Source organism: Macaca fascicularis, chromosome 4 (genome assembly GCF_037993035.2).
Source record: "Macaca fascicularis isolate 582-1 chromosome 4, T2T-MFA8v1.1".
Lineage (NCBI taxonomy): Eukaryota > Metazoa > Chordata > Mammalia > Primates > Cercopithecidae > Macaca > Macaca fascicularis.
In genome coordinates this window covers 141,728,556-141,795,511 of record NC_088378.1, presented here as the reverse complement: position 1 = coordinate 141,795,511, position 66,956 = coordinate 141,728,556, and the positions used below count along the sequence as shown (strand labels likewise).

The window sequence follows — 66,956 nt, the reverse complement described above, 5'->3', positions numbered from 1 at the left end:
TAGCATGTTATCCACAGTAAAACTTCTTTTGAAATTGGAGTCAATTCTCTCAGACCCTGCTGCTTCTTTATTAACTAAGCTTATGTAATATTCTAAGTCCTTTGTTGTCATTTCAACAATGTTCATAGCATCTTCAACAGGAGTAGATTCCATCTCAAGAAATCACTTTCTTTGCTCATCCACAAGAAGCAATTCCTCATCTATTCAAATTTTATCATGAGATTGTGGCAATTCAGTCACATCTTCAGGCTCCACTTCTACTTCTCTGACTGTTTCTACCACATCTGCAATTACTGAAGTCAGGAACCCCTCAAAGTCATTCATGAGGTTTGGAACCAACTTCTTCCAAACTTTTGTAAATGTCAATATTTTGACCTCCTCCCATGAATCACAAGTGTTCTTTCTTTTTTCTCTCTCTCTCTTTTATTTTTGAGACGGAGTCTTGCTCTTGTCGCCCAGGCTGGAGTGCAGTGGTACGATTTCAGCTCACTGCAACCTCTGCCTCCTGGATTCAAGCAATTCTCCTGCCTCAGCCTCCCAAGTAGCTGGGATTACAGGAATCTACCACCACGCCTAGCTAATTTTTGTATTTTTAGTAGAAATGGGGTTTCACCATGTTGGCCAGGCTGGTTTCAAACTCCTGACCTCAGGTAATCTGCCTGCCTCGGCCTCTCAAAGCGCTAGGATTACAGGAGTGTGCCACCACGCCCAGCTAATTTTGTATTTGTAGTAGAGATGGGGTTTCACCATGTTGGCCAGGCTGGTATGGAACTCCTAACCTCAGGTGATCCACCCACATTGGCCTCCCAAAGTGCTGGGATTGCAGGCGTGAGCCACTGCACTCAGCCCACAAGTGTTCTTAATGGGATCTAGAATGATGAATGCTTTCCAAAAGATTTTCAATGTATTTTGCCCAGATATGTCAGAGAAATCACTATCCATTGCAGCTATAACATTACAAAATTTATTTCTTAAGTAATAAGACTTGAAAGTTGAAATCACTCCTTGATCTATGTGCTGCAGAATGGACACTGTGTTAGCAAGCATGAAAACAACATTTATCTCCTTGTACCTCTCCATCAGAGCTCTTGGGTGGCCAACTACATTGTCAATGAGCAGTAATATTTTGAAAGAAACCTTCTTCTTTTTTTTTTTTCCTGAGCAGTGGGTCTCTCAACAGTGGGCTTAAAATATTCAACAAACCATGCTGTAAACAGATATGCTGTCATCCAAGCTTTGTTGTTCCAGTTATAGAACACAGGCAGAGTAGATTTAGTATAATTCTTAAGAGCCAGAGGATTTTCAGAGTGGTAAATGAGCATTAGCTTCAACTTAAAGTCATCAGCTATATTAGCCTCTAACAAGAGAGTCAGACTGTCTTTTGAAGCTTTGAAGCCAGGCATTGACTTTTCCTCCGTAGCTATGAAAGTCCTAGATGGCCTCTTCTTCCAACATAAAGCTATTTTGTCTACATGGAAAATCTGTTGTTTAGTGTAGTCACCTTCACCAATTATCTTGACTAGATCTTCCAGATAACTTGATGCAGCTTCTCCATCATCGCTTGCTTCTTCACCTCGCACTTTTATGTTATAGAGCTGGCCTTCTTTGGTTTGGGTGGCAAGGAGAGGAGGTTGGGGTTTGTTTTTGACATACAAATAACTTTTTAAAACTTCAACAATAACAAATTAATACTCTGTGTGTATGTGTGTGTGTGTGTTTAAGAGAGACAGAAAATAAATGCTTCTTATTGTTTGAAGCTACTTACTTTTGGGGAAATTCATTATGCAGCAATAGGTAACAAACGCAATGGATTTTCACCAAATTTTAAGGTTTTTTTTTTTTTTAATTAAAAAATGACTTAAAATATATGCTATGTGGCATACAGCATATCTAATTTAGTGGTTCTGTGGTATCACCTCAAAGACATTAGCAGTTTGACACCAGAGCAAATTAAAATGATGTACAATGTGAGGCTTGGAAAGATACTCCATGCCTTTTAACATACTGTGAATATAGAAAACAAACAGTAATTGCAAGTAGGAACCTTATATAGGAAGTTATAACTGTGAGCACTTCAAATTACAATAACTAATTTGCCATCCAGCTGCTTCTCACACGAGCAACTCCATAGAACCATTCTTCAGGCTCATTACAAATGTATTTATTTATGTCAATTGGTAACAGGGAACAATGTAGGGTTCAGTTAGTCTTTGATACAAAAATATCATTAATTTGTTGTTGCCGGAAGTCAGGGACCCTGAACAGAGGGACTGCTGGAGCCGAGGCAGAACAACATAAGTTGTGAAGATTTAATGGACATTTATCAGTTCCCAAAATTAATACTTTTATAATTTCTTATGCCTGTCTTTACTGCAATCTCTGACCATAAATTGTGAAGATTTCATGGACATTTATCACTTCCCTAATAATACTCTTATAAGTTCTTATGCCTGTCTTTACTTTAATCTCTTAATCCTGTTATCTTCATAAGCTAAGAATGTATGTCACCTCAGGATCACTATTGTACAAATTGGTTGTAGAACATGTGTGTTTGAACAATATGAAATCTGATTGTAAAGCATGTGTGTTTGAACAATATGAAATCAGTGTACCCTGAAAAAGAACAAAATAACAGTGATTTTCAGGAAACAAGGAAACATAACCATAAGGTCTGACTGCCTGCAGGGTCAGACAGAATAGAGCCATATTTTTCTTCTTGCAGAAAGCCTATAGACAGATGTGCGAGGAGAAATATCGCTGAATTCTTTTCCCAGCAAGGAATAACCCTGGGGAAGGAATGCATTCTGGGGGGGAGGTCTATAGACCGCTGCTCAGGGAGTGTCTGTCTTATGCAGTTGAGACAAGGACTGAAATAAGCCCTGGTCTCCTGCAGTACCCTCAGGCTTATTACGATTGGGAAATTCCAGCCTGACAAATTCTAGTCAGAACAGTTCTCTGCTCTCGAATCCTGTTTCCTGTTAAGATGTTTATCAAAACAATACGTGCACAACAGGACATAGACCCTCATCAGTAATTCTAATTTTGCCCTCACCTTGTGATCTTTATTGCCCTTTGAAGCATGTGATCCTTGTGACTTACTCCCTGTTTGTACATCTCCTCCCCTTTTAAAATCCCTAATAAAAACTTGGTTTTGCAGCTCAGGGTTGTCATCACGGTCCTACCAATATGTGATGTCACCCCCCAGAGGCCCAGCTGTAAAATTTCTCTCTTTGTACTCTTTCTCTTTATTTCTCAGACTGGCTGACACTTAGGGAAAATAGAAAAGAACCTACGTTGAAATATTGGGGGCTGATATTTCAGTGAGCTGAGATCGTGCCACAGCACTCCTGCCTGGCAACAGAGCAAGACTCTATAAAAAAAAAAAAAAAAAAAAAAGTCAAGTTTTGCTATGGTTAAATCTTTAATTTTTTTTTCTTTTTTTTTTTGAGACAGAGTCTCACTCTGTTTCCCAGAATGAAGTGCAGTGGCATGATCTCAGCTCACTGCAACCTCCACCTCCTGGGTTCAAGCAATTCTCCTGCCTCAGCCTCCGAGTAGATGGGATTACAGGCACCTGCCACCACCCCCAGCTAATTCTTGTATTTTTAGTAGAGATGGGGTTTCACCATATTGGTCAGGCTAGTCTTGAACCCCTGACCTCAAGTGATCTGCCTGCCTCAGACTTCCAGAGTACTGGGATTACAGGCTTGAGCCACCATGCCTGGTCAAAAATCTTAAGATGTTTACAACATCCAAGATTTATTTTTGCTCATGCTATTTGTATTCATTGCAGGCTGGCTATGGCCCTGTCCATGTCATCTCACACCAGGACCCAGATGGCAGAGCTGGAGCAGTGACAGGTGTCATGAGAGGAGAAAGAGTCATGGAGAACCACACACTGGCCTTTGAAGCTACTTCCTGGAAGTGATATATGTTGCTTCTGCTCGCATTTGATTGGCCACAAAATGTCACATGGCCAAACCTGATGCCAAGGAGTGAGATTATGTAATCTTCCCATATTTTTGCACTTTCTATTGTTCTTTCTTTCTTCCTGATGCTCTAAGATTTCTTCTTTATCATCTCCTATTTGTCTCAAGAGTTTCTTTTAGGCTAGGTGTGGTGGCTTACACCTGCAGTCCTAGCACTTCGAGAGGCTGAGACAGGAGGATCACCTGAGGCCAGGAGTTTGAGGGTAGCCTGGACTGCATGGTGAGATCCTGTTTCTACACACACAAACACACACACACACACACACACACACACACACACACACAAAGAAAGAAAGAAAAATAATTTATTTTAGCTAATTTATTTTAGCCATTCTTTTAGGGTAGGTCTGCTGGTGACAAATTCTTTTCATTTTCCTTCTTCTAAGAATGTCTTGATTTCCCCTTCATTCATAAAGGGTATTTTTGATGGCTATAGGATACTGGGCTGACAGCTATTTTACTTCAGCACTTGAAACACATGTCATTTCCTTTTGGTTTTCATGGTTTCTGAAGAGCAATCTTATGTCATTTGGATTGTTTTTCCCCTACAAATACTGTGTCATTTCTGATTGGCTTGAAGATTTTTTAGTTTCCAGAAGTTTAATTATGATGTGTTTTTGCGTGGATTTCTTCAGGTTTATTCTGTTTGAGATTTGCTTAGCATCTTGAATCTGTAAGTTTATGTTTATTCCCCCATAAATTTAGGAAAATTTTTAGCCACTATTCCTTTCAATTCTTTTTCAGCTCCATCCTGTTTCTCCTCTCCTTCTGGGACCCCAATAACATGAATGCTAGATCTTTTGTTACGGTCATGTAGTTATGTTAATTATGGTCTGAAGTTATGTTCATTTTTTTCCTATCTATTTTTTCTCTGTTTTTCAGATTGGATGAATTCTGTTGTTCTATCTTCAAGTTTAATGAGCCTTTTCTCTGTCCTCTCCATTCTGCTGTTGTGCCCATTCAGTGATTTTCAAATTTTTATTATGGCGTTTTTTTCAGTTCTAAAATTTCCGTTTGGTTCTTCTTTATATCTTCTATTTCTTTTCTGAAATTTCTCCCTTTTTTTCTTTTGTTTCAATCATATTTACAATGACTTGTTGAAACATTTTATGATGGCTGCTTCCTTGTCAGATAATTCCAACATCTGTGTTATCCTGATATTGACATCTGTTGATTGTCTTTTCTTATTCTGGTTGAGATTTTCCTGGTTCTTGGTATGGCAAGTGATTTTCAATTGCATCCTGGACATTTGGATATTACGTTATGAAACTCTGGATCCTATTTATTAATTTATTTTGAGACAGGGTCTCACTCTGTCACCCTGGCTGGAGGAGTGCAGTAGTGCAATCTTGGCTCACTGAAATCTATGCCTCCTAGCTCAAGTGATCCTCCCACCTCAGCCCCCCAAGTGGCTGGGACTACAGGCATGTGCCACCACACCTGTTAATTTTTGTATTTTTTGTAGAGACAGGGTTTTACCATGTTGCCCAGGCTGTTCCCAAACTCTTGAGACCAAGTGACCCACCCACCTTGGCCTCCCAGAGTGTTGGGATTACAGGTGTGAGCTGCTGCACCCAGCCTCTGGATCCTATTTAAATATTCTATTTTATCAAGCCTCCTCTGATACTACACTAACAGAAGTGTGCGTGTGTGTGTGTGTATGTGTGTGTTAGGGGGTGTTGTCTGGTTCCTGCTGAGTGAGAGGTGAAAGCTTAGGTTCCTCACTTGGCTTCCATTGGTGGGGGTAGGAAACCTCAGTCTTGCTGGGTGCAGGTGAATTTTTGGGCTCCTCTCTAGGCCTCTGCTGATCATCCTGGCTAGGAGGGGGAGGGGTACCACTAGCCATGTGGTTGCCACTGATACGTGGGGGTAAGGTGGAGGGACAGAGGCTTTATCACCACTGGATGATATGAGTTCATTTGCATAATAAGCTTAGGGTGGGGCGGCCAGCCTTCCCAACTATGTAAACAAACAGCTGATCAAACCAATCTGTGAGTCCTAAGTCAATCAGACACCGCGTCCTCAAGCTGGACTATAAAATCTGGCGTATCTGCCTCTGGCTGGTCTTTTTCTCTCGCAGGTCCCCTCTCTCACTAGAGAGAGCGCTGTTTTCCTTTCTCTTTCTTTTGCCTATTAAACCTTCCCTCTTAAACTCCTTGTGTGTGTCCGTGTCCTACATTTTCCTGGCATGGTACGGCAAACCCCCGGGTATTTACCCCAGACAACTGGCTGCTTCACTTGCACTGGATCTTGAGGGTGGGGGAGATTTTTGGCCTTTAACAGGGACTCCATCACTGCAAGTTTTCCTTGGAGACTCTTGATGGCCCACATTTAGTTTATACCTACTGTGAGAGCAAGAACTTGAGTAATGTATGGATGGACTCTTTTGGAAGGAAAACAATTTTCATGGACTTAAATTATTTTTATAATTTAAATATGTGGAAACACAAGTATGAATTCCTTATGCTTCAATATTTAAGCAGTTATAAAACCAAGGCAAAATAGCCATAGGTACAAACAAAAGTATAAAGGCAAGTTTAACATTAATTTAATGTAATAAATAGTATTTTTCTGAAATGAAGTTACTGCTGGCAACAGACCATGTACTGCCTGATGAAGGTTCTTCCGCACTTGGCACAATATTCCACTGTGTGCCTGGCGATGATTCAATTCTTCCCCTTCTCATGTCATTCAAATTACTAAGATATCTTTGTTACAACTTGTTTCCTGGCCTTCGCTTGGTACAAATGTGACCAAGACAATTAAAGATATAAACAGGTAAATGTAAATGCAGGCACTCACAAACAGGGCTAGGATCAGTTACAAATGACCCAAAACATGCTTGTAACACTTTTTAAATGCTACCAAGGAAAGTTAAGACATGGAACTTAATAGTTTTCACAGGTATGCATGGGTCTTCAGGAGTCCAGAGACCTCAGTTTGAGAAACACTATCCTAGCACTGACTCTGACTTCCAGTGTGACCTTGAGGTAAGCATTTACCATTTTTGGATCTCTGTACATTTTTTGTACACAAACTAGAATAATTTGGGCCACCAGTGTTCTTGGGAGATAAAAGAAGTTAGAGGAGTTAAAGACAATGTTTCAAGATGTTCAAGGACTAGAGAGAAAGGATAAGAATGTATTATAGATCTCTAGAGTTGGAAAAACAATGGTGGTTGAGATCCTCCAGCCTAGCTTTCGCTCTGGAGTCAAAAAGACTCAGATTTGGGCCAAGCATTGTGGCACACACCTGTAATCTCACCACACTGGGAGGTTGTGGCAGAAGGATCGCTTGAGGCCAGGAGTTTCAGATTAGCCTGGGTAACATGGTGAGACCCTATCTCTACCACTCTCTACAAAAAAAAAAAAAAAAAAAAAAAAGGCTGGGCACGGTGGCTCATGCCTGTAATACCAGCACTTTGGGAGGCGAAGGTGGGTGGATCACAAGGTCAGGAGTTCAAGATCAGTCTGGTCAACATGGTGAAATCCCATCTCTACTAAAAATACAAAAATTAGCTGGGTGTGGTGGTGAGCGCCTATAATCCCAGCTACTCTCAAGGCTGAGGCAGGAGAATCGTTTGAACATGGGAGGCAGAGGTTGCAGTGAGTCGAGATCATGCCATTGCACTCCAGCTTGGGCAACAGGGCAAGACTGTCTCAAAAAAATAAAAATACAAAATAACAGGACATGATGGTGCCTGAGCCCCAGCTATTTGGGAGGCTGAGGTAGGAGGATGGCTTGAGAGGTTCCATTGAGTTATAATGGTACCCCTGCATTCCAGCCTGGGTGACAGAGTGAGAGCTTGTCTCTATAAAACAAATAAACAAACAACTGAGATCTGAATTCCAGATCTGCCATTTACTGTGTGTGTATGGGGGATGGGAATGGAGAGCAACTTCTCTAATTCTCAGTTTCTACCCTAAGTGGGCATGTTTCAAAATGCCGCATCACAGAACTGCTGTGTGGGCGAAACGAGATGACTCTGGAAAGCGCTGAGGGCAGAGCCTGGCTCACAGCAAGACTCAGGGATCCTAACAGGCTGCTGAGAATTCCACAGGCTTTTCAGCAAACAACAATTGTGAAGATTCTAACATTCTGCCTATAAATGACAACATATCTGATACGTACAAATTAGGTCATTGTACCCTAAGTAGCCCCGCAGCTGCCCAGGGCTTCCAGTCAGCCTTTCTGACCTCTCTCGGGTCTGCCGCTTTGGGGTTCTTCTCGCCATTCCCTGCCCAAGCCTGAATCTCTTTCCCTGCCGCTTTCACTTTCTTTCCATTTTCCAGTAATTGGAGTTGGTCATCTGTGCAGCAAGCGCCCCCAAGTGGCCTTCCTGTTCACTGCCTGGACCATAACGCCTAAAGAATACTCCGGTAAGTTTACCAAGGTGCGGCTAGTGGTTGGTCCAGTCCAGAGGCCCAGGGAACCATTCTACATCCCCCTTTCCCTTTTGGAAGACTGAGATGGAGGAATCTAGGGGAAGTTCTGGGTAGGAAGCAGCCACTTGCCATTAAGTGGTAATTAAATTGCCATTGCAATTTAGGTAAATCAGAGTCCCTCTGGGCCTAGTTTTCTTTTTTATTTTTTCTCACTCTTTTTTTGGCGATAGAGTCTTGCTCCGTCACCCAGGCTGGAGTGTAGTGGTGTGATCATAGTTACTGTTACCTCGAACTCTGGGGCTCACGCCATTCTCCTCCCTCAGCTTCTGGGTAGCTGGGATTACAAGGTTTTCTTTTTATGAAGAGCCCTGCCCCACCCATGTCAGAGGGCCCTGAGGAGGCAAACACAGGACCGTTGAAAATGCTAGTAAAACACCTAGCATAGGCCGGGCGCGGTGGCTCAATCTCAGCACTTTGGGAGGCCGAGATGGGCGGATCCCAAGATCAGGAGATTGAGACCATCCTGGCTAACAAGGTGAAACCCTGTCTCTACTAAAAATACAAAAAAAATTAGCCGGGCGTGGTGGTGGGCGCCTGTAGTCCCAGCTACTCAGAAGGCTGAGGCAGGAGAATGGCGTGAACCTGGGAGGCAGAGTTTGCAGTGAGCCACTGCACTACAGCCTGGGCGACAGAGCAAGACTCTGTCTCAAAAAAACAAAACAACGAAAAACACCTAGAATATGCACTGCTGTCCTGGCTGGAGGCTTGAGGGGAGCACCATGGGATATGTGCAGGATAAAGCGGGATTAACTCCTCCTTCCCCTCAGCCATTACTCTGAACTCCGCATCCCACGTGCAGATTCCAAAAACCACTTTTAAAAGAACACAAATCTAAACATGTCATTTCCCAACTCAAAACCCCAAGGTTCTTTCTCCTCACCTTCAGAATAAGCCAAACTACTCAATGATACTTGGGAGGCTGAGGCAGGAGAATCGCTTGAACCCGAGAGGTGGAGGGTGCAGTGAGCCGAGAATGCGCCATTGCACTCCAGCCTGGGAGACAAGAGTGAAAGTCTGTCTCAGAAAAAAAAAAAAAAAAAGAGTTTGTATAGGGCAGGGCTCTGATAGCGAGAGCTATGAAAGATGCATTCAGTAATGGATCCCACTCCCCACCTTCCAGGCCTTTACAGTCTAGAGAGTGTTAGGCGTATATATGTATGTAGTCACAGAAGACAGAACACCGTGCTATAGGCAGAGCTGGAAAGGGTCGTGGGAACCCAGGGAAGGAGGAGGCCAGGTCCTCCTGAGTGGGACATAAGGCAAGACTCAGGAAGACCTCAGGGAGGAGCTGGAGCTTGAACTGGGCCTTAAGTTGTGCTAAGATTTGCAGAGATGAGGCAAGGCCATTCCTGACCAGAGAAGTGGAGGAGCCAAAAGACAGGGAGGCGTGAATATGGCTACATCCAAATGCAGCCTCGCCCGGAAGAAGGGTCCGTCCCATGAGTGAAGCCAGAAAGGCAGATTTGGCTGAGACTACTGGTGCGCATCAACACACCCAGCTAATTTTTTGTAGAGATGGGGTTGTGCCATGTTGCCCAAGCTGGTCTTGAACTTCTGGGCTCAAGCGATCCGCCCTCCTTGGCTTCCCAAAGCGCTGGGATTACAGGTGTGAGCCACCGCAACTGGCTCCATTGCCATTGGTATTTAAAAGGTAATGGTTTAGGTTTTGAAATTGGGGCTGTTTGTGAAAACTGAGAGTGCCTTTTGTTCTCAGATATTTCCTATGGCCATTGGTGTAATTGGAGGGAAGCTCTCGCCATATATAATATTTTTGAGGCAGCCAACTAAGAAACCGGGATTCTGGTTCTCTCCAGGTTGCAAAATCCTGCGGGAAGGAAGTGAATTCTCAGTGGCCCAGAAGGAGTCTCTAAAGGACCTCTGCCAGTCAATTCTAATCTCTCTTCTCCCCCTCAAGTCAGCCCCTGCTTTTGCCTCTTTCTCTGCCTCTCCTAGATTCTCCCCCTCTGGAGGGCCTGAGCTGCCGGCCACCACCCCCAACACCGCTTTCTGCTTCCTCTGCCTCTCTTCATCTCTCTTTGTCTGGGGTTTCTTTGTCTGGGGTCTCCCTTTGGTTCTGTTTCACAGTTCTCAGCCTCCCCTCCCTTTCTCCCCAGCCAGGCTGCTCCGTCCCTCTCTGCAGGGGCCTAGAGGCTCGGTGAGGGGAGCGGGACTTGGTTGCCATGGTCACATCGAAGCCAGCCGCAGCTGGCCCGGGCAGCTGCTCCTCCTGGGCCCAGGGCCCTGGACGCTCGGACAAAGCCAGGCGGTGTTGGCAGCCCCAGACCTGAAACCCCAAAGGCCTGAGACTGGGGTGACTGGGACCTAAGAGAATCCTGAGCTGGAGGTGAGAGGGAGGAAGCCAGAAATGAACTGGGAGGGCAGGAGTGGGCGCTGGAGCTGGACCCTCCCCTTGTGGGCAGGGACCAGGCGGTCCTGGCTGGAGGCCGGAGGTGCGGTGGGAGGAGGGGAGCGGCCCAGAACTTGGCAAGGAGGAGGGGAAGGACAGGGAATAGAGTTGGGGGCCATGGTGTGGCAAATGGGCTGAGGAGCTAGGGTGTCCCCCAATGGGGGACCATTGTCCAGAAACAGGTTCGATTCTCTCTTTGGGCCTTGTGTCCCCGTCTGTCCTGCAGGTGCCTCTTCCTTTCTCAGCCTTTTATTCTTCTCATCTCCCTGTGTCCCTTAGCTTCACACTTTGTGCCCCAGTATCCCTGCTCTTTCCTTCCACTCTCTGTTTCACTCCAGACCCTTCTCTTCCCTTGTCCTTGTTTCTTGTTCCCTTGGTCTGTCTGCCCAGCTCTCAGGCCTCCTCAGTTCCCTGCCTTCCTCTCTTAGGAGTTTGTTCCCAACACTGTTTCCCCACCACGTCCACTTCAGTTCCTTCATCCAGTTCAGACCTTTTCTTCCCAAACTTCAGTCTCCTCCTCTGAGCGCCTGGGGCTTCCCACCTTTTGCTGTGTGGGCCCTGTCTTCATCCTCCTTTTCCTCTCTCCCGTCTCCCCGGCCTTGACCTCAGTCCATCTCGTGTCTCTCTGGGAGTTCCCTCACCATTGTCCCCATCTGACCATCAGCCTCCTCTCCCTCTTCTGGTCCCGTGCCCCCTTCTTCCCCATCCACAGCTGAGCGGTTTCATCTCCCAGAGATATGTCATCTCAATCTCCTCCTTCACTCCCTGGCCTCAGTTTCCAGTTTGTATTCAGTGGCATCAGGTCTGACTCACACCCAAAACCTTGTCCACTCCTTCACCCTGCCCCCTACCCGTCACTTCTCACTCTCCCCAGCTGCTGACCCAGCCTGCTCCCCAAGAGGCAACTGCAGCTCTCAGAAGGCACTGCAGCTAGTGTGTGTGTGGGGGCCCATCTGGTCCGTCCTCTCGCTCACTGGTCGTGCTGGGCTTCCCTCCTGTGGCCAGGTGGTCTGCAGGCCTGAAGCTGCCCTCTCCCCTCTCCTATGTGCCTCTCCTCACATTTTTTCAGCTGTTTCCTGTCCTCTCCTTCCTGGGCAGCAGGCTGCCACTGGCTTGAAGGGGAGGGAAGCCCAGGATGGGAGGGGATGGTAGAAGGTCTTTTGGGGTTCTGGGGGACACAGGGGGCCTCTGGGGTTCGGAGTGATGCAGGAGATGTGGAATGGGCTCTGGGGACCACGGATGGGTAATCAGGCCCCCTTGGTCTTTGGTGCTGCTCTCTGGGCTCCAGGATGGCTGGGATTTCCCTCTCAGGCCCCCGGAAAGCCCAAGTCCCGCATTCCAGCTGGCTCCAGCTCCCCTTCCGTTGTCACTTGACTCCACTGGGCCCCAGCCTTGCATCCCTCCCACTCCTCCAGCCTGGAGCTGGGGCGAGGTGGGCATCACCACTAGGAATTTCTCCTGAGGCAGTGAGAAGAAGGGACAAAGGTTTCAGGACTCTCTAGCTCCTTCTGCTCTCCCCAGTGGACCCCTCTGTCTGGCACTGTCATGCCACTTAGCTGGGGTCAGCGTGGGTCTGCGGTGTGGAATGTCCCACCAGGGTATGACGGGCTGTAGCTTGCCTGGCAGGCCTGTCGGGGCTTTCCCAGAGCACAACTCCTGGAAGGAGGGGCTGCGTGCTGCCAGGTGAGGTGACTTGGGAAGCCTTGGCCCCACCCCCAGGCTGGCCCCACCCCCAGTCCAGTATCTCCTGGGCCTAGATTCCCCAGCTGCTGTCTCCGGAGGGGTAGGTGTTACGGAGGAATCCCCGGGGGCTTGGTGGGACATGGAGGCGGGAAGAAGCTGCTCTCCGAGTGACCCTGAGGCTATATGTTAGCAGGTCCCTCAGCCGTTGGAACGTCCTTGGGCTTCTGAACTAGTGCCCATGTGTGCCTCGGCCTTTCCCAAGGGCCAGCTTCTTCCTGGTAGTGCTTTTGTGTACTTGTCTGGTTGGGACTTCGTGTTTCTTTCTTGGGATCGTTGTCTGGGACTGCAAGCAGGGTATGTTTTTATCTACTGTGAGGTTTCTGGGGTGGAGATGTGCAGTGGAGTGAGACCTTCCTGTGACCGTGACATTTTCTAGGTGGTGAGCAGGTGTGGGGGTGTGGAGAGAGGTGAGGGGCTGAGGTAGCGCTGAGGCGGGGAGCAGGAGAAGCACCTCCCACACAAGTTCTGTCCCGCTCCATCCTCTGCCCAGCAGCTTTCTCAGTTGCTTTGCCTACTCATTGTCACTGTGTCATCTTCCCTGGGTCTCTTGGTCCCCTTCCTTTTGACTGTGTGTGATTTTCACTGTGCCTCCCTCCTTCTCCTGCTCCTCTTCTTCCTCCTCCCGACCACCCAACTTTGCCCTGGCCTCATTTTTGTCCTCTTCTGGCCAGTGATCAGACCCTCCGGCTCACCAGGGCCAGAGCTGGCTGGACCTGAGGGAGGCTTGTCCTGAGGACTCCTGAGTCCCCCTCGCACTCCACTCCGTTGGGAGCCCAGGGGAATCAGGGCCTGGGCGTCTGGACCCCCGGGTTCCTGAGAAGGCCCTGCAGAGAGAAGAACAGAGAGGAGAAGATTAGAGAGGAAGGGGTTAGAAGAGAGTGGGCCCGCCCTCAGGGCATGGGGCCTTCCAGGTTGGGTGGTAGGGGCGGGAGCGCACAGGCTGCGAGAGAGGAGCAAAGGTTGGTGGAGTGAAAAGAGCTGTCTGGGCCTGGCTGGACAGGTGAGCCCTGAGACCCGAGCCCTGCTCCCTTCTCCGGGCTAACTCCGGCAGCTGGGCTGGGCCTAGCCTGTGGGAACCTGCTTCTTCCTCTGTGCCCTGGGGCTGCTCCCCTTCGCCTCTCCCACCAGGAACCGAGCCCAGAAGTAGGAGGGGCGTCTTCCCCTCGTGGGCACTGAGCGGGACTGCAGCCGGCCCCCTGGGGCGCCAGCTTTGGAGGTTCTCGTTTTGGGAAGCGGGGGTGGGCTGCGAGTGGGTGGAGGGGACTGGGCGCGGAGCCGACCGGGGGCAGCGGCGCGGGCGGCTGGGCGGCCTCGGAGCGCCCTGGCGGGCTCGGCGGGCGGGTTACCTGGGGGAGGCCGGGCCGGGCGCGGGCGCACGGGGTGGGCGTGGCGGGCGTAGGGCCTGGAGCGCGGCGCGGGGCGTGGGAGCCACCGGGACTACTGGGTCCGGGAGGGGGAAGGGAGGGCGGCGAGCCCGAACGCGCGGCGAGAAGGCCGAGGGGAGGGAGCAGAGCGAGGAGCGGGAGGAGGAAGGGAGGGAGCCGAGGCGAGGGGGAGGCGGCGCCTGGGCCCGAGCCGCCCCAGTCCTGGCTCCTCTCCCCGGAACAGGCCCCCGACAGCTGCTCGCGGGAGCCGCCTCCCGACACCCGAGCCCCGCCGGCGCCTCCCGCTCCTGGCTCCTGGCTCCCTCCGCCTCCCCCGCCCCTCGCCCTGCCGCCGAAGAGGCCCTGCTCCCGGGTCGGACGCCTGGGTCTGCCGGGAGGAGCGATGAGAGGTAGGGAGAGCGGCGAGCGGACCCCGCTGGCGGAGGCCTGGGGCTCTTGGGGTGGCGGCGCGCGGCGGCGGCTGCCGGGCGAGGGGCGGGGGAGACAGGACGTCCCGGGCCGTGCTTGGTCGTCCAGCTCTTCTAAGCCTCCCTGCCCGCCTCCCCGATGCTCTGGCTTACCATCTGAAAACTGGGGGCGGGCGCTGGGGGGAGGTGAAGCCCTGACCTCCCAGAAAGAGCTTTGAGCCTCCAGCATGGAGGGAAGTCCCCCTTCACTCAGTGTGGAGGTACTGAGCCCCGGGAGGAGATGCTCCTGCGCAGCCCCACTGAGTCAGCTCATCACCGCCTGGAGAGCACGGCCTGCCCTCCACCTGGCCAGTCCCTGCGGCCATCTACCGACTGCTAAGCCTTCGCTCAGCCAACACCCAGTTGGTCAGCCTGGTCACAGTCCAGCAAAAAGAGGGACTGACACTGTAACCCACCAGTGACACCACTCTTCCCGGCTGGATGGTCAGTTGGCTCTGGCATGAGAGAATGTCATTGCCAGTGAGCGCCATCCTCAGGGTCCCACCCCCGACACCTGGCTCCTGACTGAACATTTCTTCCCAGTACTTCCAGCAGCCAGACGCTGGCGCCCAAGCTCGCCGGCTGTTGCTGAGGGCCTGTAGGTGTGTCCAGGACTGAGTGGTGTAGTGGAGACAGGTGAAAGGAGAGTGGAAAGGCAGGGAAAGGCTGTTGTCCTTATTGCCACTCTTCCCACCCAGCGCCCACCTGTTCTCTGCCCCCTCGACATCCCTCTGGCTTGCTCACCTGTGTGTGTTAGAGGCTGGGCCCCAGTTCTCTGGGGATCCTGTACCCAAGGGCCTGGGCGTGTGTGTCTCATGCTGTCTTCTGGTCACAGGAGCATGTGGTGTCTGTCATATCATGTTCACAGGTGTCTGAAGTGGCTATTCATTGAGCGATGGGGCTGGACTTGAAGGAATGCCCAGGTGTGGACGGGTTGATGTGTGCATGAGCCTCTGTGTTTGCTGTCTCAGAAACTGTGTGACGGTTGTCAGAGACACTGAGAGGGGGGTGTGTGCATGCCACATTTAGCCTCGCTGTTTACAGCCAGTTCAGTAAGTTTCTGTGTCTCACTCTGTGTGTGTGTGTGTGTGTGTGTGTGTGTACAGAGCTGTGTGGGTGTTGTCTGAGTGGGACATGGGGGGTTGGGAGAGGAGTGTGAAAGACTTGAGGCAGGGTGGCCTGGGCCCTGGTTTGTCTTTGGTTGTAATGGGGCGGGAGGCGGTGGGATTCGGGAAGGTCTTCTGGGCCTGTCCTCTCTTGCCCTCTGTGTCTCTGACTATGGGCTGAAGACCCAGTGGAGAGAGATGAGGTGACTGGGGGTGTTGGAGAACGGAGAGCCCAGATGGCTCTGTGCTTCTCTGTGCTCCTCTGCTTGGCTCTGTGCCCCGTGTTTCTGAGCCTGCTCTATTTACCTCTTGCATTGTGGCTCTCGATCTGTCTCTGCCTGCCTCCTATCCTCTGCCTGCCTTTGTGTCTCTGCCCCGGGCTCCTCTCGGCTCTGTGTGGCTCGGATGACTCATCTGGGATAGGCATGAAGGTTACTCAGGGGAACAAGAGCCCCGCTGTTCCAGAGAGAGGTGGGGGTGGAGAGTGGCACCCAGGAATTCTGAGCCAGTCTCCTGGGATGCTGGCCGCCTGCTCCCTAGCGCTGGACCCTAAGGGACCAGGCGTGATGCCTTCTGGTTCTAGCCTCTCCTTGATAACTGAGTGCCCCCCACAACTCAGTCATCCCCCTCAGCTGCTGCTTCAGAGCTCTGGGGTCTCAGCTGCCTCTTACATTCCTGCCCTAGTGCATTGTGGGAGCAGCTGAAGGAGGACAAAGGGATGGGGGAGTATCCCCCACTCCTCCTACCTCCTGGGGTGACCTGCCTTCCTTGTCTTTAGACCCGCCCTCATCTCCAAGGCAACTCAGCCTTTCCTCATTCCCTCAGAGGCAGCCACCTTCTGGAAGTGGGAACTGGGGGGACTGGATGTCTGGGTCTCAGGAAGGCAGAGCAGGGATAACTGGGGCCAAGATGCCCTGAACCTGATAAGAGGTGGCAGTCGAGGCCCTCAGGACTCTAGGGCCTGGAGACTTCACTGTGGGGCTCTGGGACCAGTACAGGTTAGGACAGCTTTTCCTGCAGCAGGGGAGGGGAGAGTAGTTATTTGGGTTTGTAAGGAGATGCCATTTAGAATTGTTTTATGTGGGGTAAGCTTCCTGGACCTGAGGAACAGAGTAGGGATTTTGAAACTTTAATGGGCACAGATCACCTGGGAATTGTGTTAAAATGCAGATTCTGATTCAGCAGGTCAAGGGTGAGCCTGAGATTCTGATTTCTTCCATGCTTTCAGGTATTGCTGATGGTCCAAGGACCACCCTGGGCCTAGAGGGCTCTAGGGGACAGTAAGACTGGAAGGTGCTGGGGTCCCCTCTGCCCTTGTCTTAGAAGTCTAGACTTCTATGTGGGAGGGCAGCAGGGTCAGCTGTTCCAGGCTTATCTGATGTTTAATTCTATCATATCCTCAACAAGGAATTGCCCAACCTTTTCTGGGACATTTATTTTTTAAAATTCAAAATTAATTTCATATTCTTTTACATATCATATGGTTTTACATAAATGCATTTATGTTATAGGATTTAGAAAAATAGTACAATCAACCTGTCTTTTTTTATTTGCTTTTCTTTTGCCCCATTCATGTTAACTCATGTTATATTATATTCTATTGTTATATTCTATTATATATTCTTTACCTGTAGACATACACACAGATATATATACAAACATGGGTGCTTGTTCTGTTTTCAAAAGGTGGGATAATTTTTTATACTTCTGTAGGTTGCTTTTCATATTCAACAGATACACAAGGAAATTACACTAAGTTAGGAATTTATTGCCTCTTTGTTACTTTTCATAGCTGCAGAGTAGTCCATAAACCTTATTATTATTATTTTTTAATTCCAGCCTGTCCCCTGTGAGCATTCACGTATCTTACAGATTTATGTCTCACAAAAGGTGCCATAATAAACATCTTTGAGCATCTTCTTTTTTTTCTTTTTTCTTTTTCTTTTTCATTTTTTTTTTTAAAAGAGATGGGGTCTCGCTATGTTGACCAGGCTGGTCTCTAACTCCTGGCCTCAAGTGATCCTCCCATCTCAACCTCCCGAAGTGCTGGGGTTACAGGCATGAGCCACCAGACCCAGCCCTGCACATATGTTCTTTCTTCCTGGTGCTTCTGTCTCCCCATTTGGGTAGATCGTTAGGAGAGGGAATGCTGGGTCGAAGAGGACGTGCTTTTTAAATTACAATAGACATTGCTAGATCCCTTTCCTAATAGAGGATAACACTACATTTCTGCCATTGAGCATGGTGCCTCCCTTTTCTTCACCCTCCACCACTTTTATATGTTACAGCCTTAAAAAAATATCTAGTCAATCTGCGTGGTATTTCCCTGAGGCTAGTGAATTTGACCATAAAAAAATGTTGGCAATTTGGCTTTGCTTTTCTGTGAAATGACTATTCAAATTCTTTGGTTGTTTCTTTATTGGGTTACTTATATATTTTTTCTTGTCAGTTCCTAAGGGGCCTTAGTTTACTGTAGTTATTAAACCTTTTCCTGTTGTGTGTGTTATAACATTTTTTGCACACTTGTTTGTTCTAAGCCATTGTCTATGGGGGTATTTTGCCCATTCTTGATTGCAGAAATGGGGCTTCAGGAAGTTAACTGATCTCTGCCCTAGTTTCTTCATGTGTTAAATATGGACAGTAATAGTATCTACCTTATGAAGTGACTGTGAAGATAAAATTATGGATTCTGTTTAAGGGTTTAGGCCAGTGTCTGGCACAGGGGAAGCATTCTAAAAATACAGCTGATGCTGTTAAACAATGACTGTTGTTGTTGTTTTACTGTTATTATCCCCAAAGCGGCCCATTCTGTCTGTTGCTGTCAGCTATGACTCAGTCCCCTGATTAACTTACCCACCACCCATTTTATCCCCTGCAGAGATGCTGCCCCCACCCCCTTAGGCCCGAGGGATCAGGAGCTATGGGGCCAGGGGCCCTCTCGTCTTTACTGCTGCTGCTCTTGGTGGCAAGTGGAGATGCTGACATGAAGGGACATTTTGATCCTGGTGAGGAGACTGAATCATGGGTCCCTGAGGGCCAGGGCTTGGGAGGTAGAGATTTGGGGGCCTTGACCTGTTACATGCCTGCTTTTTACTCAGCCAAGTGCCGCTATGCCCTGGGCATGCAGGACCGGACCATCCCAGACAGTGACATCTCTGCTTCCAGCTCCTGGTCAGACTCCACTGCCGCCCGCCACAGCAGGTACTTGGCACACCTGATACACCTGCAGCTGCCCCGAGGGGAGCCCCTGGGACCTCTACTTCCCCTCCAACCCCTCTGCCCATGCCAGTGAAAGCCCTGCAGTCTGAGGGGCGAATGAAGTGGGGTTTAAGTACTGGAGATAGAGGCAGACCTGGGGCCAGATGTTCTCTGTGCCCCTCTTCACCCTCTCAGGTTGGAGAGCAGTGACGGGGATGGGGCCTGGTGCCCCGCAGGGTCAGTGTTTCCCAAGGAGGAGGAGTACTTGCAGGTGGATCTACAACGGCTGCACCTGGTGGCTCTGGTGGGCACCCAGGGACGGCATGCTGGGGGCCTGGGCAAGGAGTTCTCCCGGAGCTACCGGCTGCGTTACTCCCGGGACGGTCGCCGCTGGATGGACTGGAAGGACCGCTGGGGTCAGGAGGTGAGGCTGGCAGAGGCAGCACCCAGAGGAGGTTGATTTTCCTCACTTCCAGCTGTACTGTAAACACCACCTATACACTGACGACCCTCCAGTTTATATAATCGCCAGCCCAAGCCTCTCAGCTGAGCTCCAAACAGTATTGCAAACCTGGCTACCTTTTGGACTTCTTCACCTAGATGTCTTTTTTTTTTTTTTTTTTTTTTAAACAGATGGGGTCTTGCTATGTTGCCCAGGCTGGTCTTGAACTCCTGGGCTCAGCGATCTTCCCACCTTAGCCTCCCAAAGTGCTGGGATTACAAGCATTGTAGTCAGCCACCTAGATGTCTAATAGGCATCTCAAACGTACCTTTAATTTCCCAAGGTGAATTTGATTCCCATTCCTAACCTAAACCTGCTCCTCCCCTGGCATTCTCCAGCTCAGGAAGTGGTATCACCATTGCCTGGTTGCCTAGGCTATAAGCTAAGATGATATCCTTGATTCCTCTTTTTCTCTCACCTCCTTCCAAAGCATCAGCAGCCCAGTCCGTTCTACCTCCATAGTGTTCCTGAGTCCAGTCACTCCTCACCACTCCACCTCTACTGCCCTAGGCCACCCGCCCACCATCTCCAGCTTAGATGAGTGCAGTAGATGCCAAATCGGTCTCCCTGCTTCTGCCCTTTTCTGCCTGGAGCCAGATTTCCACCTGGGGGGCTGCATCAAGTGGACCTTAAAGCATGTAAATCAGATACATCACACCTAGCCGACACCCCTGTGCTGGCTTTCCACTCTGCCAGAACAAAAGCTGAGCCCCTAGCTGGTGCGGGATGCTCAGCCTGACCTGGCTCCTGCCTGCATCACTGGCTCCTTGCGCCTCCTTGGCCACACTGCCGTTCTCGTTGTTGCTGGAACAAGCCAGGGCTCGTTCCCACAGCTTCCGGACGTTTTCTCTGTGCCTGCAAAGCTCCTCCCTCAAATAACCACAGGCTCTCCCTCACCCCATTCGGTTCTCCGCCAGGTGTCACCTCCTCAGAGAGCCTTTTCTGGCCACCCACTGCACTGCTCTGTCCATACACCCTGCCTCTTGTTCTTCGCAGCTGTTTCCCTTGCTGGGATTTCAGTCCTGCAAGGGCGGGGAGTGACGTTCACCACTGAGAACGTGCCTGGCACAGAGCGGGCACTCACCCACCTTCTGCTGAATAAACAGAGGGAATGGGCTGAAATGAAGGGGAAGCTGAGGCAGGGGTGCAGGGCTGTGAGGACTGGGGAGAATCTGGGCACAATGGGAGGATAGGCTGGGAGACAAATGGATGGAGCCAGACAAGGAGAAGAGGGCAGCTGAGCCTGGAGTCTGAGGACAGAACATCAGAGCTGCAAGAGGGCCAGAGGTCTCAGCTGCAGATCTTCATTTCACCCATGCCTGGCTGCGCCCCACAGTGCTGTGTGCTCAGTGCCACCCCTCACGGGTCTCTAAGTGGCCACTGTGGGCTGGGCCAGGGAGCAGCTGGTGGCTGGAAAGTAAGATCTGACCTGGACCCCTTCCCACACACCCCGTTTCCTGGCCCACAGGTGATCTCAGGCAATGAGGACCCTGAGGGAGTAGTGCTGAAGGACCTTGGGCCCCCCATGGTTGCCCGACTGGTTCGCTTCTACCCCCGGGCTGACCGGGTCATGAGCGTCTGTCTGCGGGTGGAGCTCTATGGCTGCCTCTGGAGGGGTGAGTGGCCCAGCTCCCTGGAAATCTGTTTCCTGAGCAGGGGAGTGCAGGGTGGGGAGTGTGGAGAATGGGCATCCAGGATTCCCTTTCTCCTGCTGGGAAACTGTCACTCTGAGGAGGGGGCTAGCTGGCATTGTCTCCTCCATGCCAATGTGCCAGTGGAGAGATATGAGAAGGGACCTGAAACCTGCCCAGGCCTGATGCAGGGATGGGGGATGGAGCCTTCGTGCCTCTGATCCCCATCCTCTCACCCTGCCCCAGATGGACTCCTGTCTTACACCGCCCCTGTGGGGCAGACAATGTACTTATCTGAGGCTGTGTACCTCAACGACTCCACCTATGATGGACATACTATGGGCGGGTAAGAAAGACCCCTGCAGGACGTGGAGTTTGGGGTGGGAGGGAGGACTGTGTGTGTGTAGGGGATGGTGAGTAGGGTGGGGAATGAGACGGAAGAATTGAGAAGAGGGATAGGTTAGGTGGGGCCTCAGAGGGTAGGACTCGGGTGGCCACTGGCCCATGTGACACTGTACAAAAAAGGCACCTCCTTGCTAACACACATTGTTGGAAATTGCTGCAATAAATATGCACATCACAGATTGAAATGGCGCCCCTTAGAGGTGGTGGTGTGCTGGATGTGACCTGCAAAGTACCTGTGATACAGCTGGGGTGGGGGTGGAGAGAAGAGCAGAGCCAGCTGCATGAGTGTGGGGTGGGGTGGGGTGGGAATGGGACTAGTGGACGGGAGCCAGGCTTGCCAGGCCACTGTGCCGGGGGGTGACGGGGCAGAGTGCCCGGATATTAAGACCCTCTTCCCTTCCAACTTCCTCTTCCTTGGTCCCTTCTCCAGATTGCAGTATGGGGGTCTGGGCCAGCTGGCAGATGGCGTGGTGGGGCTGGATGACTTTAGGAAGAGTCAGGAGCTACGGGTCTGGCCAGGCTATGACTATGTGGGATGGAGCAACCACAGCTTCTCCAGTGGCTACGTGGAGATGGAGTTTGAGTTTGACCGGCTGAGGGCCTTCCAGGCCATGCAGGTGAGTGAGTCCGGCTCTCGAGGAGGGCTCTGAAGCCATGGGTGGTGCCGTTGGGGTGCTCCCAGCACTCCTAGCCTTGACCTTGTGCCCTCTTCCCTTCCCCCCAGGTCCACTGTAACAACATGCACACGCTGGGAGCCCGTCTGCCTGGCGGGGTGGAATGTCGCTTCCGGCGTGGCCCTGCCATGGCCTGGGAGGGGGAGCCTATGCGCCACAACCTGGGGGGCAACCTGGGGGACCCCAGAGCCCGGGCTGTCTCAGTGCCCCTTGGTGGCCGTGTGGCTCGCTTTCTGCAGTGCCGCTTCCTCTTTGCGGGGCCCTGGTTACTCTTCAGCGAAATCTCCTTCATCTCTGGTAAGTCCCTGAAATTGACAACTGATTTCATTCCTAACCCTGCAGTGTCCCCAAAATATTCATTCCTTGTATCATATCCACCCATCACCCACTGAAACTTCTCAATTAGGGGTACCCCAAATAGCTTGAGCCCCTTTCTGCCTCCTTTTCTCTGCGTATCCATCTTTCCTTTGTAAGCCCCTCGCCCATGACTGTTATTGAGCTAGTATGACAGTATTGGTTGTTAAAATATTGAAATACTTCTGTATTAGTTGAGAAATACCCTCTAAGCCTCCAGATAACTGTCCTTCGCTTCCCCACAGTCCAGCAACTATAGGGTTAACACCCACCACAGCTGGGGACTTCCAGGACCCTGCTCCCCCAACCCCCACTGGTCAGTGGTTGTCTATTGAGAATCACCCATGCTTCTGCTCCTTTGCACAGCAATCCACTGCCTCCCTTGGGTCTCCTCCTCATTTACCTCCCTCCTTTCTTTTTGTTCCTTCTCCCCAGATGTGGTGAACAATTCCTCTCCGGCACTGGGAGGCACCTTCCCACCAGCCCCCTGGTGGCCGCCTGGCCCACCTCCCACCAACTTCAGCAGCTTGGGTGAGCAGCCTTGGGTGGGCGTGTGGACCCTCTGCACCCTTCTCCCTGGGCCTCCCCCTCGGCTAGGGTGGGACCCTCCTGTGGTGCTGACCCTGCTGCCTCCGCCAGAGCTGGAGCCCAGGGGCCAGCAGCCCGTGGCCAAGGCCGAGGGGAGCCCGACCGCAATCCTCATCGGCTGCCTGGTGGCCATCATCCTGCTCCTGCTGCTCATCATTGCCCTCATGCTCTGGCGGCTGCACTGGCGCAGGCTCCTCAGCAAGGTGGGCACATCTGCGGCCTGTGGAGTGGTGGGGGGAGGCTAGGCCCCAGCACGAGCCAGGGTCCAATGGGGCCTGCAGGGCACAGCCCACTAGCATTCCAAGAGGAGGGCTTAGTAAAGAGACCACTTACACCATGTCAAGGAGGGGATGGGGCTCACAAGGAGGGCTGCTCCCAAGTCCCGGGTCTGCTCAGCGGAGAGGAGGCGGCAAATACCATGACCCAGAGGAGAGAGTCTGTGGAGTGGGTGCCTTGACAGGGGCAGTAGACTTTGGTCCTGGGATGCAGCTGGCCCGTGCCTACCCATCAGGGAGGGCCTGGGAGAATAGATGCCCTGACCTCGCTTTCTGCCCCAAATTCCTGCCGGGCTCCTCTCTGGCCAGCCCAAACGAGGCCTGTTGGTGCAGTCTACACTGGTCAGCCTTGGGGCAGAAGCAGGGTGGAGACAGGCGGAGAGTGGGGCTGGAGGGGCAAAGGGAAGATGTCTGGCACACCCCAGGCCATGTCTTCCAGTTGGAGTCCAATGGCAGGAATATACATTAAGGTTGATGGCTGGACACGGTTGCTCACGCCTGTAATCCTAGCACTTTGGGAGGCCGAGGCAGGAGGATCACCTGAGGTCAAGAGCTTGAGACCAGCCTGGCCAACATGGTGAAATCCCCCATCTCTACTAGAATACAAAATTAGCCAGGCATGGTGGCTCATGCCTGTAATCCCAGTTACTCGGGACGCTGAGGCATGAATCTCTTGAACCCGGGAGGTGAAGGTTGCAGTAAGCTGAGATCGCGCCATTTCACTTCAGCCTGGGCGACGAGCAAAATTCCATCTCCAAAAACAAACAAACAAACAAACAAAAAAAGGTTGATAGTTATGGACTGGGCAGATGAGGGTTGGAATCTCATTGTGGGACAGGGAAGTTACCTCCATGCTCTTGAGCTTCAGTTTCTCTACTTGTTAAAGATGGTGCTGATAGTATCTACAGCTGTAGGGCTCTTGTGAGGGCTGAGGGAGGCAACGCAGGGATGGACACAGCAGAGGGCCAGGCCGTGTGTGCTGAGCAACACGGGTGACGCCTCCCATCCCCATGACAAGGCTGAACGGAGGGTGTTGGAAGAGGAGCTGACGGTTCACCTCTCTGTTCCTGGGGACACTATCCTCATCAACAACCGCCCAGGTCCTAGAGAGCCACCCCCCTACCAGGAGCCCCGGCCTCGTGGGAATCCGCCCCACTCCGCTCCCTGTGTCCCCAATGGCTCTGGTAAGACTCGCCTTGTTCCAGTCGCACCTCTGTCCTCTCTGCTGTTTTCTTACTGTAACCCTTTCCCATTCTCTTTTTTCCCTGTCTTCCCCAGTTTCCACTTGTTTTCTTCTTTCCGTGCCCCTGGTTACTGCCTATATCACTCTTTGTCCCTATCATGTAGTGTCTCTCAAGAGTTCCGCATGTATTACCCACAGTCCCCCGTGTTCCTATCCCGTCTGTGTCCCACAGACATCTCTCTTTGTTGTACCCTCTCATTGTGTCTCCCTGGCCCCTCTGCTTTGTATTAGACTCACCATGTTTGTTCCTTCTATCCATCCATCTTCCATCACCCATCCTTCCTTCCATAGCCATACACCCTTGCATCCATCCATCAATCCTCCATCATCTATCCTTCTGTCTATATTCATAAATCTATTCATCCATCCATCCACCCATATCCATCATCCATCTATATTCATACATCCATTTATCCATCTATTATCCATCCATCCAACAAAGCATCTATTTACCATCCATCCATCTATTCATATATCCCATCTGTCCATCCATTCATTATCCAGCCAGCCATCCGTCACTCTGCAGATCCTTGTTTTATCCTGTCTGTCTCTTAATGCAGTCATCCCATCAGCCCTGGTCTTGCCCTATTCAAGGTCTCCCTGTCTGTCTAGCCTTGAGTCTCATCCCTTCCCCGTGTTTCCCCTCCTCCTTCTCCCGACAGCGTTGCTGCTCTCCAATCCAGCCTACCGCCTCCTTCTGGCCACTTACGCCCGTCCCCCTCGAGGCCCGGGCCCCCCCACACCCACCTGGGCCAAACCCACCAACACCCAGGGTAAGCCCCTCTGCCCCTGGGCTCCGCCAGGCTCCCCATACCTCTACTGGGGCAGGGAAAAGCCCTCACACCTTGCACTTCCTCCTCTGCCCACTGTGGCCTCTTCTGCTCTCCTGAGCTCCCAAGGAGGAAGCTCTTGTGACCTTAGCTCATCTCTGCTGCTGCTTGCTCTTTTTAAAGCCCCCCACCTTGAGCTGAAGAGTAGAAAGCTTACTGGTCCCCAGCTCTTCTCCCTCCTCCTCTTCCACACCGTCTCTTCGGCATTCCAGAGCTAGACAGGAGGTTGCCATGGTGGCCCCAGACTATTGTAACTCCTCCTTTATTCTCTGCTCTCTCTAGAGCTGTGAGGAGGAGGGCTCTCACCCTGGCGCTTGCCCTCTCCCCCACATGTGTCCTCTCTCTGCAGTCCCAGAGGTGAAGGCTCACGCCCCGACCCTTTCCGTCTGGCCCTCCTGTCCTCGGTGTTGCCTTCTCATTGTGGCCCCTTCCCCAGGGCTAAGAGGGGACAGCTCTGCTTCCTCTCTTGTCTGTAGACAACTTGTGTTGGGACTGTGAGCAGCTGTTATCCTCCCTCCTCTCTGTGTGCCTGTCTCTGCTTGTCATTGAGCTTGGTGTGTTGGGTTGAAAGGGCTGGGAGGGCTTGGCCCCAGGAGGAGCCAGGCAGTAACCATGGGAGAGCAGCTAAGTGAAGGGGAGGGAGCTGTGGTGAATGGGACAAGGGTTTGGAAGGTGGAGGGTGCCTGGATGCTGGGACTATCCTGAGGTGGGAGAATTCCTGGGGAAAAATTCTTCCAGCCAAGATTTATCTCATGGTCTCTTGAGAGACCCTGGGGAGGCCCTAAAGAATAAGACTTTATGACAGTTTTGCTCAACCATATTCATTGCCTTGAAAACCTCTGGAATAGCTAACTCTCATCCCATGCCAGTGTCTTCCTGGTTTGAGGTCGGTGCATGGAATACTGGGAAGATACAGCATAGACCCAGTTTCTCACTCGACTGGGAGACACGGGGCCCTCCGGGAGGCTGAGCTGTGGGGAACTATAGCTCTCGGGCTGTTCCTGATGCCTCGTCCTGTCTTCTTTCCCCTCACCCCTGCAGCCTACAGTGGGGACTATATGGAGCCTGAGAAGCCAGGCGCCCCGCTTCTGCCCCCACCTCCCCAGAACAGCGTCCCCCATTATGCCGAGGCTGACATTGTTACCCTGCAGGGCGTCACCGGGGGCAACACCTATGCTGTGCCTGCACTGCCCCCAGGGGCAGTCGGGGATGGGCCCCCCAGAGTGGATTTCCCTCGATCGAGGCTCCGCTTCAAAGAGAAGCTTGGCGAGGGCCAGTTTGGGGAGGTAAGGAGGGTGCCTACCCAGCCATCAGTAGTGTCTGGCCTATTGGGTGCTCTGATGCCATGCCTGCACATTCCCCTGGCCAGGAACCTTAGTCATTTGTGACCATGTTAATCCGTTTGACCCTGTGATCGCCTAGCAAATGAACTTCTTTCTCCAGGTGCACCTGTGTGAGGTCGACAGCCCTCAAGATCTGGTCAGTCTTGACTGCCCCCTTAATATGCGTAAGGGACACCCCTTGCTGGTAGCTGTCAAGATCTTACGGCCAGATGCCACCAAGAATGCCAGGTGAGGACCAAGGATGGCATCTGGAAGAAGGGACGGGAGGCCATGAAGAGTGGGGAGCCACCTGGAGAGAACAATGGCAGAGCTCAACAGAGGGGTGGCGTTTCTGGGAGGGGATTTGCATGTACGCTGGGGGTGGGGACGCCTGGTCCACCTGAGGAAGGAGGTGGGCGGGGGAAGGTGCAGGCCGCCCACTCGGCATTCCTCTTCACCTTCTCCTTGTTCTCCAGGAATGATTTCCTGAAAGAGGTGAAGATCATGTCGAGGCTCAAGGACCCAAACATCATCCGGCTGCTGGGCGTGTGTGTGCAGGACGACCCCCTCTGCATGATTACTGACTACATGGAGAACGGCGACCTCAACCAGTTCCTCAGCGCCCACCAGCTGGAGGACAAGGCAGCTGAGGGGGCCCCTGGGGATGGGCAGGCTGCGCAGGGGCCCACCATCAGGTACCTGCTTACCCAGGCTGGGCCTTGCTGAGAATTCCCCAAGGGGGTCTCTTCCTCTCCCCTTGCTTCAGCCTCGAGGAAAAGAGGGGAGCATGGGGGTAGGAAGGCAGGGAGAGGTTCCAGGAGGGCCTGGAATAAGGAACGTGTGACAAGTTAACCCAGGAACATGGACAGAAAGGCTGGAGGTGACTACGCAAGAGTGGTGAAGGGACTTGGGCCCTGCCATGATGTCCCTTCTGCTTTCTGTCACCCTCACTCCCCTCTGAGTCCAGATTGGGGAGCACAATGGAAGAAGAGCCCCCTAGGGTTGGCTAGGCCTGGAAGATTGAGACGGAAGTGACCCTTGGCCTCACATGGGCATGCCACCTCCACATGGGGAACCGGAGTGACCGGGCCCGGGGAGTGGGCGCTCTCTCCTCTCCTGGATGGGAATCTGCGAAGCTGCCCCCAGTGACCTTCTGTTGGTTCCCTTCTCAGCTACCCAATGCTGTTGCATGTGGCAGCCCAGATCGCCTCCGGCATGCGCTATCTGGCCACACTCAACTTTGTACATCGCGACCTGGCCACGCGGAACTGCCTAGTTGGGGAAAATTTCACCATCAAAATCGCAGACTTTGGCATGAGCCGGAACCTCTATGCTGGGGACTATTACCGTGTGCAGGGCCGGGCAGTGCTGCCCATCCGCTGGATGGCCTGGGAGTGCATCCTCATGGTGAGCAGCCCGAGGACAGCCAGGTTGGGGCAGGGCAGGTGGGAGAACACTGGCCGCCACTCGCAGCCCTGGTCTCCATCAGTCACGCACTTTCTCTGGGTTGCATTTTACAGAATCTCATCTGTAAAATGAGGTTCTCCTAGCCCAAGGGACTGGGGAAAGCAGGAGCTGCAGTGTGATGGGCAAGAGTCCAGGAGCCAAGAGTGGGTACTGGGGTTGGAGACAGGGTGGCAGAGAGCTCAAGAGACAAGGTAGGGGGAGGAAGCTGGAGACAGAAGGGGGTGCGTAGGGAGACTGAGGGTCAGGACCAGAAAGTGGGGGTGGATGGAGAGGAAGGAGTAGCAGAAGGAAGAGGTAGGCCAGGGCCCTGGAGAGAGGACCAGAGCATGGAGAGGAAAGGCAGAACCCGAGGGAGAGGAGTTGAAAAAGGTGGCCAGCGGAGCAGAGTGGAGAGCCTGGCATTGGGAGGGATCAGGCCTGAGTGGAGCCCAGAGTGGATCTGGGGCTTCCGACAGGAAGGGAGGAGGGTCTATGTTGCCTGATGTCTGTTTTTGCTGCCTTCTCTGCATCCCAGGGGAAGTTCACGACTGCGAGTGATGTGTGGGCCTTTGGCGTGACCCTGTGGGAGGTGCTGATGCTCTGCAGGGCCCAGCCCTTTGGGCAGCTCACCGACGAGCAGGTCATCGAGAACGCGGGGGAGTTCTTCCGGGACCAGGGCCGGCAGGTCAGAGTGGAGGGGAAGGAAGATGGGTCCAAGGTGGGGGACAGAAGGGGCAGTTGTCATCTTGGAGACTAAAGAATATTTGTCCCCTGCCTCTCATCCACACTGCCACAATGCAGGTGTACCTGTCCCGGCCGCCTGCCTGCCCGCAGGGCCTATATGAGCTGATGCTTCGGTGCTGGAGCCGGGAGTCTGAGCAGCGACCACCTTTTTCCCAGCTGCATCGGTTCCTGGCAGAGGATGCACTCAACACGGTGTGAATCACACATCCAGCTGCCCCTCCCTCAGGGAGCGATCCAGGGGAAGCCAGTGACACTAAAACAAGAGGACCCAATGGCACCTCTGCCCTTCCCCTCCCGACAGCCCATCACCTCTAATAGAGGCAGTGAGACTGCAGGTGGGCTGGGCCCACCTAGGGAGCTGATGCCCCTTCTCCCCTTCCTGGACACGCTCTCATGTCCCCTTCCTGTTCTTCCTTCCCAGAAGCCCCTGTCACCCACCCAGCTGGCCCTGTGGATGGGATCCTCTCCAACCTCCTCTAGCCCTCCCTTGGGGAAGGGTGGGGGGAAATATAGGATAGACACTGGACATGGCCCATTGGAGCACCTGGGCCCCACTGGACAACACTGATTCCTGGAGAGGTGGCTGCGCCCCCAGCTTCTCTCTCCCTGTCACACACTGGACCCCACTGGCTGAGAATCTGGGGGTGAAGAGGACAAGAAGGAGAGGAAAATGTTCCCTTATGCCTGCTCCGGGACTTGTTCTCAGCTTGGGCTTCTTCCACCTCCATCACCTGAAACACTGGACCTGGGGGTAGCCCCGCCCCAGCCCTCAGTCACCCCCACTTCCCACCTGCAGTCTTGTAGCTAGAACTTCTCTAAGCCTGTACGTTTCTGTGGAGTAAATATTGGGATTAGTGGGAAAGAGGGAGCAACAGCCCGTAGCCTTGGGGTTGGACATCTCTAGTGTAGCTGCCACATTGATTTTTCTATAATCACTTGGGGTTTGTACATTTTTGGGGGGAGAGACACAGATTTTTACACTAATATATGGACCTAGCTTGAGGCAATTTTAATCCCCTGCACTAGGCAGGTAATAATAAAGGTTGAGTTTTCCACAACTGTGTGAGTGGGTTCCTTGGTAACTGCCTCCTGCACCTCCCTCTGAACCCACTTCCCATCTTCCTTTTTTCCTCCCTCTCCCCATTCCATTTCCCATCACCTATTTTGTCCAGCACTGTGTTCTGTTTCTGCATAATCCAGGCCTTTGCCTGTGGGACCTCAGGTGATGCATGAATGTCTGAGTACATGAACCTTCTCAACTCATAGGGGTGCTCTGCTGGAGGCCTGGAGGGAATGCAGTCAGGCCAGGGGTGCTGAACCTTTTTTGTGCCATAAACCCATTTGGCAGTGTGTAGCGGTCTGCTGAGTACTCCTCAGAATTAGGTTTTAAAACCTATAAAATGGGCCAGGTGCAGTGGCTCACCCTTGTAATCCCAGCACTTTGGGAGGCTGAGGTGGGTAGATCAGTTGAGTCCAGGAGTTTGAGACCAACCTGGCCAACATAGTAAAACCACATCTCCACTAAAGATAAAAAATTAGCATGGCATGGTGGCATGCACCTGTAATCTCAGCTACTCAGGAGGTTGAGGCAGGAGAAATGCTTAGAACCCGGGAGGTGGGGGTTGCAGTGAGCTGAGATCACACCACTGTGCTCCAGCCTGGGCAACAGAGTGAGACTCTCAAAAACAAAACAAAAAAACAAAACCCATAAAATGTATAGGATTATAAAGGAAACCAATGGAAACAGTTTACCAAACTGCTAAAAAATTATGAAACTAATGTGCTGCTTTTTAATGTATTTAATAAGATCTAAAAACAGGTGTAATAAACTACTGACACTTTTCAAATACTAATGAGCATAAACCATATTTGAGATTTCTACAACAATCACAGTGAGCCATAAAAGTAGCTGTGGTGTCAGTGACAAGTCACAGGTACTGCTAATACTACTGGTGGTTTTACCCATATTCATAATTGAAGGAAATGCTAAATTTCTATTAGAGGTTAGTAAAAGGTGTAATTCTTTTTCTTGTCCAAATTTTAGAACCCATCTGGCTCCCCAGGGTCTGGAAATCCCAGGGGAGAATCCCTGGGTTATGCTGATAGAGTGTGCAAATGCCCCAGTGGGGGCGGGGGATGGGTTGTTGGAGTGGAAACCAGAACCAAGAGCCTCAATTATCTCAGCGGCTTGGAAGGATGAGCTGCAACCATCAAGAGAGCAATTAACAAAGGGTTCAAATTTGGTTGGAAAGAAAAAATTGGCCAGCGGGGTGGCTCATGCCCTGTAATCCCAACACTATGGAAAGCTGAGGTGGGAGGATTTCTTGAGCCTAGGAGTTTGGAACCAGCCTGGGCAACATAGTGAGCCCACTCTGGCCCCCATTTCTAAAAAAAAAAAAATAATAAATATATATGTATATATATATATAAAATTAGCTGGGCTCAGTGGTGTGCACCAGCAACTCAGGAGGCCGAGGTGGGAGGATAACTTGAGCCCAGGAGGTTGAGACTGCAGTGAGCCATGATTGCACTGCTTCACTCCAGCCTGGGTGACAGAGCAAAACCCTGTCTCAAAATAAAAAGAAAATTAAAAAAAAAAGTCAGTTGCAGGGATGGGACAAGGCAGACCCATTTTGATGGCCATTCATGTGAAATAAAGACCCTGGGGTTTTGGTTGATGATACTCACAAAATGAGCCAATTGGATAATGAGGATCACAATAAAGATAAATCAATGTGAAGTTGAATTAATAGGCCCTTGGGGCCTAGGTCATGAATCTAATAGTCCTGCTAAAACCTACCCAGGTCAAACCACTGTGCACTATGATTTAAGTTGTGCACCGATAGGTTAGAGTTTAGAGGCCAGATCCCAGAATAATGAGCAATGGAAGCCATGGCAGTGAGCCTGATAACCCCAAATCTCTGAGCCCAGAACTGTCTTTCAAGCAGAAACACCTGGAGTTAATTTTTTTTTTTTTTTTTTTTGAGACTGGGTGTCGCTCTGTTGCCTAGGCTGGAGTGCAGTGGTGCAATCTCGGCTCACTGCAACCTTCGCCTCCTGGGTTCAAGCGATTCTTCTGCCTCAGCCTCCCAAGTAGCTGGGATTACAGGTGTGCGCCACCATGCCCGCCTAATTTTTTTGTATTTTTAGTAGAGACAGGGTTTCACCGTATTGGCCAGGCTGGTCTCAAACTCCCAACCTTGTGATCCACCCACTTCGACCTCCCAAGGTGCTGGGATTACAGGCGTGAGCCACCGTGCCCAGCCCCACCTGGAGTTAATTTAAAAGTCAGGCCCAGCTTGTCCAAACCTGCTCCTCCTCCACAGTCTACTGACTCAGTGAGTGGTAGCATCATCCACTTAGCTGCACAAGCCACACAAATGGCATCCCTGACACTCCTTCTCCCTTACCTTCCACCTCCCAAGTCCAGTCCAGCACAAAGCGCTGTTGATTGTGCCTCCCAAATCTCCCTGGAACTTGTCCTCTCTGTCTCCGTCGCCCTCCTGGCACACGCTGCCTCCATCTTGCCTGGACTCCTGCAGTGGTCTCCCAGCTGGTCACCCAGATCTGCCTCTGCTCCCCTCTGGGTTGTTTTCAGCCCTGCAACCACAGTTATCTTTAAAGCACATAAATCTGACCCTAATCCTTCATTTCAAATCCAGCAGTGGCTTTTCATTACCCTTAGAATACAGAACGAAATCCTTCTGGCCAAGGTTGGCCCCCACATACCTCTCCAGCACCCTCCCTCAACTGATTGCTCTCCTCTGTGACCACTGGCCTTCTTTCAGATTCGCCCAGTGGGCCACAGTACTTCCTGCCATGTGGCCTTCAGGGCATGCTGTTCCCTCACCTGGAACAATGTTCCCTGCTGTCTGTGCCTTGTTAACTCCTGCTTGCCCTTCAGCAGTCTTTCCTGACTTCCCCAACTAGGTCAAATCCCCTACTGATAATCTCAGAGCACATGAATCTCTTCTTTGTAGCATTTATTACGTGTGTAATTTTACATATCTTTTTATACCTGCCCCTCCCACTAAACTATAAGTTGCACATGGGCAAATTCTTGGAACACAGGGCTCAATATTGGTTGAAAGAAAGAATTGTATCAAATATCTGACAGACTAACAGATTCTATGTAGTTACAGAACTAGAACTAGGATTAATAAGTGAAAGTTACAATAATGATGATAATATATTACTGAGCATCCACTATACGTCAGGTATTGAAATTACTACATATTATATCTTACTTAATACAATATATGAAGTAGTTGAAATTATTTCACAGAGAAGAAAATTCTGTTAGGTTAAATAACTTGCCCAAAGTAGCACAGTTAGTCAATGGTAAAGCCTGTGGGAAGTGGGTTTGAGGGTTCCTGGCTCTCTGTTCTTTTTTTTTTTTCGAGATGAAGTCTTGCTCTGTCACCCAGGCTGGAGTTCAGTGGCGCTATCTCAGCTCACTGCAACCTCTGACTTCTGGGTTGAAGTGATTCTCCTGCCTCAGCCTCCTGAGTAGCTGGGATTACAGGCGCCTGTCACCATGCCTGGCTAATTTTTTTATTTTTAGTAGAGATGGGGTTTCACCATGTTGGCCAGGCTGGTCTTGAACTCCTGATCTTGTGATCCACCCTCCTTGGCCTCCCAAAGTGCTGGGATTACAGGTGTGAGCCACCGCCCCCGGCCCTGGCTCTCTGTTCTTTCTCTCCAGGATGCTGCCTGAGGGAAGGAGGTCATGAGTTCCCTAGCACAGGAATTCTCTTTTTTGAACTACCACGCCCACTAACACGCTGGCCAACATGGTGAAATCCTGTCTCTACTAAAAATACAAAAAAAAATTAGCAGGGCATGGTGGTTCACGCCTGTAATCCCAACGACTCGGAAGTCTGAGGCACAAGAATTGCTTGAATCTGGGAGACAGAAATTGCAGTGAGCTGAGATCGCGCCACTGCATTCGGCCTGGGTGACAGAGAAAGACTCTGTCCCCCCACCCCCTCCAAAAAAGCTGTGCCTATTTCACTTTTTTTTTTTTTTTTTTTTTTAATTTGAGACAGAGTCTCATTTTGTTGACCAGTCTGGAGTACAATGGTGTGATCTCAGCTAGCTGCAACCTCTGCCTCCAGGGCTCAAACAACTCTCCTGCCTCAGCCTCCCAAGTAGCTGGGCCTACAGGCATGCCTCCTCATGCCCAGCTAATTTTTGTATTTTTTGTAGAGACAGGGTTTCACCATGTTGCCCAAGCTGGTCTCAAACTTTGGTGCTCAAGCGATCTGCCTGGCTTGGCCTCCCAAAGTGCTGAGATTACAGGTGTGAGCTACTGGACCAGGCCTCAATTTTCAGCAAAGGTGTATGAGTATGCTCCTATACCCTGACGAACACTGAGGATGATAATCCTTAATTTCTTTTTTGCTAAACTTTTATATTTTAATTTTATTTATGTATTTATTTTGAGATAGAGTCTTGCTCTGTTGCCCAGGCTGGAGTGCAGTGGTGTGATCTCAGCTTACTGCAACCTCGGCCTACTGGGTTCAAGCGATTCTCCTGTCTCAGCCTCCCAAGTAGCTGGAATTACAGGCGCCAGCCACTATGCTTGGCTAATTTTTGTATTTTCAGTAGAGACGGGGTTTCACCATGTTGCCCAGGCTAGTCTTGAACTTCTGACGTCAAGTGATCCACCCGCCTCAACCTCCCAAAGTGCTGAGATTATAGGTGTGAGCCACTGCCTCCGGCCAATTTATTTATTTTTATTTATTTATTTATTTATTTTTGAGACGGAGTTTCATTCTTGTTGCCCAGGCTGGAGTGCAATGGCACAGTCTCAGCTCACTGCAACCTCTGCCTCCCAGGTTCAAGTGATTCTCCTGCCTCAGCCTCCCAAGCAGCTGGGATTACAGGCTCCTGCCACCATGCCCGGCTAATTTTCATATTTTTAGTAGAGACAGGGTTTCACCATGCTGACCAGGCTAGTCTTGAACTCCTGACCTTAGGTGATCCACCTGCCTTGGCCTCCCAAAGTGCTGGCATTACAGGCGTGAGCCACGGCGCTTGGCCTATTTATTTATTTTTAAGAGAGAGTCTAATTCTGCGGCCAGGCTGGAGTGCAGTGGTATAATTGTAGCTCACTGCAGCCTTGAACTGCTGGACTCAAGTGATCTTCCTACCTCAGCCTCTGGAGTAGCTAGGACTACAGGTGTGTGCACACCCAGCCAATTTCTTTTTCTCTTTTCTTCTTCCTCTTCTTCTTCTTTTTTTTTTTTTTTTTTTCTCGAGACAAGGTCTCCTCACTCTATAGCTCAGGCTGGAGTGCAGTGACATGATCACAGCTCAGTGCAGTGTTGACCTCCTGGGTCCAAACAATCCTCCTGCCTCAGCCTCCTGAGTAGCTGGGACCACAGTACCAGGCCTGGTCAATTTTTTGCATTTTGTTTTGTTTTGTTTTGTTTTTGAGAGAGTCTCGCTCTTGTTCCCCAGGCTGGAGTGCAATGGCGCAATTTTAGCTCACTACAAACTCCGCCTCCCAGGTTCAAGCGATTCTCCTGCCTCAGCCTCCTGAGTAGCTGGGATTACAGGCGCCTGCCACCATGCCCGGCTAATTTTTGTATTTTTAGTGGAGATGGGGTTTCACCATGTTGGCCAGGCTGGTCTTGAACTCCTGACCGTGGGTGATCCACCCGCCTCGGCCTCCCAAAGTGTTGGGATTATAGGCGTGAGCCACTGCGCCCAATTTTTTTATTTTTAAAACATTTCTGACATTTTGTTTAACTTTCTTTTTGCTTTGGTCAGTCTTTCTTTCTCTTTCCTTCTTTCCCCCTAACTACCCTTCCCTTCCTCTCCCCTCCCCAGTTCTCCCCTGTCCTTTCCTTTCTTCCCCTCTCCTTTTGGGACAGGGTCTCACACTGTTGCTCAGGCTGGAGTGCAGTGGTGCTATCACTACTCACTGCAGCCTCAATCCTTGGGCCCAAGTGATCCTTCTACCTCAGCCTCTTGAGTAGTTGGGACTGCAGGAGTACACCACTACACCCAACTAATATTTTGTTTTGTTTTGTTTTGTTTTTGAAGAGATGGAGTTTCTGTATGATGACCAGGCTGGTCTGGAACTCCTGAGTTAAAGTGACCCACCTGCTTTGGCCTCCCAAAGTGTTGGGATTACAGGCCTGAGCCACCCTGCCAGGCCTCTTTCTTTTCTTTTTCTTTCATTATTTCTTTTATTTTTTTAGCTGCTCCTTGCTGAGCAGGGCTAAGGAGTAAGCAGTGGTCTGCCCCAATGTTTCCATTATGTTTCTTTTTCTTATTGCTTTGTAACAGCTTTTGTATTTTGTTTATTTCATCAATCATTTCTTCCTAGATTGTAAATTGTCTTTCAACCTTACCTAAAGTTTGCCATAAAGAAGCTTTGTCAATTTTTAGCTGTTCTTTGAAGATTTTAAAACATTAATTGCTAAAAAAAAAAAAACAGGGACAACAGAAAACATGGGTGGGCTACAAAGTATAACAAAGTCTTACGTAGTCATCACCATTTTGATCTCTGGTCTCTTGCAAATGTGCTTCAAACCCCAGCTTGGGCACTTTCTGTCTGATTGTAGGGATTTTTTTTTTCCTTTTTTTTTTTTTTAAGAGATGGGGGTCTCAGGCTGGGTGCAGTGGCTCACGCCTGTAATCCCAACACTTTGGGAAGCTGAGGCAGGTGGATCACCTGAGGTTAGGAGTTTGAGACTAGCCTGGCCAACATGGTGAAACCCTGAGACCAGCCTGGCCAACATGGTGAAACCCTATCTCTACTAAAAATACAAGAATTAGCCGGGCGTGGTGGTGCGTACCTGTAGTCCCACAGTTACTTGGGAGGCTGACGTAAAAGAATCACTTGAACCCAGGAGGCTGAGGTTGCCATGAGCTGAGATCATGCCACTGCACTCCAGCCTGGGCGACAGAGTGAGAGACTCCGTTTCAAAAAAAGAGAGAGAGAGAGAGAGAGAGACGGAGAGAGCACGCGATGGGGGTCTCACTCTGTCGCCCAGACTGGCGTGATCATATCTCACTGTAGCCTCAAACTCCTAGTCTTCAGCGATCCTCCTGCCTCAGCCTCCCAAGCAGCTGGGGTCACGGGTCTGAGCCACCTCACCAGGCTGCAGGCAAATTTCTTAATCTCGCCAGGCTCCAGTCTTCCAGTCTATAAAATGGGAATAACAAAATTTGCTTATAGGAATTTGGGGAAATGTGTAGTTCTGGGTTTGGGTGAAGACCTCTGCCTTTCTCTGTAGTAGGTTCATAAATCAAATCACAGCAAACAGTCAGTGTCCTAAAAACTGAATTTATCTGGGTTTTCTAAGTAGACGGTTTGAGGAGTGGTGGAGAAAAAAATTTGAGAAGAAATTAAGATTTATTGAGTACTTACCGCCAAGTAAGGTGCACTGGATCATGTTAATCGTTAACTCGTGGAAACTCTCCGGAGTGTGTACGCTTTCTTTCTTTTTCCTTTTTCTTTTTTTTTTTTTTTTGAGATGGAGTTTCGCTCTTGTCGCCCAGGCTGGTGTGTAAGGGCATTGTCTTGGCTCGCTGCAACCTCCGCCTCTAGGGTTCAAGCGATTCACCTGCCTCAGCCTCCCGAGTAGCTGGGATTACAGGTGCCCGCCACCACGCCCGGCTAATTTTTGTATTTTTAGTTAAGACGGGATTTCACCATATTGGCCAGGCTGGTCTCGAACTCCTGACCTCGGGTGATTCGCCCGCCTTGGCCTCCCAAAGTGCAGGGATTACAGCAGTGAGTCACCGCGTCCGGCCCGGAGTGTGCATTATCCCAATTTTACGGGGAGTAATTGTGCTCACGGAATCCAGTTTTGTGGTCCCTAAGTCTAATCGGTTCACCACCAAGTCGCCATAGCGCGCCTCCGCACGGAAGCCCTCCAGGCACTTCTACTTTCCCCGACCCGCCTCCCGCTCCATCCGGTTACATGCGCCGTTAGCAGCGTGGGCGGAGTTGGTTCTGGCAGAACCAACTGGTCCGGCTTCTGGTGTCTCCCGCTCTCTCAATTAAAAGCCGGCTCCTTGCCTTTCGGCTTCCCCACCGTGCCTTTCGGGATTTGTAGTCAGACGCACTTCAGCCGGCTCTAAGGAGAGCAAAGACAAGACTCCAATTCCCAGCATCCCCCGCGCCGGGAGTGTGCACCGTCTATTCTAATCCTCTTCACTTTTCCACTCCTCCCCTTACCTCCCTTCTCTTCTGAATTCTCCATTCTGGGCTCTTGCCTGTGAAATCTTTCGTCGCTTTCCCCATCTTTTCTTCGCATTTTTTCACCATCTTTCCCTCAGTTTCCAGGAGCCAATGCGAGACTTTGGCTCCGATTAAGCGACGGCCCGAGACTCGGGGTGCGCGAGGAGGATCGACAGAGTGGTGAGGGGACCTAGGAGGGCGGGAGTGGCAGAGGTATGAGAGAGACAGGTGAGTGAGAGGCGAGGAGTGGGAGGAAGGCAGGGAGAAGCTAGGAGATCGGAAGGCGTGGGTCAGGGTGAATGGCGTGAACTAGACTTGGGAAGGGAAAAGAGGTGGCTTTAGATTTGGGAAGCATGGAGGGGAGAGGTTACCGCCGTACTTAGCAGAAGTGGGCTAAGAGATAGAAGATAGGAAGTTCGGGTAGATTTGGAGCTTATAGACTGATCTGACCAGGAGGGATGGAAGAGAGAGGTGTGGGCTCAATTTTCTTTGTCTCTGTTTAGCCAAAGATGAGACAAGTCATTGAAATACAAAATGATCTTGCAAACACAGGACAGTTGACAATTCTGTCACTTGGAGCAGAGGAAAGACTGGAGTTGAAGGGCAGAAACAGGGTGAGGAGGCAAGAAAGGGACGGAGATTGGTCAGGTTTTTGAGAAACCAGAGGAATTGAGTGTCATGGGAAAGGAGGCCACAGAAAAGGTGGGGTTATTGTGGGGACTGATGGATCTGGAATCAGAAAGGTCAGGGGTGACACTGGCATGGATGGTGGGGGTGCGCTTCTGATGTTTGCATTCCTCAGGTGATGGAGAGCACCCCTTCAAGGGGACTGAACCGAGTACACCTACAATGCAGGAATCTGCAGGAATTCTTAGGGGGCCTGAGCCCTGGGGTATTGGACCGATTATATGGGCACCCTGCCACTTGTCTGGCTGTCTTCAGGTGAGGATCCCCTTCATGGCAGGGAAATGTAATGGGGTCTGCGGACTGGAATAAAATATAACAGGTAAAAGTGTAGCAGGCTGGGGTAGGGGTGGGGACTGGGGGTGCGGGTTGGAAATTGCTCCAAAGTGTGGGGGCCAAAACAGCAGGACTGGTAAAGTTGTGGTGGAGTGAGATGAGATGTTTGAGAGTTAATTGAGGGCAGAGATGCAGATACAATGCAGCTTCTGATATTAACCTTTGACCTCTGTCCCTGTTCAGGGAGCTCCCATCCTTGGCTAAGAACTGGGTGATGCGGATGCTCTTTCTGGAGCAGCCTTTGCCACAAGCTGCTGTAGCCCTGTGGGTAAAGAAGGAATTCAGCAAGTAAGTCTCAGCCAGATACAAATTTCTCAACAGCTACATTTCCCAAACTACTGTTCCTTGGAGCACTTCCAGGACGTATTAATAGGTATATCACAAAACTTAAAAATAAATACATTTGGGAAACTCTGCATACTGCCTTTTCCCTTTTTTTATTTCCCAGCTGACCTCTTGCTTTCAGATGTATCTTCCCTCTTACAGAGTTATGTGTGATATCTGTAATAAGGCTCTGATAGGTAATGCAGTAAAGAATTTGTCTTCAGATACTAATATCACTCTGTGGAACAGTGTTCCAAGAATCAGCAAGTTCAGAACAGGCAGAGAGGTGGCTTTTATGGTCCTCCTTTTTGTTCTCCAAATACCCTGCTCACCTCTCTGCTTCTGTTCCAGGGCTCAGGAGGAAAGTACAGGGCTGCTGAGCGGCCTCCGGATCTGGCACACCCAGCTGCTCCCAGGCGGGCTCCAGGGCCTCATCCTCAACCCCATTTTCCGCCAGAACCTCCGCATTGCCCTTCTGGGTGGGTATGTCACTTCTCTCTCTTCCTAAGCTAGGGCAGGGGAACTGCTGCTTATTAAACCGCTAATTACAGTTTGGGAGGGGGAGCTCCTGGGGGCCTCCCCGGAACCTTGTGGTCTCCGCATTGGGAGCTCCTTTAGGAGTAAGTTGGATCAGCTGCAGTGTGTGGTGTAGGAAATGTCCCCTACTCATGGCCCCTGAGGATAAGGGTGGAAAGATGGCAGAAGGGTGGCAAGGAACACAGACAGGGTTCCTTACTCTTTTTTTGTTGTTTTGTTTTGTGTGTTTTTGAGACAGAGTCTCGCTCTGTCACCCAGGCAGAGTGCAGTGGTGCGATCTTGGCTCAATGCAGCCTCCACCTCCTGGGTTCAAGTGATTCTCCTGCCTCAGCCTCCTGAGTGACTGGGATTACAGGCAACCACCAGCTAATTTTTTGTATTTTTTGTAGAGATGGGGTTTCACCATGTTGGCCAGTCTGGTCTCAAACTCCTGACCTCAAGTGATCCGCCCATCTTGGCCTCCCAAAGTACAGGGATTACAGGTGTGAGCTCCTGGCCAGGGTTCCTTACTCTTGGCCCATCCTGGCCTTAGGGGGAAGGCCTGGTCTGATGACACAAGTCAGCTGGGACCAGACAAGCATGCCCGGGATGTTCCCTCCCTTGACAAGTATGCCGAGGAGCGATGGGAGGTAAGCACTTGGGACTGTGTGTGTCTCTGCTTGTGCTTCTACTTCCCATGGCCCTTGGGGCATGGTCTCCCTGTTCTCTTCTGTTCTTCAGGTGGTCTTGCACTTCATGGTGGGCTCCCCCAGTGCAGCTGTCAGCCAGGACTTGGCTCAGCTCCTCAGCCAGGCTGGGCTCATGAAGAGGTGAGGAAACCGGAGGTATAGCAGCTCTCTGCAGTGCCATCTCCTTGGGTCCCTAAGAAATGGTATCTGCGGCTAGTCAAGCTCAGAGGACATTAGCTGGAAAAGGCAAGCTGAGTAGAATACAGCCAGAGATACAAAGAAAAAATGTGAGCGGACAAGTGGGGTAGTAGTCTTTCTCTGCATATCACCGTCATTGTCCCGGTCTTTGTCTGTAGTACTGAACCTGGAGAGCCGCCCTGCATTACTTCCGCTGGCTTCCAGTTCCTGTTGCTGGACACGCCGGCTCAGCTCTGGTACTTTATGTTGCAGTATTTGCAGACAGCCCAGGTGAGGACGCCGGGGCCACTTGCCAGCATGCTCTGCTCCTCTCAGGTCTCACTGAGAGATTCCTGCCTACAGACTGTTCCCTGATTTTCTCTTCTCTGTCCCTTTCTTCCCATTGTCTCCCTCCCATCCCTCCTCCTTTGTCTCTGCCTCTTTCTCCCTAGAGCCGGGGCATGGACCTAGTAGAGATTCTCTCCTTCCTCTTCCAGCTCAGCTTCTCTACTCTGGGCAAGGTAAGCAGGGGGCTGAAGGGTATAGAGATGGGAAGGAAAAAGCAAATTGTGGGGCAGTAGAGTGAGAAGATAAGAATGAACACAGAACGAGCAGAGGTGGATGGAGAAAGACAGAATGAATGATGGGGTTGGGGGTGGGTGGGTTGTGTTTTGGACCCCAGCTGGAAACCTCTGTTCCTCAGGATTACTCTGTGGAAGGTATGAGTGATTCTCTGTTGAACTTCCTGCAACATCTGCGTGAGTTTGGGCTTGTTTTCCAGAGGAAGGTATGAGCGCCTAGATGAGTGGCTTCCAGGGAAGAAACAGGGTGGTGTGTTGCCTTCGCCTTTAAAAAGGAGTGGGGTCCCGGGGAAGTAGCAGGAAGCAGTTGCCAGAACTGAATACTTGGGTCTCTTGGGGGAGAGAAGTTGGAGGTTGAGGTTCTGCATCTTGGGAGGGATCTGATATTTCAGGCAGGAAGATGTAAGGCAGTGAATTCTGAGACAAGGCATCTGCCTTTCTATCCTTTCCAGAGGAAATCTCGGCGTTACTACCCCACGCGCCTGGCCATCAATCTCTCGTCAGGTGTCTCTGGAGCTGGGGGCACTGTGCATCAGCCAGGCTTCATTGTGGTGGAAACCAATTACCGACTGTATGCCTACACGGGTGAGGCGGGACAGAGTGCCCCGGAAGAGAAGGTTGGGGGTGAAGGAATGCCAGTTTCTGTTCATGTTTACCTGGCAGTTTTCAGAGCTCTCTGACATTTCTCATGACACTTGAAAGAAGGGCTTGAGGGAGTCTGGGTGTGGGGGTGGCCTCCTCATCCTCTTTCTATCCCTGGCTCAGAGTCGGAGCTGCAGATTGCCCTCATTGCCCTCTTCTCTGAGATGCTCTATCGGTTCCCCAACATGGTGGTGGCGCAGGTGACCCGGGAGAGTGTGCAGCAGGCAATCGCCAGTGGCATCACAGCCCAGCAGGTATTCCCACTTGGGAGAGGTAGAGCAGGAAGACAGGCTGCACTTGGGCTGTGGGGCACAGAGGGTCACATTATGGAAGGCTAGCTCTGAGTCTGTTATAATAGGTGGTGGTGAGTTGTCTGTGTTTGAAAAGAAATGAAGGCTTTGGGTGTGAGAACAGGTAGACTCTTGAGGGGAAAGAAACATGGAGGGAGGAGGTATGGCTGTGGATTTGTGCCTTGGCACCACCACCTCCTAACTGCGTAAACTAGACATAGTTGTTTTGCTTCTGTGAGCCTCAGTTTCCTCATCTAGTAAGTGACAGTTCTTACCTCAGGGTTGCAGGGATAATTCATTGGAAGAATAGGGGTAAAGCATTGAGCTCAGCACCTGTCATGCAATAAGTGCTTAAAAAAAAAAAAGTAGCTTTTGCTATTTTAAAGAAAGAAAAAACATTACTGGAAAGGGTGAATGTGCCAGAAAAGGAATATCCCAAGTTGCTGGGAGCAGCAACTTGGGATAACAGCTGAACTGTTGGTAGATGGGTAGAGTTGATGACAGGAGTTAGGAGTTTTTAGAATAAGCTGATGTTCCAGTGACATTAGGTGACAGCTCAGATGGCTTTCCTGCCTTCTTGCTGGAGCCCTCATGCCATTCTTGTCTGTTTTCCTAGATAATCCATTTCCTAAGGACAAGGGCCCACCCAGTGATGCTCAAACAGGTACAGACAGGCTCCAAGATGTCAGAGGCTGGCAGCTGGTGATGAGATGATGGAAAAGAAAAAGGGGCATCCAAATCTGGGGAAGAAGCGGAGGGCCGGGTTGTCTGGGGCAGTATTCCTGAGTCCCTACAGCCAACCCTTGCTCCTTGCAGACACCTGTGCTGCCCCCCACCATCACAGACCAGATCCGGCTCTGGGAGCTGGAAAGGGACAGACTCCGGTTCACTGAGGGTGAGTAGCTTCTGGTGGCCAAGTCTTGGTCATTGGCCAGAGAAAGGGCAGACAATTCAGTCTTGATAAAGTGTAAAAGCTTTTCATGCATTTTATTTTTTCCTTCATGGACTAGGAGAGAAAAGCTGGCAAGACAGTTTTTTTGTTTGTTTGTTTTGGGGTGAGTCGGTGGTAAACAAATCGTCCCAAATCAATGCACTTTGGATTTGGTTAGGAGAGGGAATAATTCACAGTAATTTGTATTAGGCCTTTCTGAATATGGCCGGATCACACTGGTGTTAAGATGAACCCCTGAGCAGACAAGCATAGAGAATTAAGTTTCTAAAATTGCGGTTGGGGCGAGCCCAGACCGCGTCCAGGGCTGCCATGAAGGAGCTGGGGGGATTCCCAACAGGAGCTCCGAGCTTCACTTTCTCGTCTTCTCCCCGCGCCCCTCCCGTCCTGCCAACCCCAGGTGTCCTGTATAACCAGTTCCTGTCGCAAGTGGACTTTGAGCTGCTGCTGGCCCACGCGCGGGAGCTGGGCGTGCTCGTGTTCGAGAACTCGGCCAAGCGGCTCATGGTGGTGACCCCGGCCGGGCACAGCGACGTCAAGCGCTTTTGGAAGCGGCAGAAACACAGCTCCTGAGAGCGCGGGACTTGGACCTCGGCGGGCGGGACCGGGCGGGGCGGGGCCTCAGAACTCAGGTGTTTTTTATTTACGCGTCAGGGCTTTTCTTGTCTAATAAAGTCGTGATAGCTAGCAGTGCGGTCCCGGGCGCCTCCCGGTGGGGTTTGCATTCGCGGCTGACTCGCTCCTCTAGTCGACAGCCATTGGACCGGGAGGGAGAGGGTGGGGCCGAAGCCAGCTGCTGCGCATGCGCCGCCCGGGGTCCCGCCCCCATGCGCCGCGCGGCTCCGGGGCCACGTTCCAGGGTCGGGTTTGGTGGAGCCCCCAGTCCCTGCCGCCGCGGGGCGCCCTGGGATAGCGGCGGGGCCTCCCGGTGAGCGCGCGCGGGGGCGGCCTCCTGGAAGTGGGAGACGCTGCGGGCCCTGGGCCCAGGCGTTGGGATGGGCGGGAAGGCCGGGCCGCGCCGGCCTGTGGGCACTGCAGGAGGCCCCTGGGCAAGTGGAGATCGCAGCGGCCCCGGCGGGACTCCTTGCTGGCTCCTGGGCGCGCTGATGCCCGTCATCTCCCTGAGTTTCTGAGCCCTATCCTCTCATATGTCAGTGGTCACCGCTAAGTCCAGACACTCCGGTCCTGTTCCGGAAGAGCCCTGGTCTCCGTGGCTCCATGGCGCTGTCGACACCATGCACTCTAGCCCTCAAGGAGGAAAGGTTGTGTGGGATGGAATAGAGACTTGGAATTACAGACCTGTGCTAATTAGAGACAGGAAAGATGGGACAAGGGGAGTGACCCTCCTCCACCCCCATATCCTAATGTGCACTCTCTCTATCCAGAACAGATCTCGGCCCCTTTCCAAACACTCCTGATGCCTCATTTGCCTCTCGCCTCTTTTCGACCACCATTTTGGGGGCTGAGGCACTCACAGGGCCTCCCCAGGTTTCATTCCGTTTCTACACAGTCGGAGCCCCATGGATCTCCTATCTCCCGGAGGAACCGTGAAGCCAAACAGAAACGCCTTCGAGAGAAGCAGGCGACTCTGGAGGCTGACATAGCAGGGGAGAGCAAGGTTAGGGGTTAGACAGCTTGTCCTTGGGTTTCTGAGATTTGGGAGGGGCTGGAGGAGATGGGCTGAAATGCAGTCTGGGGTATACAGGATCCCAGCCTCCTCTGCTTTCTCTTCTCAGTCACCTGCAGAATCCATTAAGGCCTGGAGTCCTAAGGAGGTAGTATTGTATGAAATCCCTACGAAACCCGGTGAAAAGAAAGGTAAGTAGAATAAGAAAGCCTTTTCTTTCACATTTGTGTTGCCCATTTGGCCTGCTGAAATGCAGCCTGGGAACAAGTTCAGTGGTTAGTGGAGCTCTCCTCTGCCTCCACAGATGTCTCTGGGCCCCTGCCGCCTGCATACAGTCCCCGATATGTTGAGGCTGCCTGGTACCCGTGGTGGGTACGAGAGGGCTTCTTCAAACCAGAATATCAGGTTAGTATCTGGCAGGCAGGGGTCCTAAATGATCTCCAGGACAGAGTGGCCGTTGAATACAACTGGAGCCTCAGAGTTGAGCTCACATTGTAGACCTTGCCTTCTTTCTGGCTCTGGTGTCTCCCAAGATTTCTCTTGGCGGGTTCCCCCTGGTCAGTTCCCTCCTCTCCACTCTCCTCTGTTGTTTGCAGGACAGTTCTTCCCTGAAGTTCTTTCTGTTCTGGAGACAGTAGAGGGTGCTCTTTCCCCAATCCAATTCTCTCTTGCCCCTTTGACTTTTTTTCTTCCTCTAGGCCCGGCTGCCCCAAGCTACAGGGGAGACCTTTTCCATGTGTATCCCACCTCCCAATGTCACTGGCTCCCTGCACATTGGCCACGCACTCACGGTGGCCATACAGGATGCCCTCGTGCGCTGGTGAGAGGGGAGTGGGGGCTGCTTGAGTTCTTGGAAGGGAAATAGGAAGGGCAGGAATGAGTGAGAATAAACATTTAAGCCCAGGGGCTCACCGGAGTTCATTTTTGTTGCAGGCACCGGATGCGTGGGGATCAAGTGCTGTGGGTCCCTGGTTCAGATCACGCAGGAATTGCTACACAAGTATGTCTTCTATTACATGTTCCTTTTCTTGGGTGAAAGCAATTTCTTCCCCCAAAGCAACCTGACTCTGTTCATTTGCCCTGAATCCAACTGCAGGCTGTGGTGGAGAAACAACTGTGGAAGGAACAGGGAGTGAGGAGACATGAGCTGAGCCGGGAGGCCTTCCTTAGGGAGGTGTGGCAGTGGAAGGAGGCGTGAGTATGATGGGCACGGCTCAGGGGGCCCAGATGGCAGATTTGGTTTCTTGCCTCCCACCACTATCACTCCTGACTTGTAATCCCTGGTGCTTCCCGACACAGCCCTGACTTCCTCAGAGATGGAAGCTCTGGAGCCCCTTAACGTTTGGTGGAGTTTCCAAGCCTTATATGTATGGATATTACATATGCATTAGAATATTTGTGTGTGTGTGTATTTTTTTATATATATATTTTTTTCTTTCTCTTTACTTACCCCAGTTTCTCTTGTCTAAATCTCACCTTCTTTCACTCACCCATTCCCACCTTTCAATTCCCATGGAATTACCCTCATTCTTCCGGGTCTGTTATCTCATGCCATCTCTGTGAAGCATCTTTGGATTTCCTACAATATGACTATCCCTCCTCTCTTCCTATAGAAACTTTTGCCTCTTTTAATATCTTAGAAAACCCCATACTGGGTTTGTAAGTCCATTTCTATTAGCCTCTAGAGGCGAGATCAATGCCATCCTCACTTGATTTTCCTCCAACACCTGGCATTGCTGGGGACATCGCTGGACCTGGTACATAGGAAGTGCTTGGGAAGAGTTTGCTGACAAGGATCTCTCTGGGCACAGGAAAGGTGGAGAGATCTGTGAGCAGCTGCGAGCTCTGGGTGCCTCCCTGGACTGGGATCGAGAGTGTTTTACTATGGATGTTGTGAGTTCCGTGCCTTGGTCCCTGTGAGCATTGGGGGATGTTTAGAGATCTGTGTGGGGCAGGGAGGTAGCAATGCCTGGGTCCCTGAATGGGGTGATGGGCTGAGAAGTGGCTGTTAGAGGTGGACACTCAGGTCATTCCAGGGCTCCTCAGTGGCTGTGACTGAAGCTTTTGTGCGGCTCTACAAGGCGGGGTTGCTGTACCGGAACCGTCAGCTTGTCAACTGGTCATGTGCTTTAAGATCAGCCATCTCGGACATTGAGGTGAGGCGGAGAAAGAGAAGCAGGTTTGTGAGAGCTCTGAGGCAGAGTGGTCGTCAATGGTTAAGAGCTCAGACTCTGGAACCAGGGTGCCTGGATTCAAATCTGAGGCCTGCCTGTGACAGCTCTGTGGCTTTTGGCAGGCTGTTTAGTCTCTTTAAGCCTCAGCTTCCTCAGTCTGTAAATTAGAGATGATGGAATGCTTGCATCGTGGGGATGTTGTAAAAATTAAATGAGAATTCACATAGGTGCTTGGCAAGATACCTGGCCATGGCTTAAGTGCCCGGCGAATATTTATTAGAAGTGTGACTGCATAAGCATTGGGTGAGGGCAGAGGGAGGTAGCTCCTGAATCCTCCAAATGGATTTTAGATGGATTGCAGGGAGGCTGGGCAGATGGATGAGTGGCAGAGTGAAGCCTGGGCATGAGCCTTGCAGAAAGGCTGCCCTCTGACCCAGCTTTCTCGGCGCTTCCAGGTGGAGAACCGGCCCCTGCCTGGCCGTACACAGCTTCGACTGCCTGGCTGCCCTACCCCTGTGTCTTTTGGCCTCCTATTTTCTGTTGCCTTCCCTGTGGATGGAGAGCCTGGTGAGCATAGTACTCTGCAGGGTCACCTGTTTACCTCCATTTTTTGTTTTCTGGAGCCCATGTTTGGCTGCTAGGAAACCGTCAGTCCATCTCCCACATGAACCTTGGTAATGTTCACCTCAGTGTGGGCACTTACCCAGGATCTTCTGGGGGATGTACAAAAAGTGCATGTGGTTACTGCCCTTTGATAGCTTGGTGTGATTCTTCAGGAGTGCGCTACCCAGAAAAGAGACAGATCAGTTCTAAGGTGTGTGTTTTGTTTTTTGTTTTGTTTTGTTTTTTGTTTTGAGATGGAGTCTCACTCTTTTGCCCAGGCTGGAGTGCAATGGCACGATCTCGGCTCCTACAACCTATGCTTCCCAGGTTCAAGCGATTCTCCTGTCTCAGCCTCCTGAGTAGCTGGGATTACAGGCGCGCGCCACCAGGCCTGGCTAATTTTTGTATTTTTAGTAGAGATGGGGTTTCACCATGTTGGTCAGGTTGGTCTTGAACTCCTGACCTTGTTATCCGCCTGCCTTGGCCTCCCAAAGTGCTGGGATTACAGGTGTGAGCCACCGCGCCCGGCCTCTAAGGTGTGGTTTTTATGGAAAATGTTCTGAAGAGCTCAAAGAAAGGGAAGACAGATGAGCTGGAATAGTCAGAGGAAGCTTCTTGTAGGAGGAGCTGGTGCTCCCCCTGAAGAATGTACCGCATTTGTGATGAGGACACTGAGAATCCCCAGTGTCCTCTGGGCACCCAGCAAAAATTCTATTATAGTTGCTTTAATTAATGCTGCCCCCATTTCTTCCATGCAAATTATCAGGGAATTCCTTAGCACCAGACACCCTCTCAGGCCTCTGGTCATTAACTTATGGGAAACCCTGGGTTCCTATAAACACTGCTCCTGCTTTTTTCTAGTCACTCCTGGGGGCCTCTTCCACCTTAACTACTCCCTGCCCCTTCCCCTTTCCAGTTCTACTGCGTTCAACTATATTGGCAGTGAGGGGTGAGGATGATGACCACCTCTAAGTGTTTAAATGTTTGTCTTCAGATGCAGAGGTTGTGGTAGGAACCACGAGGCCAGAGACGCTGCCTGGAGACGTGGCTGTGGCCGTTCATCCAGATGACTCGAGATACACAGTAATACCCAGTGCGCTCTTGCACTCTGGCCTGCCCCGCCCATGGCCTTCTCTTGTCTTGGGTTTTAAATGGTGGCTCTTTCTCTCTTGCTTCTACTTCTTTTTCCTGAGACTTCTCTCAGTGGTTCTGATTCGACTCCCTCCTCTTCTTATACTTTTTCTGTAGGTCAGGGGTTGACAAACTGGCCCATGGTCCTGATCCAGCTTGTGGCCTTTTTTTTTGAGATGGAGTCTCGCTCTGTCACCAAGGCTGGAGTGCAGTGGCGCGATCTCGGCTCACTGCAACCTCCACCTCCCGGGTTCAAGCAACTCTACCTCAGCCTCCTGAGTAGCTGGGAGTGTGGCACCACGCCTGGCACGTGCCACCACACCCGGCTAATTTTTTGTATTTTTACAAAAATTAGTAATTAATTTTTTAAGTAATGTAATTTTTAAGTAATGTAATTTAGTAGAGATGATGGGGTGTCACTGTGTTAGCCAGGATAGTCTCAATCTCCTGACTCGTGATCTGCCCATCTTGGCCTCCCAAAGTACTGGGATTACAGGCATGAGCCACCGTGCCCGGCCGCTTGCGGCCTTTATATTATTTATGGCTGCTATTATATACCCTCTCCAGCTCTGCCGCAGTGGCAGAATAGAGTAATTGTGCAGACATTGAATTTGTCTCTAGGCCCGAAAGCCTAAAATATCTACATTCTGGCCCCTTAAGAGTTTGCTGACCTTGCTCTAGCTCACTACCTTCCACTTTCTACCTTCTTATTCTTGGGGTTCTCACGCCCTAGCCCAGACCCTTCCACCCCTCACAGGAGCCTGTCCCTGATCCCTCTCCCTTCCCTTCAGCATCTACACGGGCGACAGCTTCGTCACCCCTTGATGGGGCAGCCTCTTCCCCTCATCACAGACTATGCTGTTCAGCCACATGTGGGCACAGGTGAGTGGAAGTCAGGGAGGGAGAGAAAGTTGGGGGTCCTGGAGGGGAGGGGAGGGAACCAGGAGGAAGAGGAAGGTGGGAGTGGGAGATCCTCATATAGGGTGGTCTGAGTGGGGAATGGGAGGGAGGCACAGACAGAGAAAGTCGTGGGGCCTGGGGCGGTGCGGGTGATGATGATACATCTGGAAAAGCAAAAACCAAGGTCAGGTTTAGTACTCACCATGGCTGTGCTCCCCAAGGGGCAGTGAAGGTGACTCCAGCTCACAGTCCTGCCGATGCTGAGATGGGGGCCCGACACGGCTTGAGCCCTCTGAATGTCATTGCGGAGGATGGGACCATGACCTCCCTCTGCGGGGACTGGCTGCAGGTGGTACCATCCTATGTTACCCCATCCTTTAGGGGCACTCTGTCCCCCTACTCCTCCTCCCAGTTTCTTATTTCTCTAGAGGCCTTTAATCTTTACTCTTGCTGCTTTTTCTCCAGGGTCTTCACCGGTTTGTGGCCCGGGAAAAGATAGTGTCTGTGCTGAGTGAACGGGGCCTGTTCCGGGGCCTCCAGAACCACCCCATGGTACTGCCCATCTGCAGGTAACCTCATTTTAACTCCTTCACTAAGGACTACCCCCAAAAGGGAATGTACGAAGCTTAAGGGTGACAGTAGGATGGGCTCTGCACGCCTCTGTTAGAATACGAGCTTCGTGTCGGTTTTATTCACTATTGTATCCTCAGTACCAAGGGCCTGGCATGGCAGGGGGTCTTGTGCCCCTGGGAGAAGTCACAGGGCCGGAAGAGCAGTGGACTCACCCTGTCTCCCTTTCAGCCGTTCTGGGGACGTGATAGAATACCTGCTGAAGAGCCAGTGGTTTGTCCGCTGCCAGGAAATGGGGGCCCGAGCTGCCCAGGTGAGGCTGCAGTATAGGAAGGACTGGGGCCAGGGGTTCGGGGAGCTCCCTGAGAATTGGAATGAAGAAATGGGAAGCAGGAGACCTCCTGCCCCAAAGACCTCTCCAGCTGTGGTAACTGAGAGGATGTGTGGGATGGAGGCTGGGCGGCTCAGCAAGGGCTGCCTCATATCCTTACTTAAGCCCAGAATCTTGGCAAGAGGCTTGGGAGGTCCTTCTGAGTTTTAAAATGACCTCAGAGGCCACTCGTCCTATCTGTGGAGGTGAGGCCATGCAGGAAGGGAAACATTGTCTAAAGGCCCTTTTCCCTCCAGGCTGTGGAGTCGGGGGCCCTGGAGCTCAGTCCCTCCTTCCACCAGAAGAACTGGCAGCACTGGTTTTCCCATATTGGGTAAGGGTAGGGTAAGGGGAGCTCTCGTGGAGATGGGGCGGGGGGACCGACTGGTTATTCTAAGACTTCATGGATGTCCTCCCGGCAGGGACTGGTGTGTCTCCCGGCAGCTGTGGTGGGGCCATCAGATTCCAGCCTACCTGGTTGTAGAGGACCACGCGCAGGTGGGTAGGAAGAAGCACCCGGAGGGCCGGGTGTGGCGCAAAGCACCTAGCCCAGGAGTCAGAGCTCCGCAGTGCCAGGCCCTGCTCCTGCCTGGTAACGTGCTTCATGCTGTAGTCACGTACCCTTCTGTGCGATCAAAGCTCCCTGAAGTGGCGTTTCTTTATCTCACCACTGGAGGAACTTGGCCACTCTAAGACCACATGAGAGGATGTGAAAACAAAGGGACATTTGCACCTGTCAGCTGTTCTTCCTCACTCTCCCCGACTCCTTCCTACTTTTGCAGGGAGAAGAGGACTGTTGGGTGGTTGGGCGGTCAGAGGCTGAGGCCAGAGAGGTAGCAGCAGAACTGACAGGGAGGCCAGGGGCAGAGCTGGCCCTGGAGAGGGGTGAGTGCCTGAGCTGGGGAGGGATGCACAGGGGAGTGGGGTACTGGGCATCTGGGCCTTTGAGGGGAGCTGATCCTGAGATGGAGAAGGTAGGGTCAGGAAAGTTGGGAATGGAGCCAAAGGGGACAACCCTGGTCTCTGGGGGTGGAGGTTGGCCTAGAATGGTGGCAGCGGTGGTCTGAGGTCCTAGAAGCCAAGGTTCCAATTGTCCCCATTCTTTTTCTGTTTCCCAGACCCTGATGTCCTGGACACTTGGTTCTCTTCTGCCCTGTTCCCCTTTTCTGCCCTGGGCTGGCCCCAAGAGGTGAGGTGGGTTGAGAGGGCGAAAGTGAAGGGGAAACGATAAGGAAGGGACGGCTGGGCCCCCACAGAGGCTTGAGGGGGGCCCGGGACCTGGGCCTCTTACTGCTCCTCTTCCCCTTAGACCCCAGACCTTGCTCGTTTCTACCCGCTGTCACTTTTGGAAACGGGCAGTGACCTTCTGCTGTTCTGGGTGGGCCGCATGGTCATGTTGGGGACCCAGCTCACAGGGCGGCTGCCCTTCAGCAAGGTAACAGCCCTTCAGTGCCTGGCCGCTTTCTGTGACCCCAGTGTTCCCCAAACCTTGTCCTCCCTTCTGACCCCTAATGTCCTTTCCACGTTCCCGATTCCTTTTTCCCAATTCACTTGCCACCCTAGCCCCAAAAGTATGGAGGCCAGAGGGCCAGAGATCTCAAGGGAAGGAAACCCCCCTCTGCTGACCCCTCCCCGCCCCCAGGTGCTTCTTCATCCCATGGTTCGGGACAGGCAGGGCCGGAAGATGAGCAAGTCCCTGGGGAATGTGCTGGACCCAAGACACATCATCAGTGGGGCGGAGATGCAGGTGAGGACAAAGCACCCACTGGAGGGACAGGGTTTGTAGGAGAGAGGAAGGGAGGCTGAGGGAGGAGTGAGGCCAGCAAGTAGAGGCAGGGCCTTTGACCTGGGCTGTAAATTACCCCCTTCCATCCCCAGGTGCTGCAGGAAAAGCTGAGAAGTGGAAATTTGGACCCCGCGGAGCTGGCCATTGTGGCTGCAGCACAGGTGAGTCATCACTGCCTGCCCCCTCCCAGCTCTAGCTCACCGCCTCTGGCTTCCTCTGCAACCCGGGTCCTGGCCCTGCAGCCACAAAGGCATCTGCCACCCTTCTTCCTCTGGTTGCAGAAAAAGGACTTTCCTCATGGGATCCCTGAGTGTGGGACAGATGCCCTGAGATTCACACTCTGCTCCCATGGAGTTCAGGGTAAGCCTGGGTGAGGGGTCTCGGGGTGAGCAGAGAGCAGCAGGCGCCTGTGCAGGGGCAAGGCAGGGGCAGGACTTCCAGTGCTGCCGCCACCTACATGCAGACTACCTTGATTCTCCCCTTCCAGGGGGCGACTTGCGCCTGTCAGTCTCTGAGGTCCAGAGCTGCCGACATTTCTGCAACAAGATCTGGAATGCTCTGCGCTTTATCCTCAATGCCTTAGGGGAGAAATTTGTGCCACAGCCTGCTAAGGAGGTAAGAGAAAGCAGAGGTGCTTGGGAGTAGGGTAGTCAGGTGTCAGAGGGCCAAGGTGGCATCTGGAAGGAGGCAGGGGAGGGGGAGTCAGGCCGTCCTGGGCCTGAAGCCCTCTTTGCCTGTAGCTGTCTCCCTCCTGCCACATGGACGCCTGGATCCTGAGCCGCCTTGCCCTGACCGCCCGGGAGTGTGAGCGGGGCTTCCTCACCCGAGAGGTCTCGCTGGTCACTCACTCCCTGCACCACTTCTGGCTCCACAACCTCTGTGACGTCTACCTGGTGAGCGAGGCTGGGGGAGGCTTGGCATTCCCATGCCTGCTTCTAATTCCTCTGGAAATCCGATTCCAAGGCAGAGAGCTCTGGAGTTAATAATTCCCCAGTTATCCCCTCAAGTTAGGAAAGGAGAGGAGAGGAGATGAGGGAGTCTCAGTTCCCCTCTTCCTGGGACTGGTTTCGCAGTGCAACCCAGGCACTGTTGCCTGCCTGTCACCTGGGGAGAAGAGGAGGAGGGAGACTTCTAGAAATGTCTCACAAGTCAGTGTCAGAAGGCAGAGGGGAATTTTTTCAGTCCCTGTAGTTGCTGAGTTTGGCCCATGGGCAGGCTGCGTGCTGAGAGAGGCCTGGGAGGGACTAACAGTGGTCTTTAGACCAAGGGTTCTCACGCTGTCCTACGTCCAAAGCACCTGGAGGGCTTGTGCCTCCAAAGCACATGGATCCTCCCGCCACCCCAGAGTGGCTCCTTCAGCAGGTTGGGGTGGGGGTGGGTGGGTGTCATGAATATTCATTTCTTGTCCCAAGTGGTGCTGCTGCTGCTGGCTGTGGACCACTGCCCTAGCTCAGCCTTTTAAAAACCTCTGTTCCGCCGGGCGCGGTGGCTCACGCCTGTAATCCCAGCACTTTGGGAGGCCGAGACGGGCGGATCACAAGGTCAGGAGACCGAGACCATCCTGGCGAACCCGGTGAAACCCCGTCTCTACTAAAAAATACAAAAAACTAGCCGGGTGAGGTGGCAGGCGCCTGTAGTCCCAGCTACTCGGGAGGCTGAGGCAGGAGAATGGCGTAAACCCGGGAGGTGGAGCTTGCAGTGAGCTGAGATCCAGCCACTGCACTCCAGCCTGGGTGACAGAGCGAGACCCCGTCTCAAAAAAAAATAAAATAAAATAAAAAAAAAAAAAAAAAAAAAAACCTCTGTTCCCTATTGATAAGCAAAAAACTCAATGATTTTTTCCCTAAACGACACGTTTCCCTGGAAATCCTGTCCCCGTGTACTGCAGAGAGTTTCTGCCTTGAATTTCCCTTCTTTGTGCTGAGTGTGTCCTGGGACTGTGGATCATATCAGAAGTGCTAAGTGCTTCCGCCTGTCCCTCTCTCCCAGGACCCATGGCCTGCCCTGCTGGCGGGTAGGGCAGTGGCTGTAGGGAGGAGGGCTGTGGCCCTGGGCCTGTCCTCTGACCATTGGCTTCCTCTCCAGGAGGCTGTGAAGCCTGTGCTGCGGCACTCACCCTGCCCTCCAGGGCCCCCTCAGGTCCTGTTCTCCTGCGCTGACATCGGCCTCCGCCTCTTGGCCCCACTGATGCCCTTCCTGGCTGAAGAGCTGTGGCAGAGGCTGCCCCCCAGGCCTGGTTGTCCCCCTGCCCCCAGCATCTCGGTTGCCCCCTACCCCAGCCCTTGCAGCTTGGTGAGTCCCACGCACCTGGGAGTGGGCCATGGCACCTCGGAGTGGGCCCGCGGGTGAAGGGTGGGGAGCGCCTTCTGAAGGGGTTTGCTGCAGGGGGCTCATCTGCAGGAATGGTTCGTACTTGGCTGTGGAGCCCTGGGGAGGATGGATTGTTCCTGCAGGGTTGCTGCGATGGGTCTTGAGGGACAGTATTAGCATAGTGCTCAAGAGCAGGACTCTGTTGCTAGACTGCTGTTTTCAGGCTGTGTGATCGAGCCTCAGTTTCCCCCAGGTTTAAACTAGGAACAGTAATAGTATGTTATGGTTGTGATAAGGGTTGGTTAAGTTAGTAATAGGGTGTCCCCAAAATCTCAGTGCAGCTTGAATAATTTCAGAAGGATAAATGCTATGAACTCACCCAAAAATTATTTTTAAATTTAACTATTTATATTTATACTTATTTGGTTTTGAGTTTTGACTAATTCATTTCAAATTCTAATTCATTTTTGGTTGGCCATTTCAATCAGAGCAACTAAACAGACATCAAACACTGATCGTCTAAAACCTCTTAAATGACACCTCACTTTTTGTCATGTTCCTTGAGATAGTGGATTTTCTGTGGTGCTGAGGACAGATCTCATTGCCCTAAGGAGATGGGGTGGATGGGTCGAGAACAGAGCCAGAAGGGTTGGTACTGAGGCTCTCAGGAGCCCTTTTGCCAACTCTGGGTCCCCCCGATTGTCAGGAGCACTGGCGCCAGCCGGAGCTGGAGCGGCGCTTCTCCCGGGTCCAGGAGGTTGTGCAGGTGCTAAGGGCTCTCCGAGCCACGTACCAGCTCACTAAAGCCCGGCCCCGAGGTGAGGCAAGGCGGGTCCTGGGCTCGGGTCCTGCAGGAAAAGGGGGCTGGTGGGGAAAAGAGCAGAGCCTGAAGGGCAGACCCCCCATTAGGAGGTGCAGGGTGGGAAGGGAGGCAGGAGCTGAGGCCTTGCCCCTGACAAGTTTCTTTCTTTCCAGTGCTGCTGCAGAGCTCAGAGCCTGGGGACCAGGGCCTCTTTGAGGCCTTCTTGGAGCCCCTGGGCACCCTGAGCCACTGTGGGGCTGTGGGCCTGTTACCCCCAGGCGCAGCAGCTCCCTCCGGCTGGGCCCAGGCTCCACTCAGTGACACGGTTCAGGTCTACATGGAGCTGCAGGTGACCAGAGGGAATGGGGAGGGTTAGGGCAGGCTTGGGAAGCATGCTGGGAGGAAGGGAGGGGCTGGGCTCTATAAAGCAGGAGAAGGGACCTTCTAATGGAGGATGGAGGCCTGGCAGCAGGCAGATGTCTGAGCCTTTTCTCCCTGTTCTTCCCTAGGGCCTGGTGGACCCCCAGATCCAGCTACCTCTGTTAGCTGCCCGAAGGTCCAAGTTGCAGAAGCAGCTTGATGGCCTCATGGCGAGGACCCCATCAGAAGGGGAGGCAGGGACTCAGAGGCAACAAAGGGTAAGCTGAGGGAAGCCCCCAGAAGGTTCAACCCCTGAGGGAATGTGGGCCAGGAGGGGCCTCATTCCTGGATCCTCACCTCCTTTTCTCCTCGTCCAGCTTTCTTCCCTCCAGCTGGAATTGTCAAAACTGGACAAGGCAGCCTCTCACCTCCGGCAGCTGATGGATGAGCCTCCAGCCCCAGGGAGCCCGGAGCTCTAACTCATCATCCCCATCAGTTTTCCTCCCTCTCAGACCTGTCTTTGAGGACAAACAGATTTGTCAGCTGTCAGGGTGCAGTGGGACATCAGAGACTATGTGGTCCATCGCCTTCATTGTGTAAATGAGGAAACAGACTGGCTTGGTCGCAGTGACTGTGGCGTCCTTGAGATGCTCACATTACTGCCCGGCCTGCCTCCCACCAGGAAGTCTGGGAATGAGGAGATTCAGATAAACTTTTAAAATCTCAAACATGTCTGTTTATGGCTCTTTGGTCCCCTTTGCTCCTAGTGGTGCCTTTTGTGCTTCTGAGTTGTCCCCTGAGAGCTTGGTCTGGGAAAAGAGGAGGGGGGGTCCTCGCTGGAGGAAGAGGAGCTTTCTAGTCATGGGTAGGGCTTGGGCACAGTGGTCCCGGTTCTACCTACTTTCTGGACTAACTGACAGTGCCCTGGCTTTTGCAGGCTCTTTCTCCTTCACTTCTCACTAAATGGAAGCTTCCCTGCTCCTTGGCCCTATCCCTAGAGTTGCTGAGAGAAGCAGGACTTCCTCCAGACCGGATGGGCTGCGGGCTGTGCTGCAAATGGCGTGCCCCACCTTCTGTGCTCTGACACCTGAGTGCCAGAGACACACTGCCCAGCCTCTGAGTTACACATTCACAGCACAGCCAGCCACCTTACACACGCCAAACACCGCCTCATCTCCATGGAATTCAGGGGCCTGGCCCTTCCACACCCAGAATACATTCTGTCCAGCAGCTCTGAGTAGCCTGTCCTGGGCTAGGTCCTCTATGGTGCTAGATGTACAATGCCATTTAATCCTACTGAAAACCTCACGAGGCGGGTGTTAGCTCCATTTGGAGATTTTTATTTTTACTTTATTTTTGAGACAGGGTCTCACTCTGTTGCTCAGGCTGGAGTGCAGTGGCATAATCATGGCTCACTGTAGCCTCAACCTCTAGGGCTCTAGCGATCCTCCTGCCTCAGACTCCTGAGTAGCTGGGACCACAGGTGTGCACCACTGTGCCCTGCTTTTTTTTTTTTTTTTGGAGACGGAGTCTTGCTCTCTTGCCCAGGCTGGAGTGCAGTGGCGAGATCTCAGCTCACTGCAACCTCTACCTCCCTGGTACAAGTGATTCTCCTTCCTGCCTTAGCCTCCTGAGTAGCTGGGATTACAGGTATCTGTCACCACGCCCAGCTAATTTTTTTTTTTTGTATTTTTAGTAGAGACAAGGTTTCATCATGTTGGCCAGGCTGGTTTCAAACCTCTCACCTCAAGTGATCTGCCTGCCTCGGCCTCCCAAAATGCTTGGATTACAGGCGTGAGCCACCACGGCTGGCCCTGCCCTGCTAATTTTTAAAATTGTTTTGTAGAGATAGGGTTTTGCCATGTTGGCCAGGATGGTCTTGAACTTCTGGGCTCAAGTGATCCACCTGCCTTGGCCTCCCAAAGTGTTGGGATTACAAGCGTAAGCCACTGCGCACAGCCCCTCATTTAGAGATGAAGACATGCTCAGAGAAAAGTCTCCACTGGGACCTATCCCAATAAATTAGGTGCAGGCTCTTTCCAGCTGCTGTAACTAAACTTCAAATATAATGGTAGCTTAGAGGAGGGGAATGTTTCTTCTGCTGGGCGTCTAGTGCAGAGATCTGCAGTAATGGGGGCCCACACCTTCTTCAGTCTTATTTTCCTGCCATTCTGATACATTGTCAGACTTCATGTCCAAGGTCTGCACCAGCTCCCATTACTGTGTCTGCATTTCCACCCAGAGGGAGGAGGGAAAGAAGGGGATGGGCCGTTCTCTTTTTCTTTTTACTCTGTTTCAACAAGCTTGCTGGGGTTTTTTTGTTTTTTGTTTTTTGTTTTGTTTTGTTTTTGTTTTTGTTTTGAGCACCTGCCTTTTTCTGGACACTTAGATTCATCAGTGAATGAAACAAAATGCTGTGCCCTTGCAGTACTTTCCTTCTAGCAGGACAGTCAGAAATAACATACAAATAAGTGAACGATATACTATGTTTGAATGTCATGAATGCAGGGGAGGAAAAAAGGATAGAACAAGGTAAGGGGACTCTAATGTGTTTGTGTGTGGCGGGGGCAGGTTGTACTTTTAAATAGTGGGCTAGGGCAGAACTCACTATAAAGTTGAGGTTTAAGCAAAGGCTTGTAGGAGGTGTAGGAAGAGCGTTCCAGACAAAGGGAAGGGCCAGAGGAAAACTGAGATACAGGCACACTCGGACAGCTCTAAGAGTAGCCCGGAGACACTGTGGTGGGGCAGAGTGAGAAGGGGAGGACGGCAGGAGGTGGAGTAACAGAGGTAAGGGTGGGGAATTGGTGGGGGGTAGGGAAGACTTAAGGCGGACAATCTGGGGCTTGTGTCCAAAATGGTAGCCACTTGGCTACCTAAAGTATTAAATAAAATAAAACGTTCAGTTTCTCGTCGTACTTGCCATATTTCAAGTGTTTTGGTAGTTGCATGTGGCCAGTGGCTACTATATTCGTCAGCACAGTTATAAAACATTTCCATCATCACAGAAAGTTCTATTGGAAAGCACTGATCTAAGACCTTATAGGCTGTTTCAAGAACTTTGCTTTTCCTCCTCTGAAATGGAAGCTCCTTTCTTTTCAAGGATACTACCAGGAAGTTGCCCACCTCTTTTCTACTTGCATCCTATTGGACAGAACCTGATCACATGGCCACAGTTGCAAGGGAGGCTGGGAAATGTAATGAGCCACATGCTGATAGTTGAAATCTACATTACTATCCAAAAGGAGGAGGATGGCTGTTGTGGGGGGGCCAGTTAGCAGTCTCTGTCACCCCCAGGTCTGGTGAACCCCAAAGCACTCTTCACTGCACTGCTCTGTTTTGAGCCTTGGGAGAGAATTCTTTGAGAAAAATAATCTGGAAATCACATCCTGGTGATCTCAGGCCCTGAGGTGAAGGAACCAGGTTGAGGTGCATTTAGCTGTCTGCTCTACCAACCTCTTGGACATTCAGATATCCAGTCCCCCAACTTGTTTGGGGATCCTCACAGCTGCCCCATGGGCATCACCTGTTCACTACTGCAGGCTAGGGGCAAATCATAACATACTAGTCTCCTTTGGAGCCCCCTGCTACTTCTCCTCGGGGTCTAATTGTCCCAGGACAGTTGTGAAGGAAGGTAGACCAATTTTTTAAGTGTTTGTTTCCACTCTGCCGTTTTCTATGCTCCCCTCGTCTTCAGTGACACTCCATACTGAACTCTTGTCGTCTTCTGTCTCCAAAGGAGTCGGTCTCCAATTTCATATGGAGATAATGGAGGGTTGTGTAGGTGTGGTGGGCAGGGTAGGTACCACAGGGGACAGAGAGCAATCCTATCAGTACCCCCAATCGCTCAAGTCTGAGCTACAAGTTTGTGTTTTGAGAGCTGGTGAAAAGTCAAATTTTTTTTTTTTTTTGAGACAGAGTCTTGCTCTGTAGCCCAGGCTGGAGTGTGTGATGTTGGCTCACTACAACCTCCGCCTCCCAGGTTCAAGCAATTCTGCCTCAGCTCCCCCGAGTAGCTGGAACTACAGGTGAGTGCCACCATGCCCAGCTAATTTTTGTGTTTTTAGTACAGGAGGGGTTTCACCATGTTGGCCAGGCTGGTCTTGAACTCCTGACCTCAGGTGATCCACCTGCCTTGGCCTTCCAAAGTGCTGGGATTACAGGCGTGAGCCACCGTGCCTGGCCAAGATAATCTTGAGAAGGTGGTGGGGAGTGTCTGCCTCAGAAATCAGGATGAGGACCCTGAACCCCAGGGGACTGGGACATATGTGTTGGGACCAGGTTTCCATCCTAACAGCAATCCCTACTATCCTGCTGACAACCCATAAGACAGGCTGTGGTATGTCCCTAAGTAGCTACCTGTGTGATCCTCACAATCTGATGGTGCAGGAATAATGAGAAAAACTCAGAATTGTGTAAAAAAAAAAAAAAAAAAAAAAAACCACCTTCCCCCAAACTGGGAGGGAGCTGAGAGGCCAAAAAGTGACTCAGACAAGTCCAGCTTGGTGAGTAGACGAGGTTTTTAGGACTTACATACAAGGCACTCCTGGATGGCAGCGGACAGCTTTAGAGATCTGTGCTGCCTCCCATCCTGAAGCTGCTTTCAAGCTAATTTTCTGACTCTTTGCTTGCCGTGTGTGAAAATGGACTGTTTTCCTTGGTGGGTTCCCAGATACTCTACGGGATGTTTGGGTTGTCAGGGACACCTGGCTCCTCGGCCAGGCACCGTGACCTTGGCTGGTCACCTGGCCTTCAGGATTCAGGCAGCGGCCTACACCTTTAAGTAAACAGGTAGGGGACCTGTCACACTACAGCAGGTACCATCATTGTCCCCATTTTGCGAGTGAGGAAATGGAGGCTCCAAGAGGATGAGAAACATGCCCAGGAATTCACCTGTGGGCTGGTGTTAGTCATACTCACGTGGTTAGCCAGCACAGGCTCAGCTTGCACCTGGCCTCTCCTCCCCAGCACTTATGCCTGGCTGGGCATCCTCTCACAAGCTGAACCCCTCATCTCTCAACTGAGTGCGCACCCACTTCCCACCCTGATTACCTGTGTGGATCCTTGGGTCCGGGGAGCCATGTCCTGGGGTGTTTGCCTATGTCTCTTTCTTTGGTTTTTGAGTCCCCAGCCCCAATGCTTAAGCAAAAGGAAATGAAATAAAAATCTTGCTTAAACCAAGACCTCTGTCTGGTGCCTGACTTCTCCACTGCTACTAGACCTCAGGCGAGTGACTTGCCCTCTCTGAGCTTCAATTTCCTTATCTGTAAAACAGGATAATGATACCTAGTATGCCACATTCAAGACTGCTGCAAACATTGAAATAGGGACGCAGGAGAAATGCAGGACTTCAGTAAATGTTGCTTCTCTTTATTCCCAGGTGTTCCGAAGATCTCAGTTCGGGGTGTGTTCATGTGCGTGCGTGTATGTGTGTGGTGTGTGAGTGTCCCCAAACAACTCCCCAGATGCCTTCTAAGCCTGTGACACTGGTGTTGAGGGAGAGAGTGTCCATCCCTGGAACCCTCTGCTCAGCAGGGGGACAGTCAGAGACTTGAGCATCCAACCCCCTCTTCCTGGCAACTCTGTGCTCAGGGACTCACAGAGTCAAGCAAGTTATTGAATTCAGCATACACTGAATTTTATTTATTGCCACTCAGGAGGGTGGGGGCAGCTGAAAGACAGGGTCAGGGCCCACCCCCCGCACCCCCAGCCCAAAAGCCCGGGCCAAGAAGGATACAGGCTTCAGTGGCTCTCATGTGTTGCAGACAACATGGTGTTGAGATCTTGCATGGTGGAGGGTGACGCTGGTCCCTGAAGGGAGATGGAGGAGGAGGCAGAGCTGGGAACAAAGGGTGAAAGGGCGCGATGTAAGAGAGCTCTCCATTCCCACCGCGGAGATAGCCAGACCCCAGCAGAGGCCCAAACTGACTCACAAACACACAGCCCCATCCTTTCCCCTCCCAAAGAACTACCTTTTCAAGCAATTCCAAGAAGCTGGACTCATAGGAGGAATTCGTCAGAAAAGACTCCTTCAGCTTCAGTTGCAAAATCATACCTGGCCCTGCGGATCCAGAAGTACGGCTTAGGACCCGGCAGTCAGGGCTGATTCCCCCGGAGACGCAGTACCTTCCCGCCCACGCTCCCCAGCACAGTTCCTCTTCCCCAACAGCGCCCCTCCAGAGCCTCCTGGAAGCTCAGGATGGGGTGTCTCTGTCTCTCTCAGGGAGTCCCACTCCCTTTCTCTGGCCTCTTCACGCCACAGGGACCCAGAAGTCCTGCCCTCTAGCCCTCACCTGTTCCATGTGAGCTGCCAAGGAGGGTCAAGAGGAGGACAAGGGGCAGCCCAGACCCCATAGTGGCCACCGCACTCCTGGGATGGAGGAGACACTGAAGTCCCAGTGGCCTCTCCTTGCCAGGCCTGCTTTCTACACCCCACTCAAGCCTTAGCATAAGTGTTTGAGGGGAAGTGGGAGGGGGAATCTGGTCAACTGAATTTTCCAGTTCTCCCAGTAAGAGAGGACCCAGGAGAGGACCATTCACTGTGCTCTTGGGGAAAAGAGAAGGAGATTCCCTCTCTTCACTCTGTGTCCCACCCCTACCTTGTGTCTCCAGGTTTGAGGGAGTGAGTGCTGGTCCTACAGACAGGGAGATGAAGAGGGAAGCAGGGACCAGGCAGGCGTCCCTCCTGCAGGTGTCTGGACCCCACCCATGCCCGGACCTCCCAAGGCTCTTTAGAGATTAATTATTAACTGCAGTTAATTTTCATCATTCTTGACACCGAAGGACTCAGGAATGTGGGCCCAAAAGGGAGGGGTGGATTAAGCCAAGTTTCTTCCAGAACCCAGGTGTCCTGCTGCCTCAGCTTTTTTTTTTTAAAGACTAGTCAAGTGCAGTAGTGAAAAGGGGAGAAGGAGTAGAACAAGGAGTTGGGTCTATAATGGACTGTGAACACTGCTCCCCGAGCCTTGGTGGCTTTCTAGATGAGAAATCTGGTCATGGGAACTTCCATTGCTGAACATTCTGTTTTACTTGCTCTAACGCATCCTAGATTGTCAGGTGGAGACACGAGTTTCCTCAGACATTCTCCCACCCTTGCCTTGTGCAGCCATGAAAAGAGGACGCCCACCTACTCCCGGCCGAGACGCCTACAGGCAAGCGCTGGGACAGGCAAGCACAGGACAGATGTGCAGAGGGAGTTACTGACCCTCTTTAGAAACTAGGAAAGTAAGGCACAGAGAGGGTAAGTGACCTGCTAAGGTCACCCAGTCAACCAGTAGCAGAGCGATTAGAACCTATCAGACACAGGGACACACCAGCCATGGAAACTCGCTTGAACACACAAGGGCACAGGCCTGTGTCTTCCTATCTGCCTCTTCCCTATGCAGCCTCTCCACCTTCCCCAAAGCCAGTGGGACTGAGCACAGAGGGACGAAAGCAGAGAGCGCACTGGGCAGAGGTAGTGGGAGAGCAAAAGCAAGATGGGGAAACAGAGATAGAGGTCTGCACTGTAAATGTAAAGTGAGGCAACCAGTGACTCCCAGACTTGCACAGGAGAACAGGAAGACCACAGTGGGAAGAAAGTATGGAGGAGAAGAGCAGCAGGCACAGGAGGAATGAGCAGGAGGTAGAATTTGGGAACGCAGAGAGATTTTCCTTGGAGAAGAGTAGGAGCCCTCCCTCCCTCCCTTCCTCCCTCTCTCCCTTTTTTTTTTTTTTTTTTACAGGGTCTTACCCTGTCACCTAGGCTGGAGTGCAGTGGTGCGATCTTCTCCTGCCTCAGCCTCCCGGGTAGCTAGGATTACAGGCACCCACCACCACACCCGGCTAATTTTTGTATTTTTAGTAGAGACGAGGTTTCACCATGTTGGCCAGGCTGGTCTCCAACTCCTGACCTCAGGTGATCCACCCACCTCGGCCTCCCAGAGTGCTGGAATCACAGGCATGAGCCACTGCACCTGGCCTCCCCTACACTTTCTACAGGCATGTGCTAGGCTCATCACTAAGTATTCCTTTATAGCTCATAAGCACCTGTGAAGTAGGTACTAGATTACCCTGAGTTTACAGGTGAAATTAAGACTTAGGCCTGTGGCTTGCCAGAGAATGCACAGCTCAGCAGTGGTGGATGCCAGTGCAGTGGACTCAGACCTCGTGCTGAGCTTCTGGGGATTCAGGGCTGTCTGGCTCCAGAGCTGGGTTCTGACCTTCCATATCACACTGTCCCAAAATATGACACGTATCTTCCTTGGTGCCCCTTATCTCCCCTTTCCCCTTCCCTGTCAAAGGAACGGAAAGCTCTGTGAGCCGCAGCCATCTAGGTGAGAGATGGCTCAGGTATTGACCTTCCCAGCCCACCCTTAGGTTTCCAGAAGGTCAAATGCACAGTCCTAGACCCTCATGGTCCCCCTACAACCCCAGCTTCCAAATCCTGCTTCCCTGAGGGACTCATACGTCCTGACTTCCAATGGTTGTACTTCTAGGAACAAGAGGATGACCTTGGGATAGGACATTTGGGTCTACCCTTTTAAAGGATGGTCTGGGCTATGGATTGACTCAGACCTGGGGGACAGGTCCCTAGTCCAGGAAGAGCCCAAGGGCCAGGTGGGGGAGCCCGCAGGCTCTTACTCACTCTCCCCCTCATCCAGTGCTTCCTGGGATCAGGCTGGGACAGGTTAATCCTCTGGGACAGCTTGGTGACCTCTCCCTAGGGATGGAGATTCTGGTGTCGATGGAGGCCCTGGCATACCTGGCTCTCCCAGGACTCGTAATAGGCCCCAGAGCCTTTAAAGAGCCTGGGAGATGGGCCTGGCCAACATGCTTCAACTGGCGCCATGGACACTGTGCTGGTACTGCTCCTGGGCCTGCAGGCCTTGTCTGGAGCCAGAGAGCACTTGGGCCTGGACAGGAGGTCTTGAGGGAGGACATGAACTTTGGACCCAGTGGGATGGCCAACTCTTCTATGGTTTTTCTTTTTTCAACAGTTCAGCTGACCCTATGGGGACTTCTGACACAGTATCCCCAGGTCTCCTCTCTGTCTCTGGAGGTCTCCCCTCTGTCTCTGGAAGTCTCCCCACTGTCTCTGGAGTTCTCCCCGGTTTCTGGAAGTCTCACACTGTTTCTGGAAGTCTTCTCACTATCTCTGCAACTGTCCCCACTATCTCTGGAAGTCTCCCCACCACCTCTGGGAGTGTCTCAACAGCTTCTTCAGCCTCTGGGAGTTTTCCCAGCAGTCCTCAGCCTTTAGCTCCAACTGTTTCTAGGAGCACTTCAGGAACAGTCTCCACATCATCAGGTGATATTTCTGTTGCTCAACCCATCTCTGGAGAACTCTTCAGCTTGGTCTGTAGCTCTGGGGTGGGGCTTCCTGCAAGCCTGGCAGTTTCCCAGAACCTCACTGGAAGCAGCTCCCTTGCCTTTGTGGCTATACAAGGGTATCTCTTTCTGTTTTCCAATTCATCACCTTTTTCTGTCATGATTACTGCCTTTTGTATCCTAAGACTTTCTGCTTACTTCAAGGTCATGAAAATATTCTCCTCTGCATTCTTCAGAAACGTTATTATTTTAGCTTTCGAACTTAAGCCTATTATCCATCTCAAATTAATTTCTGTGTACAGAGTAGGGTGGAAGTCAAGATTCAATTTTTTTCTCCTTATAAATATCCAGAACCATTATTTCCAAGGACCCTCCCCTGTCCCCGCCACTGAACAGTGAGCACCTGTCCTGAAAGTTGAGTGACTGTATTTGTGTGGGTTTGTCGGTGCCCAGGCTGGAGTGCAATGGTGCGATCTCGGCTCACTGCAACCTCTGCCTCCTGGGTTCAAGTAATTCTCCTGCCTCAGTCTCCTGAGTAGCTGGGATTACAGGCGCCCGCCACCACACCCAGGTAACTTTTTTGTATTTTTAGTAGAGACAGGATTTTACCATGTTGGCCAGGCTGGTGTCGAACTCCTGACGTCAGGTGATCCACCTGCCTCGGCCTCCCAAAGTGCTGGGATTACAGGCGTGAGCCACTGCGCCCGGCCTATCGGTCAGTTCTTACTCCAGGGCCACAGTGCTTAAGGACTACAGCTTTGCAGCAAGTCTTGAGATTATAGTGTAAGTTCTCCCTTTTTTTTTTTTTTTTTTTAAGAGACTGTCTTGGTTATTCTCAGTCTTGATTTTCATAACATCAGTTCATCAATTTATTCCAAAAGCTTGCTAGGGTCTTGTCTTTGGGTGCATTTGATGTGACTTCTGCTTTGCTCTTGCTTGAATCTCTTCTGTTTTTTCCCTCTGCCCTCTTAGGACCTGCCTCCTCCAGTGCTCCTGGAACTGCTCCAACTGTGCCCGGGACCTCAGCACTGAGTGTTGCTGTCTTAGGGGGTTCCACTGCCACCATGGCTGGAGTGGCCACCACGTCCCCTGGGCTCAGCATCCTGGCCAGTTAAGGCACTCTTCTCGGCATTACAGTAAAAGGTTGATGGGCCTATTCGATCTCATTCCCCTGCAGCCACCCCTGGCTCCTTGGGAGGAGTTCAGGGATAGTCAATAGCGCCTGCTTTCAACTGTTTTTTAAATCTGTCTGAGGATGTCTGTAGCTCAAAGGCGTTTTGGCGGCCTCTGGTCAGACCAACTGCCAGATGTCTGTTACCTGGCTGCTTTCTCGAAAGGTTTTCATCTTCCTCATGATCTAATCTCTCTGTCCAGGGCGAGAGGCATTCCCTCCAGAGATCACCCCTCCTTCCTCCATCTTCCTCCTCCCCTCCCTTTCATTCCTAGAAGGGGAGCTTGAGGAATACCCCGCAGGAAGTCTGAGGGCAGGAAACGAATGGAAGGAAGACAGGAGAGCAGGCTCTGGTTCCCCTTAAGAACAAGAATCAGGGTGGAGTGGTGGGGAGAACTGGGGCTAGGAGGAAAGAGAGTGCCTACTGAGGACCCTCCCAGTGCAGAGGCATCACAGACCCAGGGATGCGGACAATAGGGCCTGAGAAAGTCAGTGAGGTGGGGACCTCAGTGATGAGTCTGGGACTGACAGACGTGTCCACAGGGAAGAGGCAATTGAGACTTGGATTGAAGCTCTTTAAACGCCCACCCCCACCCCTGCTGAGATTCTGCTTCCAAGGTGATAGGAGAAAACACCAGAGAGATGAGGTCTCAGAGTCAGGGACATCAGTCACAGAAAGAAAGATGGAAAGTCGGAGGGCAGTGGGGGTCTGGGGACCTGGAG

At 51.7% G+C, this 66,956-nt stretch overlaps 4 protein-coding genes and 1 long non-coding RNA gene across 62 annotated transcripts; 3 read left to right on the top strand and 2 right to left on the bottom strand.

The window, feature by feature from the left end:
* The first annotated feature begins 10,669 nt into the window (after nt 1-10,669).
* On the top strand, nt 10,670-29,791 carry DDR1 (discoidin domain receptor tyrosine kinase 1). Of its 29 annotated transcripts, none has more exons than XM_065544221.1 (19): nt 10,670-10,778; nt 15,284-15,338; nt 18,400-18,526; nt 18,620-18,722; nt 18,915-19,143; nt 20,690-20,837; nt 21,099-21,198; nt 21,688-21,874; nt 21,982-22,228; nt 22,721-22,816; nt 22,925-23,076; nt 24,167-24,332; nt 25,054-25,164; nt 26,263-26,507; nt 26,665-26,792; nt 27,020-27,238; nt 27,716-27,950; nt 28,525-28,674; nt 28,791-29,791. In XM_065544221.1, the coding sequence occupies exons 3-19, from the start codon at nt 18,442-18,444 to the stop codon at nt 28,929-28,931; spliced, it is 2,742 nt and encodes a 913-aa protein (XP_065400293.1). In that variant the 5' UTR covers nt 10,670-10,778; nt 15,284-15,338; nt 18,400-18,441; the 3' UTR covers nt 28,932-29,791. The 29 variants fall into 29 exon arrangements, with proteins under 29 accessions (XP_065400293.1, XP_005553665.1, XP_065400302.1 ...); XM_065544225.2 differs by lacking the exons at nt 10,670-10,778; nt 15,284-15,338 and adding exons at nt 12,581-12,624; nt 12,718-12,802; XM_074038554.1 differs by lacking the exons at nt 10,670-10,778; nt 15,284-15,338 and adding exons at nt 12,581-12,624; nt 12,718-12,878.
* A 6,242-nt stretch (nt 29,792-36,033) lies between these two features.
* Nucleotides 36,034-37,709, bottom strand: LOC135970662 (uncharacterized). The gene is made up of 2 exons (XR_010586464.2): nt 37,120-37,709; nt 36,034-36,894 (listed from the first exon to the last, which is right to left on the bottom strand). It is a non-coding gene; the product is annotated as an uncharacterized lncRNA (long non-coding RNA).
* A 209-nt stretch (nt 37,710-37,918) lies between these two features.
* Nucleotides 37,919-43,813, top strand: GTF2H4 (general transcription factor IIH subunit 4). 7 transcript variants are annotated; one of them, XM_005553600.4, is made up of 15 exons: nt 37,919-38,115; nt 38,439-38,549; nt 38,738-38,877; nt 39,139-39,243; nt 39,631-39,762; nt 40,349-40,445; nt 40,537-40,625; nt 40,841-40,952; nt 41,114-41,182; nt 41,365-41,448; nt 41,695-41,827; nt 42,008-42,138; nt 42,791-42,838; nt 42,991-43,069; nt 43,524-43,813. In XM_005553600.4, the coding sequence occupies exons 2-15, from the start codon at nt 38,445-38,447 to the stop codon at nt 43,694-43,696; spliced, it is 1,497 nt and encodes a 498-aa protein (XP_005553657.1). In that variant the 5' UTR covers nt 37,919-38,115; nt 38,439-38,444; the 3' UTR covers nt 43,697-43,813. The 7 variants fall into 7 exon arrangements, with proteins under 7 accessions (XP_005553657.1, XP_073894667.1, XP_005553659.1 ...); XM_074038566.1 differs by lacking the exon at nt 38,439-38,549 and having other exon boundaries at nt 37,919-38,090; nt 39,631-39,758; XM_005553602.4 differs by lacking the exon at nt 38,439-38,549 and having other exon boundaries at nt 37,919-38,090.
* A 123-nt stretch (nt 43,814-43,936) lies between these two features.
* Nucleotides 43,937-56,484, top strand: VARS2 (valyl-tRNA synthetase 2, mitochondrial). Of its 24 annotated transcripts, none has more exons than XM_015449647.3 (31): nt 43,937-44,051; nt 44,279-44,385; nt 44,514-44,741; nt 44,860-44,941; nt 45,055-45,155; nt 45,449-45,570; nt 45,684-45,750; nt 45,847-45,944; nt 46,562-46,643; nt 46,787-46,906; nt 47,380-47,491; nt 48,522-48,610; nt 49,450-49,540; nt 49,780-49,907; nt 50,024-50,127; nt 50,360-50,441; nt 50,756-50,832; nt 50,921-50,996; nt 51,281-51,383; nt 51,617-51,687; nt 51,808-51,933; nt 52,141-52,245; nt 52,377-52,445; nt 52,566-52,644; nt 52,772-52,899; nt 53,025-53,177; nt 54,370-54,576; nt 55,301-55,412; nt 55,570-55,745; nt 55,906-56,034; nt 56,134-56,484. In XM_015449647.3, the coding sequence occupies exons 2-31, from the start codon at nt 44,359-44,361 to the stop codon at nt 56,233-56,235; spliced, it is 3,246 nt and encodes a 1,081-aa protein (XP_015305133.3). In that variant the 5' UTR covers nt 43,937-44,051; nt 44,279-44,358; the 3' UTR covers nt 56,236-56,484. The 24 variants fall into 24 exon arrangements, 9 of the variants coding, with proteins under 9 accessions (XP_015305133.3, XP_045245990.2, XP_005553655.3 ...); XM_045390055.2 differs by having other exon boundaries at nt 44,509-44,741; XR_012434025.1 differs by lacking the exon at nt 44,279-44,385 and having other exon boundaries at nt 44,509-44,741; nt 51,617-51,692.
* Nucleotides 56,485-61,106: 4,622 nt separating this feature from the next.
* SFTA2 (surfactant associated 2) lies at nt 61,107-62,142 on the bottom strand. The gene is made up of 3 exons (XM_005553590.5): nt 62,047-62,142; nt 61,726-61,814; nt 61,107-61,592 (listed from the first exon to the last, which is right to left on the bottom strand). Exons 1-3 carry the CDS (start codon nt 62,105-62,107, stop codon nt 61,506-61,508), a joined length of 237 nt encoding a protein of 78 aa, XP_005553647.4. The 5' UTR covers nt 62,108-62,142; the 3' UTR covers nt 61,107-61,505.
* Between the last annotated feature and the right edge of the window lie 4,814 nt (nt 62,143-66,956).

Coding starts and splice junctions, on each gene's coding strand:
- GTF2H4 (XM_005553600.4), top strand. CDS start 38,445: ATGAGACAAGTCATTGAAATACAAAATGATCTTGCAAACACAGGACAG. Junction 41,183..41,364: donor GCTTCTCTACTCTGGGCAAG/GTAAGCAGGGGG, acceptor TCTGTTCCTCAG/GATTACTCTGTGGAAGGTAT. Junction 41,828..42,007: donor CCGACTGTATGCCTACACGG/GTGAGGCGGGAC, acceptor TCCCTGGCTCAG/AGTCGGAGCTGCAGATTGCC.
- VARS2 (XM_074038551.1), top strand. CDS start 44,119: ATGGGCGGGAAGGCCGGGCCGCGCCGGCCTGTGGGCACTGCAGGAGGC. Junction 45,571..45,683: donor CAGGATGCCCTCGTGCGCTG/GTGAGAGGGGAG, acceptor TTTTTGTTGCAG/GCACCGGATGCGTGGGGATC. Junction 52,246..52,376: donor TCAGTGGGGCGGAGATGCAG/GTGAGGACAAAG, acceptor TTCCATCCCCAG/GTGCTGCAGGAAAAGCTGAG.
- DDR1 (XM_074038552.1), top strand. CDS start 15,432: ATGCCACATTTAGCCTCGCTGTTTACAGCCAGTTCA. Junction 18,723..18,914: donor ACTGCCGCCCGCCACAGCAG/GTACTTGGCACA, acceptor TCACCCTCTCAG/GTTGGAGAGCAGTGACGGGG. Junction 20,838..21,098: donor CTATGGCTGCCTCTGGAGGG/GTGAGTGGCCCA, acceptor ACCCTGCCCCAG/ATGGACTCCTGTCTTACACC.
- SFTA2 (XM_005553590.5), bottom strand. CDS start 62,107: ATGGGGTCTGGGCTGCCCCTTGTCCTCCTCTTGACCCTCCTTGGCAGC. Junction 61,815..62,046: donor TGGCAGCTCACATGGAACAG/GTGAGGGCTAGA, acceptor CTGGATCCGCAG/GGCCAGGTATGATTTTGCAA. Junction 61,593..61,725: donor TCTTGGAATTGCTTGAAAAG/GTAGTTCTTTGG, acceptor CTTTGTTCCCAG/CTCTGCCTCCTCCTCCATCT.